The 71,140-nt window shown below is 41.3% G+C and overlaps 1 protein-coding gene and 1 long non-coding RNA gene across 3 annotated transcripts; one reads left to right on the top strand and one right to left on the bottom strand.

The window, feature by feature from the left end:
* Positions 1-23,474: 23,474 nt before the first annotated feature.
* Positions 23,475-39,400, bottom strand: slc35b3 (solute carrier family 35 member B3). 2 transcript variants are annotated; one of them, XM_021562650.3, is made up of 10 exons: positions 39,117-39,400; positions 38,304-38,527; positions 31,587-31,708; positions 28,431-28,585; positions 26,955-27,062; positions 26,250-26,347; positions 26,040-26,132; positions 24,888-24,999; positions 24,341-24,410; positions 23,475-24,228 (listed from the first exon to the last, which is right to left on the bottom strand). In XM_021562650.3, exons 2-10 carry the CDS (start codon positions 38,520-38,522, stop codon positions 24,078-24,080), a joined length of 1,128 nt encoding a protein of 375 aa, XP_021418325.1. In that variant the 5' UTR covers positions 38,523-38,527; positions 39,117-39,400; the 3' UTR covers positions 23,475-24,077. The 2 variants fall into 2 exon arrangements, with proteins under 2 accessions (XP_021418325.1, XP_021418326.1); XM_021562651.3 differs by having other exon boundaries at positions 38,752-39,360.
* LOC110489759 (uncharacterized) lies at positions 39,394-49,512 on the top strand. The gene is made up of 2 exons (XR_002468618.3): positions 39,394-39,706; positions 48,661-49,512. It is a non-coding gene; the product is annotated as an uncharacterized LOC110489759 (long non-coding RNA).
* The last annotated feature ends 21,628 nt before the right edge of the window (positions 49,513-71,140 follow it).

Genomic DNA, 71,140 nt, shown 5'->3' with positions numbered 1-71,140 from the left:
AGAGACAGAGAGACAGAGGGAGAGAGGTAGAGAGAGAGGTATAGAGCGAGAGAGATAGAGAGGTAGAGAGAGAGCGAGTGAGAGACAGAGAGAGAGGTAGAGAGAGAGAGAGAGGTAGAGAGGTAGAGAGAGAGGTAGAGAGGTAGAGAGAGGGGTAGAGAGGTAGAGAGAGAGGTAGAGAGGTAGAGAGAGGGGTAGAGAGGTAGAGAGGTAGAGAGAGGGGTAGAGAGGTAGAGAGAGTTAGAGAGGTAGAGAGAGGGGTAGAGAGGTAGAGAGAGAGGGGTAGAGAGGTAGAGAGAAAGGGGTAGAGAGCGAGACAGAGAGAGAGAGAGAAGTACAAGAGGGTTAAAGGAGTTCCCCTTCACCACCTCTTTCTTGACATCCCAATTTGTACCCCTCTGGAAGCGTCCAGATCAGCAGAAAGGCAATAGGGGTTAAAGGATGAAAAGACATGCCCATCATCTCCACTCATGTTTTTGTTGTTGTTTCTTCCTGTTCCTGGTCTCATTTTAAAGTGATGTCTCTAGCCCAATTAATGGGGAGGAAAGCGGTAAACAGGAGGCACAGCGATGTTTCAGGCAAGGGCTTTGGTCTAGTTTGGGGGAGAGGAAAGAAGTTGGGATAATGTCTGATTGACAACCACAGGTAGACATTAGGCAAATGGCATCATTAAAAAACAGGGGGAGCTAGCTAGCTACACCTGGACAAGGCTCACAGATACCCGCACGGCGTGGCTCCTTCACGTGGCATCAGAGGCTTGGCGCCCACAGCTCCGATACTAGCACCAGAGTGCAATTTTGATCTTCTACTTCCCCCCGTTTTAATATCCCCAACGCCTTGACTTTCAGGCTGGTTCATAAAAAGGAGGGGAAAACCAAAGGAGAGGAGCTAGCTACATGAGAGGTGTAGCTATGCCTGCTAGAGTGGTGGGTGTGACGTCTGGAAGGATGGATGCTTCAAACACCCTCCACTGACTGGATCTCCAGCCTCATTAGCTTGTTCGTTCCATTGATCCCGGTCTCTGTGCTTCAGATATTGCTGACCTGTTTTGCTTATCAGGAGAGGCAACTTGATTATATATTGTATCCGAACAAAGGGTTTCCCCTTGATGGGGATGGAAGGGGAGAGGGTAAGGTAATCACTACTACTACTATTACTATTGATGCCTTATTGCTGTTGCTCCCACCATTTGTTGTTATATGTCTACTTTGACAATGTAAGTCATTGAACTTGCCATGTCAATAAAGTCTACTGAACTGAATTGAGAGGGTAAGGTAATGTATGTGGTGTTGGTGGATTGACATCCCTTAGAGAGCACTATATTATCTTTAACTGAGGTGTCCTGAACTGACCTGAATGCATTGGCCCTCAGTACTGTCAATACATCTTATTCACTGTCACCTGGGGGTTCCAGACAATTACACATTTTGTCTTATTTTCAGATGTCTTACTGTTCTAACCGTGAAAAGTAATCTTCCTCTCCTAGATACTACATTAAAAAAACTATGTAACTGTACAGTTTGTATTCATTTCCATATAGGTCAGTGTGTGAGAGTGTATTGTTTAAATATGTGTGTGTGTGTGTGCGTCTGTCATTGGTGCTCTTTGGGAAACGGCAGCGTGTGCATGCAGGCAAGGAGAAAAGGGAATGTGAAATCATTTGACTGCTGACTGTCCTGCTGAGGCGCCTCAGGCTGTTACACATTTCCATTGAGTTACTTTATGATCAGGCCAGTATGTTATTGAAATATTATCTCTTTAGCCCGGCTCATTCTGCCACCAAATGACAGACTCTCAGCACATTGATACAGACCAAATACCAAATAGAGGGAACTTGCCATTAAGGACATAATGTCCTTTTGATCCCAGCTACCGTATCTCTCCTCACAGCAGAGAAAAAGACCACAGCACCAGCTTTTTATATTGCCACGGCAACACAGTGAAACGACTAATCCGTAGCTAATTAGAATCTCAAATAATAATAATAAAAACAGACTTTATTATTACGTTATTATTATTATTTTTTTTTTTACATTTGGCTGAAAATAAATATGCATGAAGACTAAAGGTACACAATTATCTATCTGCAATCCTTTTCTAAAGGTACACAATTATCTATCTGCAATCCTTTTCTGAAGGTACACAATTATCTATCTGCAATCCTTTAAGTCTTTTTCTTTAAGAAATCATCCGTTGTGGAATGGATATATGATATGGGGATCCACAGGGGCTGCCACAGACCACTATTTTTTTTTATTGGTGTGTGTAGCGTTCAGAGACGTCGCGGAGAGAGATAAATCGTTTCCTCATTCCCCAACACAAATTGGATTCTGCCACTATGTATTGTCCTGGACAGGTGCATTTTCAGCTCATAATTGGCATAGACCGACTCGCTTGTTGCCGAGTGCATTAGACCAATAAATAAATAAATAAAATCAACCGCATGCACATGTTTCAAATCCATAAACTAATCTAATCTCCTGAGAAAAGGAATGGAAACGGGTAGAGGGGGACACATTTCCGCGTTGCGCCATTATGTAAATTGAAGCCAATCAAATACAAGCCATTGAGAACTATTGTAATATGGCTTGATTAGCTAGTCGGATTTGACTGGGCCATAAAAAGAGTCATATAAATGAAGGAATGCAGTCCTGCGTGGCTAACATGCTAATTTCCCCATGAACTTAATTTGACTCCTAAGTGGCTGGCGCTATAATCAGGTGTCACACTGTAATGTTAAGTGTGTACAAAACATTATACCGCTGGTAACTATTGAATTGAACTAATCATTTTTTAAAGGAATAGTATCTCTCTTATTGTGTTACACATGTGCAATCAACAACTTTACCTCTATGTCTGAGAACGAAACAACAACTTCACCTCTATGTCTGAGAACGAAACAACAACTTTCCTGCTAAATAGTTAGTTCTTTGGGAAGTGCTCGAATGCAAATTACCTCTGCGTTGTCCTTGCTGTTTCTAATGTCCCTGCCTGGTTCAAAGATAGGTCTGGCCTGTTTGGACGTCCTTGCCTGTCCCTATATCTTTGCTAATAACACCTCCTCAGTTAGAAATAGGCGAGTTAGCACTTCCTCCAGCACCGTCCCCTCTGACTGCTGTGGTGCTATTTAGCGGCATTGTTGCTGTGCATTCATTTAGTGTTACCCTTGCTGACAGTAAACCTTGCCTTTGTTGACCTTGTTGCTTGCCAGGATGTGTGTGTGTGTGTGTGTCAGAGAGAGAGAGAGAGAGAGAGAGAGAGAGAGAGAATGAATCAGAGTGAGAAATAGAGAGAGAGAGAGAGAGAGAATGAATCAGAGTGAGAAATAGAGAGAGAGAGAGAGAGAGAGAGAGAGAATGAATCAGAGTGAGAAATAGAGAGAGAGAGAGAGAGAGAATGAATCAGAATGAGAAATAGAGAGAGAGAGAGAGAGAGAGAGAGAGAGAGAGAGAGAGAGACAGAGACAGGGAGAGAGAGAGACAGAGACAGGGAGAGAGAGAGACAGAGACAGAGAGAGAGAGAGAGAGAATGAATCAGAGTGAGAGAGAGAGAGAGAGTAATAAACTGGATTTTAAAATGTGGGACAAACATCCAATTGAAGCCCTACATGCAGAATTCTGTCGGAAAATTCTACAAGTCCAGAGAAATACACCAACTAATGCATGTAGGGCAGAATTGGGCCGTTTTCCAGTAATAATGAAAATACAGAAAAGATCATTAAAATTTTGGCTACATCTAAATTCAAGTCCAAATTCGAGTCTGCAATTTAAAGCACTTCAAGCCCAAGAGCTGAGCCCAGAAACGAGCCCTCTCAGTCAGCTGGTGTTGGACCTCACCAACCAAGCTGACACCAGCACTGCTTCAAAAGAAAGAATTCCAATAAGCAAAATCATGAACCAATCAAAGGAATCATATTTACAATACTGGAAAAACGAAACAAAATCCCAAAGCCGACTAAATTGCTATCTGACCCTAAACAGAGAATATGAATTGGCTGATTATCTCTACTCTGTCAGAGATACGAAGCAGAGACAGATCCTTACCAAGTACAGGCTGAGTGACCACCGATTGGCAATAGAAACCGGCAGACATAAAAAGACATGGCTACCCAAAGAGGAGCGTGTATGTGGTCACTGCATGACAGGGGAGGTAGAGACAGAGATGCACTTTGTCCTTTACTGTGATAAATATTCCTCACAAAGAGATTCATTATTCACAGAAATGACTACATATATTCCAAATTTTTACAAATTGAACCCAGAGGAAAAACTAAGAATACTCATGGGCGAAGGAGCAATGGCTCCTCTTGCAGCCAAATATGTATTTTCCTGCCATAGCCTGAGGGACACTGAATAATAACATCTGCATAGTAAACAGTAACTTACTTATTATTATTATTGCCATTATTACTATAATTATTAATGTTTATCATCCCAAATATGGGTGGTAATGGTAGTGATAACAGTTTAGTGATGGTAGTAGTAGTCGTAGTAATGATGATTGTAGTTGTAGTACTGATATAAAGAAGAAGATGACCGTTATTTAGTTATAAGTTAGTTATAGTTTCATTTTCCATAATTTTATTTTATATTTATTACATTTCTACTATTGACTGTCACCATTTTATTGTATTTATTTTTGTATTTAATTTTGTATTATTATTTACTACCATTTTATATTATTATTTGCTATCATTTATAATTTTGTTACAATGTATATTGTATACATTGTTGCTTTGGCAATATTGACACAATGTTTTTCATGCCAATAAAGCAGCTTGAATTTGAATTTGAATTTGAGAGAGAGAGAATGAATCAGAGTGAGAAATAGAGAGAGAGAGAGAGAGAGAGAGAATGAATCAGAGTGAGAAATAGAGAGAGAGAGAGAGAGAGAATGAATCAGAGTGAGAAATAGAGAGAGAGAGAGAGAGAGAGAATGAATCAGAGTGAGAAATAGAGCGAGAGAGAGAGCGAGAGAGAGAGAGAGAGAATGAATCAGAGTGAGAAATAGAGAGAGAGAGAGAGAGAGAGAGAGAGAGAGAGAGAGAGAGAGAGAGAGAGAGAGAGAGAGAGAGAATGAATCAGTGAGAAATAGAGAGAAAACAAGAGAGACGTTTTGAATTCAGGCCTGACCTTGCGTGCACTTTTACATTATCCAGCCGACCGTTGAAAAGTTATCATGTTTAGTGACAGAGTCTGCCGAATACAGGTGCTTAGAGATTGTGGGTTCTCAGCCTGGCAATAAAATGTGTGAGGTGATGCTCTTTTTCATGGTCCTTTGACTGGATGAGGGCCCAGCACAAGGTCAGTGGCATCACCATAATGATGATGAATACTGTGATAAAAATACAGTGGCTTGGCCCATGTGGTCAGCATCCCAATAGAGTTGACAACTTCAATATAAAACAATAGCATTTGGAACATCAGTCTATATATAAATAAAACTATGACTATTTTAATGACTTCCGCTGTATTTCTGTATATTGTTTTCCTATAGTACCCAACACTTCAAAGTATGACAGCATCTGATACATCAGACCAGTTTAAGCTACTTGATTTTGGCTGTGACAGTGCATATTTGTTTAGTGAGTACTTGCCACTGTTCACCTAGGATTTCCAGAAGGGATATCTCCTCGACTCCCGCCTCATATGAAGCCACTTTGTATGTAATGTGTAAATATGTGGGCCCTTGCTGTACACATATCATTAGATCTGGTGGAACACCACACAGCCACCCTCTACCACCTCCTCAGGTCCTCCACTTTTTTCATCTTTTATTCACAACTGCTGAGCAGGAAAAATAATTGGGGTGTTTCAAGGGGGGGGAGTACATTTGCATACTCATCTTTTACCACCCTCGCCCCTCCTGTTGGTTCGCTTCCCGCAGACTACATTCTCCCTCTCTCAGTCTCTAATAACGTTTTAGTAGTGTTTACTAATGTTTCATTCATTAACCGTCAGGCGCCACAATGAAACATCATCTATCCGGCGAAGTGGAGGTTATTATCGCATTAAATCATTCTCACAATATACCTGTGTGGCTCTGCGTGACAGGTCTGGTCTGGCTGCCCCTTATTCTCCCCTCCTTTCTCCCCCACCCTGTCGTCTCCCACTCACCCTGTCCTCTCCCAAAGCCCGCGGGGGAAACTCTCCCGGCCATCATGAGATATGAGCCAGGCCTGTGATGAATATGATATTACCCATGTCACTGGCTGAGCATCCCTACTATATCCCACTCTCTCTCTCTCTCTCTCTCTCTCTGTCTCTGTCTCTCTCTCTCTCTCTCTCTCTCTCTCTCTCTCTCTCTGTCTCTGTCTCTGTCTCTGTCTCTGTCTCTCTCTCTCTCTCTGTCTCTGTCTCTCCCTGTCTCTGTCTCTTTCTCTCTCTGTGTCTCTGTTTCTGTCTCTCTCTCTCCCTGTCTCTGTCTCTCGCTCTCTCTCTCTCTCTCGCTCTCGCTCTCTCTCTCTCTCTCTGTCTCTGTCTCTCCCTGTCTCTCTCTCTCTCTCTCTCTCTCTCTCTCTCTCTGTCTCTGTCTCTCTCTCTCCCTGTCTCTGTCTCTCACTCTCTCTCTCTCTCTCGCTCTCTCTCTTGCCAACCCTCTCCATTTCTCTCTGGTCTGTCTCTTCCTCTCTATTCCCATATCTGTACCTTTTCATCTTCATCTCATATACTTTTCTTTCTTCATGTTATCTCCAGCAGAACATTCATGGTACACTGAGTAACTGAGTAAATGAAGCTGCTAGCATCAGTCCATTGTGGCTAGTAGCATCAAGTGTGTGTGTTAGTGGACGTGGAAGTGATTCATCTGCTATTTTAATATGGTGCACCTCAGCGTCAGGGCTATTTTACAAGCATTTCGCTACACCCGCAATAACATCTGCTAAATATGTGTATGTGACCAATAAAATTGGATTTGATTTGATGGTCTGTCCTTTTAGTGCCAATATGCTTTGTCTCTGTGCCTCTGTGCCTGCCCCCTAGCACTCCTCTGTCTCTCTCTCTCGAACACAAACACACACACAAACACACACCAAATCTCACTCTTTTTTTGCCCACCATAGAAATGATCACCCCATTAGAAATTGTCACCACATCCAGATTCTCTGTGGCCTCAGAGAGAAACAGACTGAGAGAGACTCCAGGTAACCCACTTGGCTTGAATTCCCACTGTTTTTGGCAGGCTATTGCTCCCTGCTTTGTGGCTTCACTAAATTGCCTTGGACATTCATAGTTAAGTGTAGTACACTGTTTATTGTTCACCTTGTCATATAATTATGGAGAAAAATACGAGTAAAAATCTGAAAAACAAATCTCTCCAAGGGGTGTCTCCCCAAATGGGCGAGGTTGTTTATATAGAGGCCAGTGAAACCACAGACGTCACTACAGATCATACACATTGCACACAGTATGTTAACATGATATAATATAAATCATATACTTTTTAAAAACCGATTGACCCGCACGCCAGAAGACATTACGAAAATCGGTCTTCTCACGAAAATGTTGGTAGCGTCCGAATGGCTACAAACTAATATGACCACTCTATGGAAAGATGAGACCCTCACAAACACGATGTTGTTCTCCGTTTAGCTCTAGAAACCCCACAGGACTCGTCTGAAGTCGGTACCGCCGATGTGCCAACGTCTGTGTGTAGCGTCCAAATGGTTTGGGCTACAAACTAATAGGACAGACTCTTAAGAACATGATGGCGGTCTCCGTTTTGCTCTACGACCCTCACAAGTGTCTTGGGACTCGTCTGAAGGTAACCCGTTATCGGCTTGGAAAATGAATGGAAGTATGGAACTACTTTTGTGCCAAAAAAAGGGGGGTTAAATCTGTTTCCCCCCCAAAATTTGCCTGACCTTTCTTATATCTCCTAGATATAGGACAGACACGTCAAAACCTTATTCCTTATAATTTACATTTTTAGTGTTTGTTTTGCCATTCATGAATGAGTTTTTCTATGCATTTCTATGGGCAGTAAAGGTCAAACTCAATATTTTATCAACATTGTTTTTTTTATACCTACAGGGTTCCTTCAACACAAAATCAAATAGGAAAATGATCCATGGTTTGACCATCTTAAAACAATTCCATGTGTTAGCTTAGTTGAACTTTTAGGGGTGTATTAACTAAATAATTGTATACTCCTCGTGGCACACACACACACACACACACACACACACACACACACACACACACACACAACTATCCTTCTACTTCTAGTTCACAGCGCGGTTAACATTTCTCCAAGCGCCCCTTACCATTCGATGCACACCCCAATTTGTGCAGTGAGAAGAGAACCCCGGGCGGTCACAGTCCCCTTCGTTACAATATGGATCTCATTAGGTGTCCGTGCTCAGCACCTCCGGGTATATAGGCACGCTAATGAGCACGCCACATCCTCTATTGTTAATTACCACAGCCTAGCCTAGCTGCCTCTCTCCCACAGCCTGCATACTGTAGGCCGGCAATGAGTATCCATGCCACTGCAGAAGCCATAAAAAACAACCAATAAGCGAACCAAAATGGAGTCTGTGCATCCATATATAAAGTATAGCCTAGTACAGCGAGTTGTGGGAAGAGGCTGTTCGTTTGGATGTGTGTTTATCCATGCTAGGAGATGCTATTATTGAATCATGCTAAGCCTAAGCTGAGCCGTGGGCCATGGTGACACCGCTGTGTTGTTAAATAGGTTATTAAAAGCTCAGACTGTATGGATTGGGGTTGGGTAAGGTGTTTGTGTATGAGGTAAACTTATGCACAGTTTTGAATGATGGAAGAGCCAGGCAAGGCAACAAAACTTAAGTGTTATGAGTGATACCACATCTGAACGTACACTCAATGTTCTCATAAATATCTGTACATTTCTCATCAATCACAAAGATAACCAGGTAAATATGGAATTATCTCTCAGTGGTTAAGATTAAAGCAGATAAAATGGGTGGCAAAAATCCTGTTTAGGAGAGGGAACGTTTACATTGAGAGTAGCTTCGTTCCCTTAGTAACCCTTCATGGTGGACCCTCAGAATCAGCAGGAGCCTACTTCCAATTGCATATTTTGATGAATCGAAAAATCAATCATTAATGCCACTCTCTACTTAGGATTCCCAATTCATTTCATGATCTACATGTTTGTAAATCGGTCAAATAAATGCTGTTGGGTTTCATGTCACAACATGTTTATCTTATATTATCTTAATATTGAACAAAGGTTACGTTTTGACCAACGCATAATTACAATACTTGTTACAGAGTAATTGCGCAGTAGTAAGACCTCTGCAGTCACATATTAAAGATATTACAGTCTGAGTATGGAAGTACTGTCTACTCCAACAAGCCCATAATTGCCCTACATTCCATGATGCCAACTCTTGGTGGATGCCCTCTACAGACCGATTGGCTCCTTAGGGAATAGGCCAATAAGTGACATCCCTCAGATTGACCTATAGTCATGGCTCTTGGCCATCTCCCTCTCAACCAAACCCTGCTTGTACACTTTTACAAACCTAATTAGGGCAAATGAGGAAGAAAGCCCCCTGCCTTGGACTTGGGAGTGTGACATTTCATCCACATGCCCCAATGAAGCCCCACTATGTTCATCCATGCAGCCATGTACAGTTAATTCCTTCCTGGGTCTTTATCCCATTGTTTATTCATTTGGTTAGTGGGCAGGAACCAGCCTGAATCATTAGAAGCTCCCTGAATATCCTTGACTTCTTTCTCCGCCGCCTCTTTCTTTCTCCCCTCCTTCTCCTCTGCTAGCGAGCGGCGCCCACAGCTTATAATAAAAGGCCTAGGATTTTAAATTAGAAATTAATTTGGATAATTTGTCTCCTACCAGCGCCCTCCTCCTGTCGCTCCTGCCAGGAATATGTTAATATATCATATTAAGTAATTGCGAGGCCCAGATGCACATGATTATGCCATTGAAGAGAGAGAGAAGGCTGATCTAATTAGTGTGTGTGTGGAGCTCGCTCGCCCCGGCTAGCCTTCGCCTCGCGTCACTACTTAGAGCACCTTGGAGCCAAAGATGACAACCTTAAAAGGAGGAGGGGGGACAGGGGGGAGGGATAGAGAGAGGGAGGGAAGTGTTTGGGAAGGGCACCACGCAGAGTGAGAGAGAGAGCGAGAGGGGAGGGATGGGGGGAGGAGATAGAGAGATTAGGAAGCGGTGTGAAAGATTAGCGACTGATCGCTGCCTCGATAAGCAGGAGGTCACATTGTCACACTCGGAAAGTGAGGTGCAGCGAAGGTCGTCCCTCCTGCATCCCCCCTCCCTCCTCTCATCCCTCCACCCCTCCTGCATCCCCCCTCCCTCCTCTCATCCCTCCACCCCTCCTGCATCCCCCCTCCCTCCTCTCATCCCTCCATCCCTCCTACATCCCCCCTCCCTCCTCTCATCCCTCCATCCCTCCTACATCCCCCACCCTCCTCTCATCCCTCCATCCCTCCTACATCCCCCTCCCTCCTCTCATCCCTCCATCCCTCCTGCACCCCCCTCCCTCCTCTCATCCCTCCTCTCATCCCTCCTGCATCCCCCTCCCCCCTCTCATCCCTCCTGCATCCCCCTCCCTCCTCTCATCCCTCCCCCCTCTCATCCCTCCACCTCTCCTGCATCCCTCCTCCCTCCTCTAATCCCTCCATCCCTCCTGTATCCCCCCTCCCTCCTCTCATCCCTCCACCTCTCCTGCAACCCCCTCCCTCCCGCATCCCCACTTCCTCCTCTTATGCCTCCCTCCCCCATCAGTGAACTATCTCTCTAACTGAGGGGCGGGGAGAGGGTAATGAAAGGAAATCAACATTGCTCACACCACTCCACCTGCCCAATTAATCATCACTGTGTGTGTGTGTGTGTGTGTGTGTGTGTATAAGTGCGTGTGTGTGCGTGTTGGTGTGTGTATGTGTGTGCTGCTGCAGTTGTGCCTACCTCTAGGGCTATGTTAGCTCAGTGTCTTGGTTCACATAAGACTATACCAAGAATACCTGCTCATCCAGAGTGTTCTAGCACAGTGACCATATAGTCTGTGTTCAATTGCACTGAATGATTGTATTCATCTAGCATTGAAGGGTGATGCAGTAGAGCTACTGCACTGCATTTGGGGAATTGAATAAGATAAATGTCACAATGGGGAAGTATGTATGAGCGACTTCAACCTAAGATCAACTTCACATTAGAGTTGCCCTGTGGGTAGTATAACAATGAGTCTGTCTGGGAAATATATGCACCAAATATGGTGGGGGGAACCACATATCATGCTGTGTATTTTGACCAAACAGTCCTTAATCTGTTTTGAATTCCCCCCTCCAGTACTTGACACTCTTTATGTGACATAACTCAAGGTCTACCAACTGTCATGCCTTGTGGCACATGATTAAAAAGTGTTATTATTCAAAGTCAAATCTTCATCTACCCATACAGTAGGCCAGAAAGCTGTTGTCTAGATGGGTTTCTGATGGGATTGAAGTTTGAGTTGCGTTCAAGTTTCTCTTAGGATTCTGGCCTCTGGTCTTAACAGTATTTAACTGTTTTAAAGAATTACCATCACGAACACCTTGACAGAGCAGTTTTTCAAACATTACATCCCAGTACACATTTCCTTTGAAACATCAACTATATTATGGCAAAGTGCACTGTTAAACCACGCTCTGTTCTCTACTGCACTGTTAAACCACGCTCTGTTCTCTACTGCACTGTTAAACCATGCTCTCTTCTCTACTGCACTGTTAAACCACGCTTTGTTCTCTACTGCACTGTTAAACCACGCTCTGTTCTCTATTGCACTGTTAAACCACGCTCTCTTCTCTACTGCACTGTTAAACCACGCTTTGTTCTCTACTGCACTGTTAAACCACGCTCTGTTCTCTATTGCACTGTTAAACCACGCTCTGTTCTCTATTGCACTGTTAAACCACGCTCTCTTCTCTACTGCACTGTTAAACCACGCTTTGTTCTCTACTGCACTGTTAAACCACGCTCTGTTCTCTATTGCACTGTTAAACCACGCTCTGTTCTCTATTGCACTGTTAAACCACGCTCTGTTCTCTATTACACTGTTAAACCACGCTCTGTTCTCTACTGCACTGTTAAACCACGCTCTGTTCTCTATTGCACTGTTAAACCACGCTCTGTTCTCTATTGCACTGTTAAACCTCGCTCTGTTCTCTACTGCACTGTTAAACCACGCTCTGTTCTCTATTGCATTGTTAAAACACGCTCTGTTCTCTATTGCACTGTTAAACCATGCTCTGTTCTCTATTGCATTGTTAAAACACGCTCTGTTCTCTATTGCACTGTTAAAATACGCTCTGTTCTCTATTGCACTGTTAAAACACGCTCTGTTCTCTATTGCACTGTTAAAACACGCTCTGTTCTCTACTGCACTGTTAAACCACGCTCTGTTCTCTACTGCACTGTTAAACCACGCTCTGTTCTCTACTGCACTGTTCAACCACGCTCTGTTCTCTATTGCACTGTTAAACCACGCTCTGTTCTCTATTGCACTGTTAAACCACGCTCTGTTCTCTATTGCACTGTTAAACCACGCTCTGTTCTCTATTGCACTGTTAAACCACGCTCTGTTCTCTATTGCTCTGTTAAACCACGCTCTGTTCTCTACTGCACTGTTAAACCACGCTCTGTTCTCTATTGCATTGTTAAAACACGCTCTGTTCTCTATTGCACTGTTAAACCCCGCTCTGTTCTCTATTGCACTGTTAAACCACGCTCTGTTCTCTATTGCATTGTTAAAACACGCTCTGTTCTCTATTGCACTGTTAAAACACGCTCTGTTCTCTACTGCACTGTTAAACCACGCTCTGTTCTCTACTGCACTGCTAAACCACGCTCTGTTCTCTACTGCACTGTTAAACCACGCTCTGTTCTCTATTGCACTGTTAAACCACGCTCTGTTCTCTATTGCACTGTTAAACCACGCTCTGTTCTCTATTGCACTGTTAAACCACGCTCTGTTCTCTATTGCACTGTTAAACCACGCTCTGTTCTCTATTGCATTGTTAAAACACGCTCTGTTCTCTATTGCACTGTTAAAATACGCTCTGTTCTCTACTGCACTGTTAAACCACGCTCTGTTCTCTATTGCACTGTTAAACCACGCTCTGTTCTCTATTGCACTGTTAAACCACGCTCTGTTCTCTATTGCATTGTTAAAACACGCTCTGTTCTCTATTGCACTGTTAAACCATGCTCTGTTCTCTATTGCACTGTTAAACCACGCTCTGTTCTCTATTGCATTGTTAAACCACGCTCTGTTCTCTATTGCACTGTTAAACCACGCTCTGTTCTCTATTGCACTGTTAAACCACGCTCTGTTCTCTATTGCACTGTTAAACCACGCTCTGTTCTCTATTGCACTGTTAAACCACGCTCTGTTCTCTATTGCATTGTTAAAACACGCTCTGTTCTCTATTGCACTGTTAAAATACGCTCTGTTCTCTACTGCACTGTTAAACCACGCTCTGTTCTCTATTGCACTGTTAAACCACGCTCTGTTCTCTATTGCACTGTTAAACCACGCTCTGTTCTCTATTGCATTGTTAAAACACGCTCTGTTCTCTATTGCACTGTTAAAATACGCTCTGTTCTCTATTGCACTGTTAAAACACGCTCTGTTCTCTATTGCACTGTTAAAACACGCTCTGTTCTCTACTGCACTGTTAAACCACGCTCTGTTCTCTATTGCACTGTTAAACCACGCTCTGTTCTCTATTGCACTGTTAAACCACGCTCTATTCTCTATTGCACTGTTAAAACACGCTCTGTTCTCTACTGCACTGTTAAACCACGCTCTGTTCTCTATTGCACTGTTAAACCACGCTCTGTTCTCTATTGCACTGTTAAACCACGCTCTGTTCTCTATTGCACTGTTAAACCACGCTCTGTTCTCTATTGCACTGTTAAACCACGCTCTGTTCTCTATTGCACTGTTAAACCCCGCTCTGTTCTCTATTGCACTGTTAAACCACGCTCTGTTCTCTACTGCACTGTTAAACCACGCTCTGTTCTCTACTGCACTGTTAAACCACGCTCTGTTCTCTACTGCACTGTTAAACCACGCTCTGTTCTCTATTGCACTGTTAAACCACGCTCTGTTCTCTACTGCACTGTTAAAACACGCTCTGTTCTCTATTGCACTGTTAAACCACGCTCTGTTCTCTATTACACTGTTAAACCACGCTCTGTTCTCTACTGCACTGTTAAACCACGCTCTGTTCTCTATTGCACTGTTAAACCACGCTCTGTTCTCTACTGCACTGCTAAAATACGCTCTGTTCTCTATTGCACTGTTAAACCACGCTCTGTTCTCTATTGCACTGTTAAACCACGCTCTGTTCTCTATTGCATTGTTAAACCACGCTCTATTCTCTATTGCACTGATAAAACACGCTCTGTCCTCTATTGCACTGTTAAAATACGCCCTGTTCTCTACTGCACTGTTAAAACACGCTCTGTTCTCTATTGCACTGATAAAACACGCTCTGTTCTCTATTGCACTGTTAAAATATGCCCTGTTCTCTACTGCACTGTTAAAACACGCTCTGTTCTCTATTGCACTGTTAAAATACACTCTGTTCTCTACTGCACTGTTAAACCACACTCTGTTCTCTATTACACTGTTAAAACACGCTCTGTTCTCTACTGCACTGTTAAACCACGCTCTGTTCTCTATTGCACTGTAAAAATACGCTCTGTTCTCTACTGCACTGTTAAAACACGCTCTGTTCTCTACTGCACTGTTAAAACACGCTCTGTTCTCTATTACACTGTTAAAACACGCTCTGTTCTCTACTGCACTGTTAAAATACGCTCTGTTCTCTATTGCACTGTTAAACCACGCTCTGTTCTCTACTGCACTGTTAAAACACACTCTGTTCTCTACTGCACTGTTAAAACACGCTCTGTTCTCTATTGCATTGTTAAACCCTCATGATTTAACCAATAGCCACAAAACACGTTTTTAGAGAAGGGTTCCCTTACAATTAGACAAGTGCAATCATCAAAAAAATACAGCAGTGTTAATGCATTTCACAAATGTTTAATTAGACTGTATTAATTAAAAGACCTTCTCTTTCTTTCTCTCCTTCTTTCCCTATCTTTTTTTCTTGTTGGGATAGATCAGTAACGTGACCTCCAGTTAATTGAAACCCAGGAGAATTTTCTTGCATAAAATCAGATTTATCTACCCATAAAAGGATTTCATAAAAAATAGTCAAAATTCAGTGTCTGGCTAGTGCACGGGCCTGCAGCTACAGAGGCGAGCCTTGCTCCATCCCTTTACCATTCCTCTGTCATCACGGAGAAGTGCTACAGCTAACTAGCTGGGGATCCAGTAATTAATAGCAGGGAAACACAGACATTATGTCTATAGGGCAGTCCCCCCACCCCCACCCCCCGAAACAATGAAATCAGTTCACCATCTGAAATGCACTGTCTGAAATGTCCCCCTGATGATAATGTGTAGAAAGTAATGATGGCCATTGTGATAATGAAAACAATTCATCACACAAACCCCACTAATGCTATGAGACAGGCTGGATGGATAGTTAGTTAACAGAGGGGCAGAACCGTCTCTGTACAGTGCATTGGCTCTTTCTCTTGGGTCACAGGTGCTGGTGCTGTATAACCAGGCTGGCTTCAATGGTCCATTTCAGGATGCCAATGTCAAAACCAAGTTCAACCAAATCCACTAACAATGCACAGGGAAAGTGACAACATGTGATTATGATATTTCACTGTAAAATAGGTTACACTTTATTTTACTCCTATTTCCCATGGTATTCACCTAATATTTACTCATCTATTTTGCGGTTACAACGGCTACTCCCTGGCAATTCAGTGCACCACAACTGCTGTAGCTACTGCTTCAAATGAATCACCAAGAAAGCAGAGGGAGATTATTAGGTCATTATCATATCATTTCACCGTATAATTTTGATGCAAATACGAGGTAAATAGCCGACTGCAAAACAAAGGGAACCATAAAATGAATATAATACATAACATCCCCCGTTACAACCCTGTACTACTCAAAGTGCAAAAGGGATCCTTGACAGTGACGAGCTTCATGGCAGATTGAGGTGGTGCGTGGGCGTTAGGCTTAATGGTGTGGGTGGAGCGTTGGACGGCCATCTTCCAGACCATGTCCTCTTAGGGGAACTGGCTTACGGTACCAACACAGCTACTGTCACAGACCCCCACCAGAAAGATTCCTTATGAGCCCTGTCCCTAAACGACCTGGAGCAGTGGTCCCGCCGCCTCCCGTAGCTACAGGCAACCCAGCCATGCGTGCATCATCATCACGGGCGGCACCTGGGATTGCCGTTGGTCCGCTTCCAAATACCACTGGATTTAGTGGTGTTGGATGGGATCCAGAGAAACCAGTGATGGGGCCACGCCTTCCTGCGTTGACAGATATGTAGCTCTGTATGGGAGGGAGGAGGGTCACGTATTTTGTACCTAATTACTGAAAACACTGATTTTCAAATGAATGCATAGGAGAAGAAGTACGTCTTCTAATAAACCTGCCTTGGGGCTACCATTATTGATGTTACACCCCAAGGACATACGCACATATGGGCTCCTATCTCTGAACTGCTTAATTAATTCACCATAATATACCTCCTCTCTGGCATGCAACCGCTGACATTGTGGTGGGAAACGGGGCCCCATAATAAAAAATAAAAAAAGCGACTGTGTCTGTGCTGCTTGCTTGCTTCCGAAGCGATACATAACACAGGCACTACAGCCATGTTGTCCCTCAAATCTGTGCTCCCAGCATCCCCCTCTCCTTCTACACAAATTAATAGGCAACCACCACTGAAGCGTTAAATTGCTTTGCGTTCGCCCCTGCCGACAACTGGATTATTTTTTATTAGAACAACAGCCTTCTGCTCAGCTATTTGTGTTTTTAAATTACTTCCCTTTTCGGTTGCATAAAAAAAATTGTGATTGCTCATAAACAGTCATGGTGAGTAGTATCTTGTCGTAATGCTTAAACACACATTACTTTTGTCATCATCAATATACACTATATATACAAAAGTATGTGGACACCGCTTCAAATTAGTGGATTTGGCTATTTTAGCCACATCCGTTGCTGACAGGTGTAAAAAAAAAAATATCAAGCACACCGGCATGCAATCTCCATAGACAAACATTGGCAGGAGAATGGTCTTACTGAAGAGCTCAGTGACTTTCAATGTGGCACCGTCATAAGATACCACCTTTCCAACAAGTCAGTTCATCACAGTTCACCCTGCTAGAGCTGCTCCGGTCAACTGGGCACGAAGTGGGAGGCCATACAAGCTCACAGAACGCGACCGCCGAGTGCTGATGCACATAGCACTTAAAAATCATCTGTCCTCGGTTGCAACACTTACTACCGATTTCCAAACTGCCTCTCGAAGCAACGTCAGCACAAGAACTGTTTGTCGGGAGCTTCATGAAATGGGTTTCCATGGCCGAGCATCCACACACAAGCCTAAGCTAACCATGCGCAATGCCAAGCGTCGCTGGAGTGGTGTAAAGTTCGCTGCCATTGGACTCTGGAGCAGTGGAAACGCGTTCTCTGGAGTGATGAATCACGCTTCACCATCTGGCAGTCTGACGTCTGAATCTGGGTTTGGTTAATGCCATGAGAAAACTACCTGCCTGAATGCATAGTGCCAACTGTAAAGTGGTGGAGGAGGAATAATGGTCTGGGGCTGTTTTTCATGGTTCGGGCTAGGCCCCGTAGTTCCAGTGAAGGGAAATCTTAACGCTACAGCATACGATGACATTCTAGACGATTCTGTGCTTCCAACTTTGTGGCATACAGAAATGGTTTGTCGAGATTGGTGTGGAAGAACTTGACTGGTCTGCACAGAGCCCTGACATCAACCCCATTGAACACCTTTGGGATGAATTGGAACGCCCAACATCAGGCCTAATCGCCCAACATCAGTGACCGACCTCACTGCTCTTGTGGCTGAACAGAAACAAGTCCCCGCAGCAATGTTCCAACATCTAGTGGAAAGCCTCCCACAAGTGCCTATTGTAGCAGCAAAGGGGGGACAAACTCCATATTAATGCCCATGATTTTGGAATGAGATGTTCGACGAGCACATGTCCACATACTTTTGATCATGTAGTGTAGTGACCCATTGTACAATCATATTCTTTTAAAGCATAAACTCGGAAAATATGTGAAAAATGGGTTATAGAGCAAGAGGAAATAGATTTCAGAGTATAATTTAGTTGTTTAGTCTCTAAATCAACATCATTGTGTTACAGTTGGAACTATAGCTGCCTTCCATAGAGATTAATTAAAGACCTTGCTTGGTTTCTTGCCTGTTTCGATTCAGTGTCAAGGCAAATCTCTCCACCCAGGAAGGAGTGTGCACTGCAGACACCAGCTGTGTACTCATTTTCCTGTTGTTTACCATCAGTACTCCTCCTTCGCGTGACAGCCACACGCTCATCCTCTCCTCCCCCATCCTCTCCACCACCACCAGAGATGTTTCTACATTTTGATTTCCCTTCCCTTTCTCTTATCCCTCTACCTTGCGGTTGAGGGGTTCCTGCTCCTGACCATTGTCAGTGGGAATTTCCCTCAAGCCGGCTGTTGTGTACCCGCGCGTTCCTTCGCGTTGCCTCGCCACATATGCATGTCATGGAGTGTCAGGGCCAAGGTGGGCCTCTGACGTGATAGGCCCTGATGGCAGCATATTCCCTGCTGATGGAGGTGCCCAGGTACCAGGCCAACACAGCGCTCCCCTCATACGAGAGGTCTGTTCTGGGGCCGGCTGCCCCCCCCCCCCAACATGTCAGCACTGTTTTTACAACGTCGTTAAACCTCCATGCTCCATTTCCCTCCTTTGACCTCCTATTCTTCCATTCCACTGAGCTCCAGCAATGAAAAGTCCACCATATGCAGACCAGACAGAAACCTGCTCCTGAAGAACCTAGTCCCTATATATCAGCCAAAGCACAGGTCTGTCTATAGGTTCCTATTGTAGGCCGATTTACGGTATATAGGTAGGTATTCAACAAAAACACATTTTGTCTCTCTGGCTGCTAAAAGAGTCAGTGTGATTTATTTAAGTAGTATATAATTAAATATGTGGCTTGGCGAGAGATTTTCCAAACACACTGAGAACTGTACTGGTACCCAGGGGGTTGCCTATTGCCTGACAGTGCAGCATTATGCAAAAGAGAGAGAGGAGCGGTGGTTAACATTCTGTATTTGTCCGCCTTTTTGTAATTTATTGGAACTCATCTGTAACAGGGCTTGGCACTGATTTATATATTGATTTGAAAAATAAATAAAAGGTGATAGAAACCTGCATCGGGGTGTAATGATGGACTGTTGCGACATGCAGGAGTAAGGATATGAAACATTGGGAGGAAATGAGATATTATGCCCCCAAGACAACTGCAGCCACCAGCCCATTCATTATTAGCTTGATATTTATTATTAAGAATTTCTCTTCATGAGTGACTGCAGAATATTTGGGCCCGCTCAAGCTGTTAAGTCCCTAACTGGAATGAAGTGCGTGGACCTCATTTCTCCCTTGTTGTTGCTGGCTGCTGACAGGGCAAATCTGGAAGGAAGATTCATCACATGCATTATTGTAACACACACACACATACATGCGTGCAAGCATACACACACCAATACACACTCATACATACTTTCATGCGAGGATGGGCAGTTTACATAACTTTGACACATCATGATCTGAATAATATACATGGGGTAGTCATGGCAACCGGGATCCCCCCGTTACAGTCCAACACACACATTTGTTGCAGTCCACATACATTTATCTGTTCTAAGCCCACCACGTATATGATAATAAATGCTTTCAAATATATAACACACAAGCTCATGCATGCTTACCATTCTAGATTCACTAGACTAGACACCATTTATAGAAACAGTGGGGTAAATAGGGGACAGCTGTTTAAAGGAATTCCTACTTTCCTTGCCAAGGCTTTCACCACTACTTTAAAACTACTTTATAATCACAGACAGCACAGTCAAATCCTAACAACATACAGTAGGGCTGCCATCCAAGCCAGGGACATTATTTTTTATTGTCAAGGCACCGACGACGGCACAATTGGATCATCCCATTTCTCCAGCTCACTTTACCAGCCACCTTGCTAGTTATGACTGCAATCACTGATACATTTTGTATCCTTACAGGAATTACAGCAAGGACACTAAACATCTGCCTCGGGGCTGCGAGAATATGTCCCTGCTAAACATCTGCCTCGGGGCTGCGAAAATATGTCCCTGCTAAACAGATGGCCTTCATATTAGGAGTGTTCCATGTGTAGGCAGGAAGGTGGTAATCAGTTTGGATGGGAGGTGCTGCTGTGGGGAAGAGTACTGGGTCTATGTTGGAGGAAGTCCAAAAGTCGGGAATGTGTTCAGTACCAAACATTAACTTGCCCTATAAGAAATGCTTGTCTGTTTTCTACTGCAAAACCTTTTTCTACGGTGTACCCTAATGAACATGATCCAGGTTTTACCACACCTCAACATGATAGGACACTTCTGTTGAAAGAATCTGCGTTGACTTTTCTTTCCCTACACAGTACAAATGGCAACCTAAATGAAGTACTAAGTCTCATTTACTATATGCTTCCTTATCATTCCATTTAATAACTTAACATTTTCCTCTACAGTCTCCAGAGATCATAACCAAGCCATCCACCGACTAATCTATCATATAAATTTGGCAAATTCGTAACATATAGTACATTCTGCAAATTTGTTACATATTGTACGAAATCAGTGATGGACAACCAATTAATACATTCCTTACAAAACATGACATAGCACACTAAATGGAGTGTCTCGGATTTGCGTACAGAATTATACAAAATGCTCTGAAACCAGGTTGGGTAGGCCAGCATTCCAGTACACCCACACTCCATTCAGCCTCTCTCACCCACCCAGGCCCAAGGACAAAAATGGCTGCCCCCCCTGGCCTGAACCAAGAGCCGTAATGAATAGGCTGCCAGACCACCCCGCTGTGGCAATTTGAAGAGGACAATATATTACATACCACCCTATTTGCTGTTGTGATGAGCTTCAGACACCTCCCATTATTTATTAGAAGGGGCCAGCAGAACGGCGCAGAGGTCACTGAACCCAGGTAAACCGGCGACGATAAGAGAGGAGGTGAGTGTATGAGAGAGAAAGGAGGAAAAAAGAGAGGCAATAACAAAGACAGAGAGCCCTGTACTCCTAGTGCTATGTGTCCATTAATTGAGTGGTTACTCAGAGGAATGTGTTGGTTTGAAAACCTCTGGGAGGTTGTTTCTTACCAGTGGTGGTCCTATATTTGGATTAAAGGTGGTATTGGTGTATATTACACAATACTACTTTTGTGAGCTTACAATCTCTCTCCATATGATCTTATGATAAATAGGATCTGTTCACACGAAGTGCACAGGGACACCAAAGTCGAAATATGCAACGTTTGATAGATGAATAAAACGTTGCATTTCAAACTGGGGGTTTAGCCTCCTTTGTTACAGTTCTCATGGTGCTATAAAGACAAATGGTGTAGTTTGCCGTGGGTCAACTGGGGTTTGCTATCCCATAATGACCTTTCAGAGAGATGGAAGAACTACTACTGCCCCCTCCCTCAGCAACATGGAATGAAGTATAGGCTACTGCAACCCAACGGTTTATAACAGAGGTCTAAGGCGTAACATCATAATACCAACCACTCAACCTACAGTGAATGATATTCAGGCTTGTTACATTGTGTGAAGTCACAGGACTATCACATCAAAAATGTATCAAATATTTTGGCAAGGATACGTTAAAGAACAATTATTCTGGTGCAGTTTTAAAAAAAACACCATCAAAAATGTGCATCATGTTCTAAAGAATCTGCAACATATCTCTTCAATCCATTTGTATTTTGCAGGAAATAGAGGGTGGCAGACATTTGTGCAAGACATGCCACTCTGAGATGAACCGAAATGAGCAGTACTGTGAGTGTTCCATTGTAGCTTGGAGCCACTAGACCCTTGAGGAGGGTCTGTCACTTTGTCAACGCTGAGAAGCTGCCAGCTTTTATGAAATACCGAATTACTAATTGCCCTGTGTTGCTTTCCTGCCTAAATGTCAGCTTGTAATATCTCCACTTCCATTAGACCACTAACAGAGCACGATCCCGCCCCCTACAGAGCTGGCAAATATGATAATTTCCCACCAAGCTACAGAGGACGAGTGCCAGCAAGGCAGATCATGAAGGACAAAGCTAAAGACTTTGAAAACATTTTCCCCACTCATCTACTCTATGCCAAGCCTGCTGATGGAGATTCTAAAATGTCAGCCAATAAGCCAGCCACATCACTGAAGCATACAGAGATGGTTAGGTGGAATCTGTAAGACTGATTCTAACGAAACATGCCCCTTGATTTTCAAAGAATGAATTACAAATAAAATAGGGCCAACTCTTTGATGGTAAATATGCAATGTTGTTGCTTTAAATGATTTACAAACTAAAATGACTCGTGTTTCTCCTGAAACTATTTTAATTAGCTGACTACTACGGATATGTATTGGCACAACCTTTAATACCATATCCAGTTACAGTATACTGAAATATTAAAACAGACACATGAGGGAAACCAGATAGTTATTAGGGTCTTGGTGAGCCTGCTAGCTTTGAGGACTAGGTCTATTTTTTTTTAGGGAGGACACAGTGACTCTCTTGATCTTCCTGCTTTTCTTACCTGAGCGGAGCTGTTTGTTCACAAGGCAGTAGTGGTGGCACATCAAAGGGTATTTTGTGGGAAACAGACATAACTGTACCAGCTTAAGTGAACGGGGCTCGACAGGTCTCTAGACCTCCTGGGAGATGACAACCTGTGCACAGCCGCGTTGTCTTCTTCTATGGAAACGATATGTATCCCAACACTATAGGTTACACACAGATTTCCCTCTTTTTTTTGTCCTTCGGGGACAGCAGTTACCGAAGAAGCCAGTATGTATTTTTTGTCACCTAAAACAACTGGATCTAAATGATCAACGGATGATTTGCTAAAAGGTAGCATGAGATTATCAACCCCCAAAATCAGAGAAATAAAGAGTAATAAAAATGAAGTCATCACTATCCACCCCAATAAAAACCCAGGTGTTGGTTGCAGCATCACAGTTTCATAGAAGGGACCCAATCTAGCTAATGTCACCTTGACACACACGTGACGTTCCGCTCATCCAAATTAGGTCTAAAGCCAAGCCCTGTAAACAATGTTTGTTTTCTTTCTAGTGCTATCTTATTCTAGGATTACTAATCAAACAAGCCCGGGGCCATCTGATGGGTAAACATCTGAGAAGCTCCTTGGCAGCCGTTCAACTCCCCCCTCTGTAGCCAATGGATAAGAGACGGCTCTGGCAAGCTAGCTACTTACACTGTAACATATAAAAACACATGAAAAAAAGCTTTTGGATAAACTTCCCAGTTTGTTTAATGTAAAAAGAGCTACAATTTCAACAAAACAAACGGTTCGCAAATATGGCCGTTGACACGTTGATATACTTCCGAGCATAGCCCGCCCCACACTTCAAGATGTCACTGTGCTGTTGAGCGGTCTTTTGTACAATCGGATATAAATTACAAAGAAACCATGAGAAGACACATTTCTCAGACAGTGATTGAGTAAAACATTAGTTTTTGTCTTCTGGCACATGCAGGTGAAAATATGCCATTTAAGATATATATATTTTTGGTGCATTCAATTTCGGACATGATCAGTTCAATAAATGTCAATATATTCTCTTTCAACCGTTTCGTCCCCCTTCGTCTTGCTCAGGCTAAAGTCATAGAGTCACTTACAGTGCAGAACTGTGCTATTTGGGTTAGCTAGGGAGTCAGCTTCCCTTTCAGAGTCTCGCAGGTGCTCCGTGTCCACTTTCTCCTCCTGGGAATGTTTCTGTGGAGCTATGTGGCCAAGGAATGTCTTAGGAGCCCACTGTTATTAGGTCCACGTTGGATAGGAACGTTAGAGAAATGTTTGTTTATCCTGCCCACCACAGGTCCCTTTTACTACACGTTCTGTGATAGCAGCCTGACCTTCTTCCCGGTCAGAAACATATTCCTGAGGTCCGCCAAAGATGGCAGCTTCATTTTGTCTTTGTTTTTGCTGTAAACATTCAGGAAGATGCCGAGCAGCACTAAAAGTCCACCCCATAGGTACCTGAGAGGAAATGGAACGGAGAGGCATGTTACAATCTTTTCGGTGCCTTGAAAGTATGACGGCTAAATTGAGCAACCGTAAGCTACGAGAGGTTGAAGATAACACGACTCACTGAAAAGTAAAAGGCTTGGAGAAAAACATAAAGGATAGTACAATCGTCATCGCCTTACGTCCAGTCGTTACTGAAATGAACAGAAGACAGAAAAGTGAGAAACATAACAGCACACAACCTTGAATCTAAGTCTGTCACATCTAATGGATAACTAACTTTGTTGATGAGATGACTTTGACATTTGTTTTGCAGTTAATCTCAAAATGAACCTGGAGGTTTCCAGAATCCTAAATAAGATTATGATCGCTCTGATCTGGCATTATTTCAGTCATCTGTAAAATGTTAAAGGTTTGTGCTTTAGATTTTAGAGTGTTAGTAAGGTTATCTATACTCAGACTGTAGAGTCATATGGTTAGTTAGAACTTCTTTAAATTTAAGCTTCCATTGGTGGAGAAATTTTTGAATTAAATGTTTTTAAAAAGTCAAATACGGACTTTTTAGTCATAAGAAACTATATGGACAGTTCAAATGAACACTTCGACATGAAAAATTACTTTGTGCGGTTCTGCAAGCAAAGCATCTTCCCAGAACAGAATGGTCTTCTCACCTGTGACTGCTACCAGGGCTCCAAAGAGTTTGATCAAGGCCAGCACAAATGAAATGCCAAAGTACCCCGTGAGAGAGAAGAAGAATGCATAACCGTATGTTGTCACAGGATGCTGAAAGAAAACAAAAGATTCAATAGATTGTCATATCACCATCTTTCCCCCACTTCATATGTTTTCGACAGAGCATCAAACAAAATGCTAACCACAGAACGGTCCATGTCTGATCTATTATAATGAAATACACAGAGTATCAAACATTAGGAAAACCTGCTCTCTCTATGACATAGACTGACCAGGTGAATCCAGGTGAAAGATATGATGTCACTTGTTAAATCCACTTCAATCAGTGTAGATGAAGGGGAGGAGACAGGTTAAAGATGAAGGGGAGGAGACAGGTTAAAGATGAAGGGGAGGAGACAGGTTAAAGATGAAGGGGAGGAGACAGGTTAAAGATGAAGGGTAGGAGACAGGTTAAAGATGAAGGGGAGGAGACAGGTTAAAGATGAAGGGGAGGAGACAGGTTAAAGATGAAGGGGAGGAGACAGGATTTTTAAGCTTTGAGACATGGATTGTGTATCTGTGCCATTCAGACTGTGAATGGACAAGACAAAATATTTAAGTGCTTTTGAACAGAGTATGGTAGTAGGTGCCAGATGCACAAGTTTGTGTCAAGAACTGCAACGCTGCTGGGTTTTTCATGCTCAACAGTTTCCCTTGTGTATCAAGAATGGTCCACCACCCAAAGGACATCCAGCCAACTTAACACAACTGTGGGAAGCATTGGCGTCAACAAGGGCCAGCATCCATGTGGAATGCTTTCGACACCTTGTAGAGTCAATGCCCCGACGAATTGAGGGCCAAAGGGGGCGCAACTCAATATTAGGAGGGTGCTCCTAATTTTATTTTTTATTTTTACCTTTATTTAACTAGGCAAGTCAGTTAAGAACAAATTCTTATTTTCAATGACGGCCTAGGAACAGTGGGTTAACTGCCTGTTCAGGGGCAGAACGACAGATTTGTACCATGTCGGCTCGGCGATTTGAACTTGCAACCTTCCGGTTACTAGTCCAACACTCTAACCACTAGGCTACCCTGCCGCCCGAGTGTAATGCTTTGTACACTCAGTGTATAACAGAGAGGGTTCTACTAACCTGAGAGCAAAAGGCCACTGCTGGTCCCAATCCACCTGCACCCAACAGGCCTGTCAATATGTACCCAAAACCGATGGAATAGGAATACAAAACCTTTAACACAATCAAAATGACACACATAAGTCACATTTCTGAGGTGATTCAGGACACTACACAAATGGGTTTACAATATAAATATAACAAGTTGGTTTTAAGGCGGGTCCTCGGTACCATTTCAGAGTTAGAGCCATTATGGAGCTTCATGGCTTTCTCCTGCACGTTCCCAATGGCAGCATCAGCGCACAGAGCCAGAGAGATGAGGAGGACCCCTAAAACACCAGACACAACCAGGTTAACCGCCAAATTGCTAAACAATGACAATAACAGCACAGCAATGGATGTTTCTGAATTGCTGAAACAGCATCTGTACTTTTGGAGTGTGGGAAAACCTATAATACATAATGTATTTTTTAAATTTTACCTTTATTTAAGTCAGTTAAGAACAAATTCTTATTTTCAATGACGGCCTAGGAACAGTGGGTTAACTGCCTGTTCAGGGGCAGAACGACAGAGATTTGAACTTGCAACCTTTCGGTTACTAGTCCAATGCTCTAACCACTAGGCTACCCTGCCGCCCCTGTATGTGGTACAAGGTCAAACTTTTTAGATAAAGCATTATATGTAGTTCTTTAGGAGTTCAAACTCCACATTAAAAAAATACTTTAGTCCCAGCCTAGGTAACAACCCCTAGGCTTAATTTGCCCCAGGCTCATACATGTCAGTATCCTGATTAATTTGATACAGGTTCTCTGTGTATCAAATACAAAATCACAGTGAAAGGATTTGGATGGTGGAAGTAGTGATCCATAGTTAAACAGTGTTGTAACAACAGGCTCCTTTACTAATACCTAGATAGATAACAGATTCACATGTTACCGGTTGCATTGAAGTTGGGGGCGACTTTACTGTCAGCTAGGGTGAACCAGATGAGTCCCAGGCTCATACAGAGAGCAGCAGATACATCAGCCAGATTGTAGCGTTTCCCTGAAGAAAACAGAGGAGTTAGGCTACAAAGTCACGTAATTCCTCCATAACAGATGACTAACAATTTACCAGAATAGGAAGAGTTGATTGACAAGTTCCACTTGGATGGAAAGTTAAATACAGTCAGTGGATCTTAGTGTCCAGATCTTTCTTCTTGTGATTCGGATTGATCCGACACCTGTCACGACTGACATCTGATCACGAAAACCTTCGAAACAAAAGACAAACTTATCTTTTCGGAGGGCATTTCCCTTTCTGACAAGACAGGGATACGACAGCATATGTGGTGATAAACGGCACTTGGGTATTTACCCCCTCCTTATGGGTCAGGTGGAAAACATAAACACGCCGGCTAGATAGAGGAACTTATGAGCGGCGTAGAAGAGAGGAGAGAAAGGCGCTTCGCCACTCTGCTCCAGATCCAAGCGAGTTGAGAGGCCTGCGTGACACTGGCTGCAGGTCGGGTGGTGCACATGGCCCATACCAAGAGATTTTTTTTCTCTCCAACTTTCTACCGGACTCTTCAACTCAATTAAATCCAAACAGGAGAGAAGAGAGGGTTGAGGTTGGTTGGTGTTGGACACGTAAAATGCAACAAAAAAACAAGAGGAGACTGAGGAGTCTTCCCAAACAGGCCGATAGATGCCTCGGGGGTGACAAGGTGACGCAGCAGGTTGGTCTGGCTTGCTTTCATTCCTCCCTCTGTTCCCCTTTGAAGGGTTCACATCAGATCTCGCTGGCATCCTGAGTGAACGCAGTAGCGTTTCCAACTAGTCCCCTTGGGGGACCCATGGTCAACATCGCAAATGCAGGGAGGGGGAGGAAGGAAAAAAACGAGTGTTTGATCGCTAAGACGTGGAACCTTTATGAAGACAATGTCTCCGAGATGAAAGACAGAGTACTGAGAACTAGGCCTCCTCACCCTGAAATTCAACACTTGCAAACAATCCAAAAAACTAAGCATGGACAAAACTCCGAAATAAAAGTTGAAAAGTTGGTCATTGTTTGGAGGTAAGGGCATAACGGGTGTGAGGTAAGACACTCACAGGAGGTTTCTAGAGAGCCTCTCTTATGATTGACAGTTAGGCTTAACCCCCCCCCACAAAAAAAGAATAAGTAATGTGTTTAGTTCATCATTACCCGCATGCAAAAGGACAAACATTATTAGGCAGCATTTTCACGTCTTGATCAGGGCCCATATTCATTAAGCGTCTCAAACTAGGACTGCTGATCTAGGATCAGGTCCCCTTCATTTACAATCATTATGATCTAAAAGGCTAAACTGATCCTAGATCAGCACTCCTAATCTCACTCTTCACGAATATGGGCTCTCATACAAACAAAGATCAACTGCCTTTTGCCACTTGCCTTGAATGAATACGCCTCCTATCATGACAGGAATGAGTTTGCAGCACTTGAAGATGACCTGTGTAGGATAATTCAAGTAACCCAGTGAGGTGTTTGATAGGCCCATGGTCCCCACCGTTAGAAATGCTATGATCATGTACGTCTTCCCTGGTATTCTGCAAAAAGAAAAAGAGCAATTAGCAAGCCTTGTGGGATAACAACAAAAACAAAATACAAAAACTAGCAATACATGGGATTTTTCTGCCATTGAAATCCTTGGGTGGGTGTTTTTTTCCAAACAGTCCAAACAGTGTAAGCAAATAAACACTTTCAGTGTAAACGTAAACCAGATATAAAGTATGTAGAAAAGATAAAGGTGCAATATTTGTTTTTATAAAATCATCGTTGAGAACTAACAATCACCAAAATAAAAGCTAGACAGTCAGGGAGAATATAATATTTCGAAAAACAATTAATAAAGCAGTATTCGTTTAATTATTATGTTTGAGCAAAAATAACACAGCATTAGCTGTGGCAAAATGCATAGAATTGCAGGAAATTCGCTTTAAAATGGTAAAAATGTATCTCAGCTCCATGGCTAAATACATACAAAAGTATTTATATATATATAAGTATACTTATATACAAAAGTATGTGGACACCCCTTCAAATTAGTGGATTTGGCCATTTCAGCCACACCCGTTGCTGACAGGTATATAAAATCGGGCAAATGCAATCTCCATAGACAAATACTGGCAGTAGAATGACCTTACTGAAGAGCTCAGTAACTATCAACCTGACACCGTCGTAAGATGCCACCTTTCCAACAAATGTATGCCCTGCTGGAGCTGCCCCTGTCAACTGCTGTTATTGTGAAGTGGAAACGGCTCAGCAGCGATGTGGTTAGCCACACAAGCTCACAGAACAGGACTGCCGAGTGTGTAAAAATCATCTGTCCTCGGTTGCAACACTCACTACCGAGTTCCAAACTGCCTCTGAAAGCAATATCAGCACAAGAATTGTTCGTCGGGAGCTTCATGAAATGGGCTTCCGTGGCCGAGCAGTAGCACACAAAGCCTAAGATCACTATGTGCAATGCCAAGCGTCAGCTGGAGTGGTGCAAAGCTCGCCGCCATTGGACCCTGGAGCAGCGGAAACGTGTTCTCTGGAGTCATGAATCATGCTTCACCACCTGGCAGTCCAAATCTTGGTTTGGAGGATGCCAGGAGAAAGCTACCTGCCCCAATGCATAGTGCCAACTGTAAAGTTTGGTGGAGGAGGAATAATGGCTTGGGTTTGTTTTTCATGATTAGGGCTAGGCCCCTTAGTTCCAGCGAAGGGAAATCTTAATGCTACAGCATACAATTACATTTTAGATGATTCTGTGCTTCCAACTTTGTGGCAACAGTTTGGGGAAGGCCCTTTCCTGTTTCAGCATGACAATGCCCCCGTGCACAAAGCGAAGTCCATACAGAAATGGTTTGTTGAGATCGGGGTGGAAGAACATGACTGGCCTGCACAGAACCCTAACCTCAACCCCATCAAACTCCTTTGGGATGAATTGAAACGCCGACTTATTAGAGAGGGACTGCAATAAAAGTCTGCACATCCATTAGCTCTCCTGGAGGATGATTGACCATCTGATTGACCACCCTTGATGTAAAACATTGCAACCAAATACAATGCCTTTTGAAATAATTTGCTCATTCTATATATCAAAGATCCAATGGCTATGGTAGGCTACAAATCTTTTTATTCAGCTGAAGCAAACCCACACATTTTCAGGAAATGTACCTTTTTTAGTTTATTCATACTTATCTTAGAAGTATTTACTTTGCATGCTGACTAGCATGTATTAAATTGAAATGTCCTATACATTGGATGCCCAAATCAAGTATTTACAAAATAAGTTTTAAAGCCCCATAATCCCAAAATAAAGGCTAAATCAAATTTTTTCCCCTAAAATGAATGTTCACGATTCACAAATTATTATTTTGATTCACATGATTCGATTCACCCCGATTGAACCGAATCCCAACTAATACAATGGCGAAGTGAATCATTCATTTTTCAAAAATATTTGTTTAAATTAATAATGTGAACTTTGTATGGCCGTATTCACAGGTTTTTTGAGACATGCAGAAAACATTAATACATGCTAATGATAGCTAAACATAACTAAAGGGTACAAGATATGTTTTGAATTGGCTACCTGGTTAATGTGTTCTCTATCATATTCGTCTGGCGCTTGGCAGGTCCTACACGCAAACACCAATGTGCTAGTGTCATTTGAATCCTGGCTGATGTTGGTTTTTATTTACTTGATCAAATATTTTACTGTCCCTAAATAAATTACATACCACCTAAGCCCCTTTTGATCCAGAAAAAACCCTAAATACAGAGGTGTATTCATTACAGAAACCGTTTACGAACCAAACAGAGCAAAACGAGAGTTTCTATTGGACAAATGTAGGTAGGTCCCTCCCTGTTTGCTTCCCTTTAAGAAAGGTTTTGCAACAGATTCGGCGGAATTCATCCACCCCAAGATAAAGTGTTGTTGATATCAATAGGTCTTGAGGTAGATCACTGGTTATATTGTTTGAAGTGACAAGGCACATACTGTAGCAATTAACATACTATTAATAGTTAACGGGACAGAGACTGATCATTCTATGATTTAGTCAATCTCAATCTATTTATTAGTGCTGAACGCCATTAACCATGAAATAGTCAGTCTATTGATGTTATTCTCAAGGAAAGCCCTACTGGATCCCCGTCTTTGTTGGTGAACACCATTAACCATGAAATAGTCAGTCTATTGATGTTATTCTCAAGGAAAGCCCTACTGGATCCCCGTCTTTGTTGGTGAACACCATTAACCATGAAATAGTCAGTCTATTGATGTTATTCTCAAGGAAAGCCCTACTGGATCCCCGTCTTTGTTGGTGAACACCATTAACCATGAAATAGTCAGTCTATTGATGTTATTCTCAAGGAAAGCCCTACTGGATCCCCGTCTTTGTTGGTGAACACCATTAACCATGAAATAGTCAGTCTATTGATGTTATTCTCAAGGAAAGCCCTACTGGATCCCCGTCTTTGTTGGTGAACACCACTCCTACTTTTCTTTGTTTGCTGAAGCGCAGAGGCCTAATTCAACTCCATTCCCTTGTTTACCTTCTCCGTTTGTCCTGTGTGAGCTGCAATTCCACCAGTCCAAACAGGGAGTAGAACCCAAACTGTACCAGGGTGAGGTACCATCCGAAGGGCTTGAAACCCTCCACGGAAAATATGAGCTCCTGAAAACAGCAGATAAAGTCTGATAAGTCTACTTTCAAGCCTGTGGTGAGGTAAATCACTACTTTTCCTGTAGCTTTCCACAGTATCCTCAGTGAGGCTTGCTGATAAAATGTCCCTGCTTAGCATGTGTCAACAACCAATTTTATGGTGAATCTGTCAGTCAATCAACCAAATGTATTTTTATAACGCCCTTTTACATCTGTGATGTCACAAATTGCTTTACAGGAACCAGGCGTAGACCACAAAGAGCAAGCAGAACAGAAGCGAAAGCACAGTGGCCAGGAAAAACTACCTAAAAGGTAGAATTCTAGAGCAGAACCTGGCTTAGAGGGGTGGCCCATCCTCTTCTGCCTGTACACGGTAGATATTGAGAGTACATTTAGCCATTAATTAAGGCCAGATTGTGAAGAACGTGTAAAACTGTCATATACAGTAGTCTTGCCATAAACTGAAAAATACTATCCGACTACACCCACATCAGGAACGACCATTACAGCAGCCCCATGCCTAGCTGCTTTTAGCTAGGAATTAGCTCACAGTAAAACGGAATAGTCACCGGAAGCTAAATACTTACTCTGTCCATAGGGTTGGTCCTTTTGAAGGGGGAAATTGAGAAAAAAACATCTAATAGATTTTTAAATTTTTTTTAAATAAAAATTAAAAATACTTTCCAAACGTGGTCTGTTGTAAACACACTTCCTCTCTGCTTACCTCATATCAAAATAAAAGCCCTGCATGTGTGCAATACCTGCACAAAAAAAGCAAGAACTTGTGGGGGACTTATATTTTGACATGACGTAAGCTGAGAAACTGCTCAAATAAAAAACATATTCATTAATGCATCGTTGGGTTTGGAGAAAGGCATTTCACTGTGACATAACTTAACTTGAAATACTACAATTTACTATAGAATACTACAGTACTTACTATAGAATTCTGTAGTAAACTGTAGCATAATGTCATTTTGTCACGATACCAGAATTTTGACTTTATACCAGGTTTTTCATTTTGACTTTATACCAGGTTTATTATGACAATTAGGCTGGTCACGATACCAACATTTTACAAACGATACCAGGCCAAGTATGACGATAGTGAGTACCATCGCGATACCACGTGGCAAAACATTTGTGGCCTAGCATCCTGTTCTCCCCGTCCCCCAAAAACCTGTCACTGAAATTTACACTTCAACTCAAAACAACACATTGAATTTAACTTCACAATATATAATAGAATACTGCATAGAATGGCTGATTTGCTTATATTTGCAAAGGCCTACCTATGATTTGGCTGGAGAAATGGGAGGAAGGAGTATATATATCAGTGGAGGCTGCTGAAGGGAGGACGACTCATAATAATGGCTGGAACGGTGCAAATGGAATGGCATCATACCACTCCAGCCCTTACCACGAGCCCGTCCTCCCCAATTAAGGTGCCACCATCCTCCTGTGATATACATGCATAATGATCTGCATGTCATTGTGTCAGTAAGGATAAAACATTGCATGGAACCTTCTTTACTCTTCAGTTAACCCAGACACACACTCTCCTTCTCATGAGTAGCAGACCCTTTTCCTTTCTTCCTGGGCCAATCAAATTTGCCTAAACCTACTGTCAAGTAGGCAGGTTGTTAGCTAGCTAGGTAACATGACTGAACAACGTTGTTTGTTATTAAACCAATAATTAGCGACCCCGGATTAGTTTAATGGTTTGTGAAACTATATAAAATGCGCACGAATCCCAATAGAAATAAAAATAGGCATCTCCGGTAATATGGGTATGTTTTTAACCGTTTAGAGACAAGACGTCTTCTTTGCTGTAAAGCTGCAAGCACACCGTGTTGCCAAGCACGGCTCCATTTTCCCTCTCTGACCCTCAGAGGATGCATGACATTGAACTTGCAAAGCCTACTCAGACTGATCTTTGTCATTTCATCGCCTGTTATGACCATGTATCAACCGTGCCAGCTTTGCGCTCTGCTCTAATGTAACATATGTACAAATCTAACAACAGGGTCTGAAAGCGGAATAGATGCGCGTGAAGAGCGGACGGAGAGAAGCAGGTGAGGGCAGGTAGAGGATGCAGCTGGCTGTTTACAGCTGCCTCACAGTGATATGCCATGATGGTAAAGTGGATATTGTCGGACCTGATCTATTATAAGAGACTAGTTAGTGGCTGTTGCTTCAACTCAACTGACTTTATAAACATTTTGTAACAGGCGCCAGCAGGTTCTTTGGATCGGTAGGGCTGAAAAGGTTGGTAGTATCATATGAAATGGTACTAAGTTATTCTAAAATGTTGGTATCATAAGTATCATGACATTTTGGTACCCATATTACCATGGTACTAGTATACCGTGCAACACTTATGACAATACTCGATACCATCACTATACTCGATTCCAAAACGATACCACAACAACAAAAATAAGACTTATTAGCCAAAGTAACAAAATGGCACTTCATCCAGACAGATAAACTCAGCTTCAACTGTCCAATCGTTGGGTATCTTTGGAGGTTAATATGATTACATTTAAAACATTTTATGTGCATTTTTTGGAGACAGCCAGGTATGCATTAATTTATCAATTATACAGTCATACAATCAATTTGAAAGTGTTTTTACCAATCTAACTACAAAACAACATAAGGGTAATCATTTATTTAATAGGTAAATCTCTACTGATAAACAGGGTAAATCGAGATGTAGACTAGGTCTATTCACAATACAGGTGAATGCATAGTATTCAATAGGAGTGTGTGCATGCATTGAGTTGAGCCTGTTTTAGCTCATTTCATGGCGCTACAGATGACAGACAATCCATTAAGGACTTGATTGGCAACTACTAGGAGAATATATTGTACAGCATTTTCATAGAAGAAGCAATCTCTTCTTTTAGAAAAGTGTGTGTTGTCTCTTTAAGAAAGTAGTAATTTGCGAGGCAAAATGTAGCTGTAGAATCTGACTTTGTGGCTATGGAATCTAGTGTAAACCAGAAGGGATGCGAGGGAGACAAAGAAGTGAATGAGTTTTTAGTGGTGAGGGGAACAGAGTGAATTAATTAAAAAAACAATCAGCTTTGAAATCAGCATATTTTGCATTATGGTATCACAAACAAAGTACTAGGGTAGTGAATTGATGTTGCTTTAGCTGTAAGCTAGCAAGGAAAGTTAGACTACAATTAACGCTGGAAGTTACCAGCATCGCCTTACATTGTAAAATAATTTTAGCCTGTATGGACATTGTTTTGCGAACAGTAATGCACGGTTTCAACATTTCTACATGCCGTGTTGCATTATTCAAGTGTGTTAACTGCTGGGCAGCATGAGTGGGGAGCTAACAATGCAGCCCAGACAGCTCTAGCAATGAATGCGCATGTCGAGCAGGCTCTTTGCACTATAACGGGGCCACACCGATATACATACTTGGTCCTCTGAGTCAGGTGAGACACATTAGACAGAAGTACCGAACTTTACAAAATTCTAGTACCAAACCGGTTTGTATAGAAAAAGAAAAAAACACTACAGTATTGTCCACAAAAAAATGCTAGTAAATACTACAGAAATGTCAGCAAATACACTACAGTCCGCAAAAATATATATTTTTTTTACTAGAGTATATACTACAGTATTTAATTTGCATATACAGTGGGGCAAAAAAATATTTAGTCAGCCATCAATTGTGCAAGTTCTCCCACTTAAAAAGATGAGAGGCCTGTAATGTTCATCATAGGTACACTTCAACTATGACAGACAAAATGAGAAAAAAAATCCAGAAAATTACATTGTAGGATTTTTAATGAATTTATTTGCAAATTATGGTGGAAAATAAGTATTTAGTCAATAACAAAAGTTTATCTCAATACTTTGTTATATACCCTTTGTTGGCAATGACAGAGGTCAAATGTTTTCTGTAAGTCTTCACAAGGTTTTCACACACTGTTGCTGGTATTTTGGCCCATTCCTCCAAGCAGATCTCCTCTAGAGCAGTGATGTTTTGGGGCTGTTGCTGGGTAACACGGACTTTCAACTCCCTCCAAAGATTTTCTATGGGGTTGAGATCTGGAGACTGGCTAGGTCACTACAGGACCTTGAAATGCTTCTTACGAAGCCACTCCTTCGTTGACCGGGCAGTGTGTTTGGGATCATTGTCATGCTGAAAGACCTAGCCACATTTCATCTTCAATGCCCTTGCTGATGGAAGGAGGTTGTCACTCAAAATCTCACTCTATATGGCCCCAGTCATTCTTTCCTTTATACGGATCAGTCGTTCTGGTCCCTTTGCAGAAAAACAGCCCCAAAGCATGATGTTTCCACCCCCATGCTTCACAGTTGGTATGGTGTTCTTTGGATGCAACTCAGCATTCTTTGTTACCAAAAAGTTATATTTTGGTTTCATCTGACCATATGACATTCTCCCAATCTTCTTCTGGATCATCCAAATGCTCTCTAGCAAACTTCAGACGGGCCTGGACATGTACTGGCTTAAGCAGGGGGACACGCCTGGCACTGCAGGATTTGAGTCCCTGGCGGCGTAGTGTGTTACTGATGGTAGGCTTTGTTACTTTGGTCCCAGTTCCCTGCAGGTCATTCACTAGGTCCCCCCGTGTGGTTCTGGGATTTTTGCTCACCGTTCTTGTGATAATTTTGACCCCACGGGGTGAGATCTTGCGTGGAGCACCAGATCGAGGGAGATTATCAGTGGTCTTGTATGTCTTCCATTTCCTAATAACTGCTCCCACAGTTGATTTCTTCAAACCAAGCTCCTTACCTATTGCAGATTCAGTCTTCCCAGCCTGGTGCAGGTCTACAATTTTGTTTCTGGTGTCCTTTGACAGCTCTTTGGTCTTGGCCATAGTGGAGTTTGGAGTGGGACTGTTTGAGGTTGTGGACAGGTGTCTTTTATACTGATAACAAGTTCAAACAGGTGCCATTAATACAGGTAACGAGTGGACAGAGGAGCCTCTTAAAGAAGAATTACAGGTCTGTGAGAGTCAGAAATCTTGCTTGTTTGTAGGTGACCAAATACTTATTTTCCACCATAATTTGCAAATAAATTCATTAAAAATCCTACAATGTGATTTTCTGGATTTTTTTTCTCATTTTGTCTGTCATAGTTGAAGTGTACCTATGATGAAAATTACAGGCCTCTCTCATTTTTTTAAGTGGGAGAACTTGTACAATTGGTGGCTGACTAAATACTTTTTTGCCCCACTGTACCCTGCCCATTCCCCTCCCCCATGTCCCAATTTGTGTCACCGGTAAGTGAAAAACCTAAATGCCAAGTATAGACCATATATTGTGTAAACTATGGGTATAGAAAAGAGCAGAAGTTTGCTGTTTTGGTATTTCTCCAGTAGATTTCCTCAAGGAGAAAGCTCCCCACTTCTATGTCAAAGATAATACAACAAAAACATATTGGTAAATACTACAGTAATATCCCCAAAAACACTACAGTAAATAGTACAGTGTACCATACTAGTTTGCAAAAACACTACTGTAAATACTACAGTATACTACAGTCCGCAATTACTATAGTATATACTCTTTCTTTTTACTACAAAATACTATAGTAAACTGTAAATACTACGGTATACTGCAGTAAATACTACAGTATTCACTAAAAACGGCACAGTATTCACTAAAATCACTACAGTGAATAATACAGTATTCCTACCATAGCATACACTATAGTATTTTTGTTGTTGTGGGTAACATCACTGAGGAACTGCATGGGTCTACAATAGACCCACGTTCTGTTAAATTCTACCTTCCATTAGCTGTTTTTTCCCTCAAATTCCCCCTGCATAAGGACCAAGCCTACAGACACAGTAAGTATAAATCACATTTTATATTTCAGCAACACTAGCGTAAATACTAGCATTGCTAAGAGCAGCTACCCCATGCCCTAATATCTGAACACTGAAGTAAACAGCTGAAAACAGTTGCAAAACGTTTCACAACTGTTTCTATTGGACAAATTCTGGCAGGCCCCTCCCTGTTTGCTTCTGTTTGGTTCCTAGTGAATACACCCTAGCCCTCGAAAACTCTCGGCATCATTCTGCCTTCTCCCTACAGTTCTCAGCCATTAGCTTCGCCCACGATTGCCTCAAGTGAACTACAATCCCGACGCTGTGTTTTAACATTTAGAAAAGTAAAAAATCATTGCATGCAATACGGCTATCAAAAACATATGGTCCTTATCTTGCACCAGTGAGAAAGAATCCTTCAAATAACAAACAAACACTTACTGTAGCAGTTTTGCACAGATCCATACTACACTTTTGCTTCACTTCCCGAGTTACGCTCACACACAGGTCTCTTGTCTACTGCCTGCTTTCAGGAAACAAGCACTGTAACATGGAGATATGGCTGTGTAGGAACACTAGCCCTAACAAGGGTGTGTATCAATTTAACCTTTCATCTTTTTTTGTATTATTTCTTGCTGATATGTAAGATATGGTCCTATGCTTCCAAAACCGCAAGCGATGCATTAACAAACCCCCCCCCCAACAGAAGACGCCTTCATCCAAAGATTCTTGTGTAATCTAATGGAACTGAGTCATGATCAAGGGCTAACTACACCCCTGCTTACTTGTAGGTAGCCATAGATGAGGTAAAAGAGGAAGACACCCGCCGTGCAGATGCAGAACTGGGTAGCTGTGTTGAAGCTGCTCAGGTTGATGCCTAGCACTCTCAGCTCCTCCACAGACTTAATGTGCGGAGACATCATGACCTCGCTGGAAGACGGGATGGAGATAGACAGGTGCTTCCGGGCGTTGTTGTAGTTCATCAGGCCGAATTTGGCACTCATTGTGTCTGGGGATCAAATACAGTACTTAGGTAGTTTCAATACTTTGCTTTCTGTTGCAAAAGGGTGTGACAGGCTATATACTAAGGGTGGGAAGATGAGGAAGAAAATTGGTCTGTGTACTTGTATACATAGTAGCCAACACGTTATTGTCTGTATCAGGTATCTATCACCGACACACATTGACCGATTCAAAACTGGCATAGCTAGATAGTAAGCTAGGGAATTGTACCTGTAACAAACAAGGACAACAGCGCAATTATCCGATATCCCGTGGGCGTTTCGGGATTTTACTCCTTGAGATATACAGCACTACTAAACTAGCTAACTATTTGATTGAATACAACAATTACTAATTGCTAGCTACTTAGATAGCCAATCTACCTATCTAGTTAATAACAACTGCAGTGAGTTGAAGCGTGGGGAAAATCCTAAAACGACCACTGAACATTTCAAAACACCAACATTTGACATACATTCGAACTTCGACTTTATTAGCAACAGAGCTATTTTCTGCAATTCAAAATTACATTTAGCTAACTTCTTTACAAGCTTAACTATAACGTTTTATTTTTACTTAAAATTCTAACTAGCTACCTGGTTAGCTGCTACAAGCTAGCATGCTAGCTGAACAAAACTTCCGGGTTTGAAATGTGAATGCTGCGTTGTTCTTCAATCGATTCGGATTATTATAACGTTTCCAGAAGTGACGGATCCATGTTTTTAAGCTATTATATTGACATTTTAATGATTTTGATGCGAAAAGACCTGTAGCACATTTGATAACTTGCGAACCGCTGCTGCTATCTCCTGGCAGCAGCCAACAACTTCCGCTGAGTGTGACTCGTCTCGAACTATGACCTCATTTCCCATTGGTGGAGGGAACAACACCAGGTCAGTTGAAAAATGAAATGCACCTAGCTACATTCGTATTGTAGCCTACTCAGTCGGTGCAAAACAGAAACAAGTAATTTCTCATCACATCGTGCATTTTAGTTTGCATTGAGAAGTTTGGTGTTATAGATATATCCACACCCTACCTACCTTGTCCAGCGCTGGATGGTCTATCACTTCTTAAACACATAGGATTACTTAATGTACACACCGGTCTTCTTGTGTGTCTGCAAATCATTTGTAAACAGCAGAACCAGTCCTTCCAGACAGTCTACTTTTCAAGGAACTGGAAGGTAAAATGCTTATTCATTATAATCCTTTCTTGTTTTGTGTTTACTTTACTTTGTGTTTACTTTTTTTTTTGCAATTCAGCAAATGGTGAAATATGAACTCACTGGACATTATTGACAAGAATCCCTGATAGAACATGAATTGCATGATTTTATATGGCACTATTGCTCACTAAATGCACCCTTTGTGCTGTTATTTTAGATTTTTTGATTAAATGACAACGAAGCAAAACCAGAGGCAAAACTTTGACATATCCCTTGTCTGACCGAGAAGGACCGATCCTGTCCTGTGTTTGATGTTGACTCTCCATAGGGCCTTAACAGCTCACGGTATGATCCCCTCTTCCCTCTGATCCCCTCCCCCAGCCCTTACTGTATCCCTCTGCCCTCCCCCCCATCCCTCCTCCCTCTCCGAGCTGTCCAATTCTCTCCCTCTCCGAGCTGTCCAATTCTCTCCTTCTCCGAGCTGTCCAATTCTCTCCCTCTCCCAGTAGATGACATGGCTTTTCCGTCCACACAGGAGGTTAATTCACTCTAGGATGGCATTATTTCCTCCCAGCTCTTTGACAATATAAAAATTCAGAGTGGACAGCTCAATCCCTCTTCCATCTTAGATTTGATTGTAATGGTATTGCCTTTTGTCCCTAGGAGGCCTCCAGCCGCCACGGCCGGGGCTATATGACACTAAATAGCCAGGCTACAATTTAAAAAAAATTCTGTTAATAACTCATTTTGAATGGGAACTTGGGCGCTGCTTGGCTGGCCAGTCCGGCCACATCCCTTAACCCCCACTACTCACAGGTCACCTCCTATACCTAAAAGGAGCCCAAACACTAAATGCAAGGGGTTAATTAATGTCTCTGAATTTACGAGTCCCCTACCTGTTACGCTGCATTCCAAATAACAGTCCCAAAGAGACACAAATGTCATATTTACAGCCTGGCTGTAAAAAAAAGCTATTCAGCAATGCATGGTAGTCTGCATGGGGCTGACCACTTTCTTTTCCCATCAAACTTTACAAGTGTACCCATTCATCAAAAATGATGGATTTATGTAATAAAACCCATTTCCTCCCCATAAGACCCTTTTAAATAATAAAATAATTATTTATTGATTGTTAAAAAATGTACATAGTCGTGTAATGGCTTTGCACCAGCGCACAGGACAAACCTGTGATAAATAAAGGCCAGAAAGAGAGATGAAGGGAATGAAATGACTTCTGAACCAGTCAAATCTGGATTAAATATAGCCCCTTGCAGTTTGGATCACAAAGGACATTAAATCCTTTGGAGGCTCGCATGGACCTATGCATGTTCTTCTTGCATGTTCTTATTTAAAAGACAAAGTGCAGAAACAGCATCAAGCTGAATTGCCTTTTCAACTGAGACAGGTTGTTTGAAGACCACTGAACAAAGTGAACATGGTTGTTTTAGTCATTCTGCTGTTGGATCGTTTTGAACTCAACTGTTGTAATGCAACGTTTGAGCAATCAAATGTGGCCTTGTAAAGATGACTCAAACTTAAATATCCATTGATAGGGTGGTATTACAGTATTCAAAAATTGTGTATAGAAATTTATTTTTAACCTTAGCAGAAGGGATGGACACAGTACAGTCTGAGAGCTGTCTTTCACAGTACCCTCCACTGATGACCTATATGTTTCTCCCCCTAACCCACTTGCCTGAAATTAAAAAGAAAATGACACACACACACACACACACACACACACACACACACACACACACACACACACACACACACACACACACACACACACACACACACACACACACACACACACACTCACCCTTCAACCCAAAGTGCCAACTTCAAAATTGGAAATACCAAAGGAAAATTACACTGGTGCTCGTTTTATAAAAAATAATCCCTACATTTATTTTGTCATAAAAACCCCTATCTTTTTCCAACAACGGGGGAATGGACCTCTCGAAAAGGATTGCGGAACGGTATAATATCACCCAATCCTTTATAACATTGAGGGTTTCTTAATAACCCATTTATGTTTGCTTTTATCCCAGGCTAAAGTGCCTTCTCTGTTGTCTCTTTCCTGGGCTAGTCTGAAGCCTCCTGCATGCGACGGAAACAGATGGTATCTCCACTATATTACTTCTCAAAGCACTCATATCCTCTCTCATGTTATTTTCTTTGATCTGCTAGGCTTGCTGGTCTCACATTTTTTATTTTTCCTTTTTTTCACCATCCCTCTGCGAGTGACCTAAGAAAAGTGTGACCATATTGGGGGTGTTACAGATGCTCAGAATGTACTTCATATGTTCTGTTTTGGTAAAAGGAATGCATTGTATTGTGAGTAAGACCTAAGACCGATATTCACCGTTAAAAATGGCTTTCAAAACTCAACTGTCTTCCTAAGTATTCAAGTAAAAATACTTATTTTGTCCATTTTCATTTAGTCCCTTAGCATTACCGTGAACAGTGAAATGTTGCTTTTTCACTGTAGTATGACCAAAGCAAGTCCAGGCAATCCATATCAATTATCTGAATTTGACAACTGATGTAAGGTAGCCTATTAACTGATTCTATTTCTTGCTAAGAGCTAAACCATTTGAACATGTCTCTTTGGATTTATGTGAAATACCTTGGGACTGCTTCCCATGCCCCTTAGGCAACAGGTTGGTAACATGAATTCCTTACCATATAGGCTTTACCTCACTACATACAATTGAATACACAGTTGTTATACAGTATTAACAATATAACATTTCATTTGTCACACGCACAGAAAACGACAGGGGTAGACCGTGAAACGCTTACTTGTGAGCCCTTACCCAACAATGCAGAGTTAAAAAGTAAGAAAATTAGCCAATACAAATAGAAAATAGTAACACTATAAAGAACAATAACTAGGCTATATACAAGGAGTACCGGTATGGAATCAATGTGCAGGGGTACGAGGTAGTTGAGGTAATATGTACATGTAGGTAGGGGGAAAAGTGACTAGGCAATCTGGATAGATAATAAACAGAGTAGCAGCAGTGTATGGGAAGAGTGTGTATGTGTATGTGAACCAATGAGGGAAGAGAACCTAGTAAACTACTACATACTCGAACTCAGGAAGGCAAAGAGGCTTTGGTTTTCTTGTTTCTGTGCAACCAGGAGGGGGAAGCATACCTCTTTGCAAGTTGGACCAAAAGAGAAGGAAAAGAAAAGTAATTAAACAAGCAATTTGTTAGGAATGGTGTCTGCTTATCCAATCTGTAAATATGCATTTTTTTCTAATACATAGAGACAGAAAACAATGTGTTTGTTGTCTTCTCAGAGAAGTCGGTAAATGACATGCATGTTTCATTGCGCATTCATTTAACCTGAGCCGTGTATATGAAGTAAAGGGATTGGCAAACAAATGATGTAGTGTCATTTAATTAAGAGTTTTGCTGTGAGCAATAATACTGTTTTTCACATAACCTTTAACTACTTAATGGATTTGAGAAGCTATTACCTTTCAAGATTTATTTTTCTAATTATTTTGAATATTGTCAGAAATATGAAACGTCAATCAAAATGGGGATTAGTGCAATTTTTGTACATTGTGCACTCGTGGACTTAGAATGATACAAGGCCTGATATGTTTACAATCCTAGGGATATGTAACATTTATGCTCTCTGACAAAGGCCTTCCACACGGTATTCTGATTTTAGCCTACATTTGCTTTTCCTTTTCCATTATTCTCTCATATGTGTTATGATAGTTATGGAATTAACTATTACAATTTTAGTTTGAGCAATTAACCTGAATTCCAACCCTAATAAATGTTTAAAATATATTTAATAACTTAATATATGTCGTACAATATATTTATGATATATTGGGATGTTATTACTCACACCCAAATTGGCCCCTGATGCCTCCCATAGCCCCACTCCACCTGCGGCCCACATCTGTGATGAACGACACTGTGTCCCAGGGATTATCACTCAGCCTGGCACATTTAGGAACGCCGCTAAAGTGGCGGAGAAAGTTTATTTAGTTTGCCCTGAGGGCGTCCGTGGCAACAGGCAAAACTTTGTGTGTGACGTCAGGCTCGTTTTAGTGTGGATCTAACTTAATAGTTTGGAAAGGACTGGCACATGTGGGCACATGGGCATAGTTTTTTAGCTGGCATCCCATTCCAGGTGCCAGGACCCCCATCTGATTGCACAGGGAAGCATGTAATCATCATGAAAGCCTCTGTGTGCGTTTCTCCTCTCCCCACCCCATAAACCAGCAAAATGGATTGTGTGGTCAGGAAGGAGAAAATGAAAGAAGAGAATGAAATTACAGACCTGGCTGAGTGCACAAATCATGCATATAATGTTTTATGGCTTGCCAGAAGAATTCAACACCTGTGGCTCACTGTGGCTGTAATTGCACGTGATGCACCAGATTTCAGGGCCCTTGTTTGTCTTGGCAAGGGCAGGTTTAAGAGAAGAACTGATAAGAGATGGAAAGGAGAGATCCAGGAACGCCTGTCGTTTAGTTCTTGTAAGACCCCTTTTGAACCACCCACAGCCCACACAGGGAATGCATCATAGAAGCTTAATTTACCATTGTAATTACGGTGTTTGTTTATCTTTACCTGGATTTGGTGGTAAAAGGTGGATGATGATTAATCAGATCAGGATGAGTTGAAATGGAGTGTAAGTTTGCTGTTAAGTTTAATTAAACAAGGCAATCAGAGAGCCATAAATTCAACACAGCGTGACCAGCCCTGTCTGAACCCGGTCCTGGGAAAGGCTGATTAACGCTGTGAGAAAAAGCCCATTCTGCAAAATGCAGGCTACTGTAACCTATCCAAGTACAACTGATTTCTCAAGAGTTGTTTTAATTAACCCAAGGTGTAGTAATAAAGAGCAATGTTAAGGAAATATAGTTTGCCATAATATCACATTCTCTATTAAAATGACTTCTATTTCATTTCCAATCCTGAAAAATCTCTCCACTTCTATTTAATTTCCAATCCTGAAAAATCTCTCCACCGCTATGTATTATCTAAAGTTTTATTCATCGTCTCATCTCTGAGACAGAACAAGTATTGGAGGGATGGATGGCTAGATCTCAAACAAGACAACATCGTGAGACATCCGAGAGCGCTCTCTCTCTCTCTCTGTCTCTCTCTCTGTCTCTCTCTATGTCTCTCTCTCTGTCTCTCTCTCTCCCTCTCTCTCTTTCTCTCTCTCTCTCCGTCTGATGCTTGAGCCAAATTGATTACCGTACTCCATCTGCATCAGGCTGGCTGCCTCCTGTGCTCGCCACGTCGTGCCTACAGCCCAGAGTTAGTGTACAATTACATATAGTTTAATATATCTGCTGAGCACCTTTAAACAAGCATCACAAGTCCAGGAGGTGATTTGTCTTCCAGCGCCATTACTCCATCTTGATAGGCAAAGATTGCTCCTAGCCATGTTTAAGCATTAAATAGTGTATTATTATTTCACATAAATCAAGCTGGGATGTAAGGGGGATTCATAAATGTTGCATTTCTCTGACAGTATTTTAAACCCCTTTCTCCACAGCGTGGTGGAGTTTCAGAGGGAAGCAATTCTACTCCCTCACTCCATAGTACATTAGGGATAAGCATATCAGGGAGGTATATTCAAAACAATGTATAATGCAGTTTAGATTCAGTTTAAACTACTTGCAACACATTTGTCATTACTGCTGTTCCCATAACAAGAACTGCTACTAATGCTGCTGCCAACAACTACAGACAACAATAAGCCTACTCTTACTAATTTTATGCACTTTGAGATGATTCTATAATGAAAAGCACTTTATAAATGTAATGAATTATTATTATTGTTATTATTATTATTACTACGCTATCATTAAACTGTTATTGAAATATTGGTGGAAACTGTCGACGCTATTGTCATACAGTTGCTGTGCTTCTCTTCAAAGCTAGGATGTGATGTCACACTTGGTTCCTTTTCAGCCAATTTTTGTGATTTTTGTTTGGTGCAGTGTGAACACTCCAAAAGAAACTCAGACCCCTGAAAAGAGCCCCCAAAGCTAACCGAACTGAGACCATCTCAAGAGGTGGTCTGAGTTCGGTTTGCCTGATTTTTTTTTAGGACAATGTGAACGCAAAGCTCCCCAGGTGCGCTTATCATTATTCCCTGACATTGGTGTCACAAAAGAGATATGATGATGATGTGCAGGTTCACAGGAAAAAAATGTGTGCTGTTTTTGGATATTGATTAGCGATTGTCAGTGACGCACAGAAATTCCAAAATGTGTGGAGTTTTTAGTTCAGATTATTTGTTTGCAATATGTGATCTATAGGCTAAGAGAGCTTCATAAGCTGTTTATTGATTGTGGGGTTTGAATAGTGTGAGAAGACAATACATTTGGTGAAAATCACAACATATGGTTCAAAATCTATTCAAGGTCTTAAAGGGACAGTAGCCTACCTTGGGTGTACAATGTTCAATTGCAGCTTGATTTATTCTGCAGTCATTCTATTGCTATTTATTCTGTTACCAATCAAATGTACATGTTAATAGTATCTTCTGATTACAGTTATTATGTCTCATACTTCAACTAAATGCAATTTATTAGCTTCAAAATATAAGTAGGCATATCTAGCTGTCCGACAACACATTCTGATTTGAATGGCTTGTTCTGCACTTTTGTAAAAACCCAGAGTGCATGTTGGGAAAAGATCTTGGTTCCTTTCTACACATAGCAATGTGAATGCAAAGAGGACTCGGTCCACAAAATAGGTAAAGTGAACTGGCAAAAGAGTTGAGTCCTCATTCAAAGGCAAGGTCAGTGTGAACACAAAGAGAACTGAGTCCTTTGCTTTGGTTTACCCTGGAGTTCACTCTAAAGAGGACTGAGATCGGTTCTTTTAAAGAGGACTATGTGAAAACGGCCTAAATTATAGCAATAATGACAACTCAAAGTTAAGTCAAAATGATGTTATATCATTTTGTTGGACAAGCGCCCCTGCTCATGCAGAAACTCTCCCCAGGAAAGGAAATTACTTCATACAGGAAATGGGATGTCAACCCTACACATGGACAGGAATACGGTGATTTAGTCAAAGTGACAAAGGCCTTTTTTCTCAATTCACTGCAAATTGACTGTAAAACACAGGCTACAATGATAAGTTGTTTTGGTTACTCCGATGACACTTCACACATTCAATTATATTTCCTGTATTTTTTTGGCAGTCTAATTATTAACTCTGCTGTAACAGGCTGTAGTTGACAGAAGTAGAGGGAGGGGAGGGGACTTGGGTTAGTTAGGGTGCCATGTTAGAGTTGTTCGTTGATAGGGACTTGGTACTATACTAATTTTATCCAGCTAAAGACAATAAAAACGAGAGGAAATCCTCTGAATCTTCACAAACAAATCAATTTCACTCAACCATGTCAAAATGTAGCTACGCAGTAAGCTCTTGCATTTAACTTTTGTGATTTTAATGCCCGCATAACTACAGTACAACTTAATTAAACCACACTTTCACTTTAAACGTGCTTATAATTTTTTTATACATAATTATTTGCCCAACTGGCCTCGGGACATTTTGGTTGCAACAAAGCCAGTAAAAGATATTGTAAAAGTCATTGCAAATTGAATTGATGCCAGGACAGTGAGTTGATGAGGAGGAAAAAAGACCCAAGAAAAATGTCTTTGAACAGGTTTTTGCTTGCAGGAAATATCGCTGCTGGAATGGTATTCTTTCTGAAGTGTTTCATGGCGATAAGACATTCTAAATGATTAATTGGAGAAGATGGCACACCTATTCTGCTCCCATGACATCATCTAAAATGGCCAATGTTCTCCAACACAAAAGAAAACATCTTTAAAAAAATGAATAATTTCTCCTAAACAGCTGTATTTACAATAAAAATAACGACATCTAGGGTCTAAAATATGTTGGTTTCAGATTAAGAAATAGGTATCCTAATAACCTTTTGCTGGTCCATTTCTTCCCTCTCTTCAAGTCCTATCTGATGTAGTACAGTAGGGGAGAAGGGATCATGGTCTGTATATGTGAGAAACCTGGTTTCCCTGCTGCCTGTCTTCTCTCTCTCGACCCGGGGGGCGAATGTTTCTGCCTTGACGTGTGCCGGCTGCAGCATTTCTTCACATGTACTCTCTCCTCACCTATATCCTGGAAACTTTGGCCTGTCATGATTCTCTTGATCACTCTCTTTTGACTTTCAAATAGACGTACGCTGGCGAGAATACCTGCTCGGGTAAACGCGGGGTTAAGCTGAATCAACACAAGCCAGACACCCCTGTCTGTCATTTTGGAACCTCATCATGTCTAGCTAGAAGGAAGCCATTGAACTATTCATATAAGATGAACTGTCAGCAAAATCTCTGGCCTCTGCTGAAAATGTATGCATACATACTGTAAAGCCTAGAATGTACAATAGCCATGAAAACCAGAGAGGAGATTCCCTTGGCATTAGATTTGATGTTTGGTTTGTCATACTGGAACAGCATCTACCTGTCCATCATCATACCATGGCTGGGTGGGTAAGGTTCAACCTTTTCAAGTGAACTTGGTTTTTGGTAGATCTGCGTCATTGGAAGCCAATACAGTCAGAGCCCTGTGATTAATTGTTTGCGGTTCACCACTTCAAAGACACCTCATTACCGGTTTAACTTCTTTCATGCCCTTCGCCACCTGTCCTCAGACACACACACTACCATGCCACAAACACGGCCTGGCTTAATGCAAAAAACTATTGACAAAGCAGTGTCATTATTGAAATTGTTTTTCAGAAATTATTATTATTATTGTTATTATTATTACTACAGGTTACACACACACACATACATATACACACTCATAACAGATTCCAGTAACACAACGTTAAGTTGTTTCTCCTCTCTGTTATCTCCACCTTCCTTTTTGCCCTTTGGTCAAACATTTTCTTGGCATGCATGATCTCATTTAACTTTGATTTCCTTTCTCCAGGACTGCATTCTAGATGTTTCCAATTTCCAGGCCATTCCGCAATTTTCAACTCCAATGAGAGACAACACATGCTGAAATGGCTGTTTAGGTAAAGTAAGGAATTGGTAAGTGATGATTTTAAATGCTGTCTCAGATAAAATGGACGATTTGTGGTAGATAAGGATTTGCCTTTGTAAAAAGCAGGAAGCTTGTGTGGCTCATTTCATCTGTTTTGATGTTGTATGTTGTATCTTACTCTGGAAACTCTGATCGCCACTCACAGTAATACCTCTTTAATAAACGTTATAAAGAGGAATATGATGCAAAGCTATCTAATGTAATTCTGAAACTGGCTTAAAATATATTGTTTAGTATACGGAAAACAAATTAAGTTAAACTGTGTTGTATATAGATTTTTTTTTTTTACTGTGTTTATTGATTTAAAAGTATTTTGTTTGGTTTTAGATGATGAAATAACAATATGCTGATGTTAGGCATGCTGTCTGAATGTCACTACAAACCCTCATTTACTATGTCGAACACTATAGATTTTATGTCGTTATTCATTACAGTACACATGTACCATAATATAATGTAAATAACAGCACAATAGCAATAAGAATGCTCTAACCCTATCATCATTTAACTTCTGTATTAATTCAGAGTTAATGTTTACATCTGAACTGTTCACTAATTTGTTTATTAGTATGTTCATTTATTTTAATTTTTTACACAAAGTCAAAATGGAATTATTTTGTGAATTAACAATGTCTCATTTTGTATTACCCTGTAAGTCAATTAATGCTTTTTTGACTTGCCCAAATAGTTTTTGGACTGCACTATCTAAAATAAAAGTGATTTTTGCAAACTTTTTATACTTATCATCACTCATTTAGTGTATGTCTTGGATGTCATTACCATAAACTGAGAGTTGATAATAAAAACTATTCCGTGCAGACTGACCATAGCTCTCTGTGTGAAGTCAAATATTGCAGGCCAGTTTCAGTAGAACTATTTGTCTTATTCTTGATTTGAGCTAGAAGTGGTCTTATCAAAACCAACTCAATAAATCAACCCCCCCCCCCCCCCCCACATGGTAACAATAATACTATTTTCTCTTTGTAGGCTTTCTTGTTTGTGTTGTCTCACATCTTCTAAATATTTTCTGAATTTGTTCTTAATTAGCATCTGGACTGTGGAGAATGTGTCCAGCATGTCGAACCTTTTGTTCACTGAAAAAAGGGACTCAGTGTCTGAATTTAAAGGGGTTTGTATAATCCCAGAACCAATACCATCAAAACCAAAGGATTCCCAAAATTGGGTTTTCAGCACATTTTCAGAAGAACCTGGAAATTCTCTCTCTCAACTCTGTCATAAATCTAGTTCCCATTTCCATATCAATCGGATTAGTTCCAAGACCAGGGAAGTAGGTGTAATGTAAGTAACCATACAAATTTTAATATAGGACATCAAAACATGAACATGCACAGCTCTGTGAAGATGATGTGAAATCTCTGTTTTTGAGCTTCAAGGCTTTTTTTATTTGAAATGTGCTGTACGACGCAATATTTCAACATTTGTACTGCTGTCATTCTAATTTATGTTTAAACACACTCACAAATTAAATGTTAAATTAAATGTTATCCCCTATTCAATAGCTGTGCTTCCACCACAATTATACAGTTAACATATTAAAGCAATGACTTCTGTCAAGTTGCAAACATTAAACTTTCTCTCATCACCTTTACGCATACATTACCTTAAGTCAGTCAGACACACACACACACACACACACACACACACACTCACAGTCTTGTGTCGAACCTTGTGGGGGGACACAATTCAGTCCCATTCAATATCCTATTTTCCCTAACCTTGACACCGAAACCTAATCCTAAACATAACGCTAGCTCCTAACCCTAAAACTAACCCTAAACCTAATTCTAACCCTAACATTAATTCTAACCTTAACCCTAAACCCTCTAGAAATAGCATTTGATTTTTTGGGGAACTAACAAAATATCCCCAGTTGGTCACATTTTTGTTTGTTTACTATTATTATGGGGACTTCTGGTCCTAACAAGTATAGTTAAACACTTACACACACACACACACACACACACACACACACACACACACACACACACACACACACACACACACACACACACACACAGAGCAGGCCACTGTCCAGTAGATAAACATAGACTACAATGCTTTAACTGGCATGCCACAGACAAATAAAAATGGGGGAGTGCAGGCAGGGCAGCTAGCTGGTGAGTCACGGCAGGATTATTCAGCAGTCTGTGTCTGCTGTGTGACTGAGACTGAGAGCAGTGGCTCTCCCTGTCTGGACGGAGATGGATGTGTGTCTGCGTGCTCAACGCGGCCCAGTATGACTCCCTTGTAATTGAAAACTGGGCTTTGTTGTCTGGGGATTTGTCCTCTATAAAACAGCTTCAAAACAGGAAAACCAATAGTGGGAATAGAGCCCCTAACGTAATTAATTTTGGGACTATTATTGCAGGAGGAAGAATTCTAATCAGTTGCAGATTCCTTCCTGTTTGGTTATCGTGACCGTAACCAATTACAAGTGAACTTTGTGTTACAGTTTCACTTCCTGTGCTACCCAAATAGTGGTCAGGCCCGGGATTGCACAGGCGAAAGACAAAAAAAAAGAGGGATTGAGAGGGAGCAAGAGAGAGAGATATTTACAGATGTCATAAATTTGACAGTTTAATTGCAAAAAGCCGCATGCATCTCTGACCCCCGAATAAAGCACATAGCATGTGCCCTTGAGCTAAACGGAGAAGTTTTTGATTTGGGCTCGCTTTCTGGTGGAACCCCTCCTTCTCAGCTATAGGGCGAGGCTAGACCTCTACAACTGAGGAACAACGGACTGAAGCAAAGTCTGAAATATGGAAATGCATAGATAAATCAATTTATGATCATATCAAGGCACAATTTGGCATTTCTGTTTCCTCCTAATTCAATAAAGCCCATAGCACAAAATAAGTAAAGGTAGAATACATGAGAATATCTAGATTAGCATAAAGGGTAGAATTTTTTCAGTACAGAGATGTAACTCAATATGCTATGGTACTTCCTTACAAATTCTCCACACTTATTAGGGTAGGAACTACTATCGCTGAGGGCCTGCCAAGCTGGTATACTATAGGTTACGGCATATTACAACAAAATGGCCCCTAAGTCAATCATCCTCTTTTCGTTTGGGAGATACTTTTGGCATTGCTTTGCTTTTAGCGTTTCACAAGAGGAACACTGCTTCAAGACCATTGTCAGTCTCTCTGGTCTGGGCACCAGCGCTCTCTCTCCCCTCAGAACATGGGGAAGCAACGGGCTAACCAGGGCGCTTGCCACCGAGCTCTCCAGAGTAAATTGGTAAAAACCTGACCTGCCAAACCCAGCTCCCTTCGGCTTGATCTCCTTCCTCCTTCAATTCTCCCCCAGCCTCCTGAGAGCCTGTTCCCATGGTCGCGGGCTCTAATAGTTTTTTGGCACATATAAGTTGCTCTATTCCACCCCAGAGGTCTCTCTAATTCACTTTTGATATCATTGTTTAGATGATGTGGAATTATGGGATGGCACTGTGGGATTGGGATTGGCAACGTGACATTAATTAATTTATTCTAGTTTGATAATGATAAGACACCCCCCACCCCATAGATCACAGATAAATATTGACATTTAAATATGAGCTCATATGCTTAATAAATTATGCATTTTGCAGTTTTGCCTATATTTGCTTGATAGTTCAATAACATCCCATTTAGATGGTGTAAAATATGTACACTTTTCTGTACTAAACCTTCATAAATGTTACTTAAAATCGCTACATTTTAACTAAATAAATACATTTAAACCCAACTACCCCGCCTATGGTTATTCTCGAATTTCATGTCAAAAAGGCAAAAAGTGTAACCAGAAACACATAGTATCCATAATGCACCAGTGGAATGAGAGTGATGCTGTACATAAGCGGGTATATAAATGTATATTCCCTTGGAACACTATAGTGCTTCTCCAAACATGAAAAATGGGACAAGTGCCATATTATTCAGTGTGAACACGAGGACCCAACTCGCTAAACTAATACAAGCACCACCAAATCATATCCCGGGCCTGCTGCCTAGGATCATTTCAGAAACAAACAGTATCCCCTGAAAGGATTGATTCTGTTAGATAGTACATTGATCACCTACATAGCCTCCAGAAAGAAGATGGCTTTACAAGCAATAAGATGTGAGACAATTATATTATTTTAGTGAAATAAGACAGAGTACAAGCGCCAAGTGCCAATAGCCCAGGCAGCCCTTTGTGGTTAGCTCGTGTGTTTGTGCTTCATCCTCAAGTGGCATGGTAATCCACTAAAGTTTCCCAGCTCTGGTTCCTCAATGCAATCAGGATGCGAAAGCTCACCAGTGATTGCGTTCATTTGTAAAAGCATCCAAGCCAAAATTGAACCCCAAGGCTGATAAACTATAAAGATGCTGATCAGGGTGGGAGCTAAATAGACTACACTGTAGGGCAGGAGGTGTCAGCGAGCCATCCAAAAGACCAATGACTCTGTGTACCTTATTCCAAACTGTGCTGCTGCCCAGAATAACAACAAAAGGAAGAAAAAAGAAGGGAAACATATAAAACAACTGCAGGATTATTATTCATCCCCTAGCATCTTTCGAGGGAGCACATTTTCAATTTAACAGATTAACAATTTGGAGATGTTCTTTGTGGACCTCATTAGATGGAGTTTATTCATTGTGGGAGTAGCTCTTATGAAGCAACATACTTTTATTGATCCTTGGGGGTTAATTTTGAAAATGTATGCAAGGAGTGACTGATTTTAAATTAGGCCCAGGAAAACATAAATGACTCTCAACCTAGACACAAAACCCTAATTTTTTTATATTACGATATGCAACTATTCCTTTTAAACCATAATAATCAGCCATTTAAAAAAAATAATACTATAACTGCTTCTAATATATCTCCTACTACCTCTTTATTATCTACTTTTAATATTATATTTCTTTATTTTAATTTAACACACAACAACACCTATTTGCATACTTTAATGATAACAGTGTAGTTATTTCAAAGACATGGTATTGCACATAAATTGGAGACAGAGAATAGAAAGAGGACCTGTTTTCTCTTTCAATTCTCGGGGCCCCTGTGCTAAAATGTCAGAGACATCACCATTAGAAGCGAATTCCAGGAGCTATGTGAATGGGACGATTGAAGACCCAGTTTGATTGACAGGTCTACCTCTCTCCCTCTGCCCCCAGGGTGATTGACAATGTGGTTCATCTCACATTTTGTGACTGAACTAATCCAGTAAATTCCTACCAGACGGTACACAACTCAGCAGAGACCTCTCTTCTCCAGGTGGACTTTTATCTCCTAAAATAAATATGTTTTTCCATCTACGACTCTAAAAACAAACAGAGTATAATTAAGTGTAAGTACATAATTAAGCAAGTTTAGAAAGTGCTAGTTTTCAATAAATTAAAATGTGTGCTAATTACATATGGGAATAATTCCTCCTGTTGTGCTAATGATTAATATTGTCATAGGTGTCTCAATATGGTGCCAGTGTTGAAATTGGATCACCTCACTGGAACGATTGATCTCTTGCCAAGTTCAATAATTAATTTGACTACTTCACAATCACTGCCACACAACTATCTCAACACATACAGTGCCTTCAGAAAGTATTCACGCCCCTTGACCTTTTCCACATTTTGTTGTTACAAAGTGGGGTTAAAATTGATTTAATTGTCATTTTTTTGGTCAACAATCTACACAAAATACTCTTCAAAGTGGAAGGAAAAATTGAACATAAATGTGTGTGTGTGTGTATATATATATATTTATATGAATGTAAACACAAATATATTTTAAATTAGATAATTATTCACCGCCCGAGTTAATAGAAACACCTTTGTCAGCGATACAACTGTGAATCTTTGCACACTTGGATTTTGCAATATTTGCCCATCAAGTTGGTTGTTGATCATTGCTAGACAGCTAAGTCTTGCCATAGATTTTCAAGCAGATTTAAGTCAGAACTGTAATTAGGCCACTCAGGAACATTCAATGTCGTCTTGGTAAGCAACTCTAGTGTAAATATGGCCTTGTGTTTTAGGGTTATTGTCCTGTTGAAGGTGAATTCGTCTCTCAGTGTCTGTTGGAATGCAGACTGAACCAGGTTTTCCTCTAGGATTTTGCCTGTGCTAAGCGACATTCCGTTTCTTTTTATCCTGAAAAACTCCCATGTCCATGCCGACGACAAGCATTCCCATAACTTGATGCAGCCACCACCATGTTTGAAAATATGGAGAGTGGGACCCAATGATGTGTTGTTGGATTTGACAAATATTAATAGAAATTTCTTTGACACATTTTTTGCAGTATTACTTTAGTGCTTTGTTGCAAACAGGTTGAATGTTTTTGATTTGTTTTCATTCTGTACAGGTTTCCTTCTTTTCAGTCTGTCATTTAGGTACATTTTTTGGAGTAGCTAAAATGTTGTTGATCCATCCTCAGCCTTCTCATATCAGAGCCAGTCTTTGTGGTTGAATCTGTGGTTGAAATTCACTACTTGATAAAGGACCTTACTGTATGTGGGGGGTACAAAGATGGAGTAGTCATTCAAAAATTATGTTAACCACTATTATTGCACACCTAGTGAGTCCATGCAACTTACTATGTGATTTGTTAAGCAAATGTTTAGTCCTGAACACATTTAGGCTTGCCATAATAAAAAGGGGTTGAATACTTTTTGAACATTTCAGCTATTCATTTTTTTATTCATTTATAAAAATGTCCGAAAACATAGTTCCACTCTGACATTGTGGGGTATTATGTGTAGATTAGTGACACAGATCTCAATTGAATCAATTTTATTTTCAGGCTGTCACACAACAAAATGTGGAAAAAGTCAAGGGGTGTGAATACTTTCTGAAGGTACTGTAGTTCTTCACCCACAAGGTGTTCAGTGTGTCCTCTTGACCTGTATTTGGATGTAGGCAGTTCCTCACACAGTTGCCACATCACATCTATATCCACGCTGCTGGTATTCAGCTGACGAAGATGAAGACATCCACAAAATGGATTGAACCCACAGGACTTTCACTATTAAGTTATTGTGCAATGTATAAAATGTGTAGTTACCTGATCGTCTGGGGCAACTCCTTGACTGTTGTGGCCAATCTTAATAGGGAAAATAAAGAATGGAATGAGAGGTGTTTTCATTAATCATCATTACTAAAAGAAGGTCTGCATTTAGTCATAATTAATTGCACGGTGAGGTTAGTCAGACACTGACTAACCCTAACTCTTAACCTTAGAGTACTGGTATGCACATAATCAGTATACGGTGAATGGGCTTAGTGTACTGAAAATGTGGGGAATGAAGCAAGTGCAAACTTTACTGTAGTAACTGAGTCACTTTCCAATGCAAAGACTTGTTATCAATTGCCTCCCAAGACCAGAACTTGGACCTCAGATCGATGTGCAAGACATGGAAGACATCTATAATCACAAATTGAGATCGAGATCCACTATATGATTGTTCAGGAGCTTTTTGCAATTGAAGACAAAGGGGTGGATATATGATCTGAAGTGAAATGGAGGATAGCACATACATGAATACATGAATGCCTTCACTACCAGAGGAGGCTGGTGAGAGGTGCTATAGGAGGACGGGCTCATTTCCCCCTAATAATCTTTCACGGAGGCCCGTACTGTAGAACTCATGTCTGGGACATGACTCTGCGGCCCTGTGTCTATGTATTTGGTTGTACTGTTTGAGTGGCTGAGGTGGCTAAATCAAGAGAACTAAAGTCTAGCGTGAGAATCAGGTGTTCAACCAACCTGAGAGAATAATGATGAAAGCCAAAGGAGCCAGTTGTGACAATAAAAAAGAAAGATAATAGACCACCGCAAGAAATGAAAGAAAATGAAGAATGACTCCTACAAGAGGCAAGTATGTATGAGGTTTTGCACTTTCTAAATGGTATGTCTTTGAAGTCAAAGGAGCCCTATGGGTGTGGCTGTTCACGGTTCCAACATAAATCTCTTTATGTTATTATTAGCATCTCCCTTATTGTGTAGAGGCAGTGATGTCAAATATCCAATAATTAAATGAAACTATTTCAGAATACATGTATATGCAATTAAAGGGGTAGTTTGACCAAATCTGTGATATATAGGTTACAGCGCGTATGGTAGACTTAAAAATGTGAAAGTGAATACAAGGTAAAAGTGTTGATACACCACATTCTTGTAGGGGAAATGCTATATTTTAGGACCTCTGAGGATATATCTTTTGAGAATATAATTGTTGATGGAATGAGTGGAATGATTCAAAATGCATATCATTATTTCTTGACACAACCAATACATCTGTCACAGTGGTTGTTGATGGAATGAGTGGAATGATTCAAAATGCATATCATTATTTCTTGACACAACCAATACATCTGTCACAGTGGCTTTTTTTAGGTGAAATAGTTTGAAAAAGTAAAGGGTGAAAAAAACCGACTAATGAGGAAACCTTACTGCAGGGGGTTTCTGCTCTACTGACTATCATATTAATGTATTCCTCTGTGCATTTAACGGATCATCAAACACTTAACTTATTTTCCATATTTCCCTCTGAAGACATGACTGGACACTGGTGTCTACCTTGCCCTCCACAGTAATGAAGGGCATTCATTATCCACACCTGATTAGATGGCGTAGTCATGTACCAGACCTTCTATCCAATTCAACCCAAATATTACTGTCATGTTTGTTTATTAAAAAATGATATTGATTTGGTTCTATCTGTTCTATTATGATTGCTCAGTTAGTAATTATAAGTCATTAGTAAGAATGTGTATATGTACTTCATAAACATGTTTTACAATAACCTGGACTCGTGTCTACAAATTATGAATGGCCTTATAGATCAACGAACTGCGTCCTGTGTGACTCAGTTGGTGGAGTATAGTGCTTACAATGCCAAGGGTTGTGGGTTGTCCTGCTGAGGCCCTCCATACGTTTTTTAAATGTTTTAATTATGCACGTATGACTGTAAGACGCTTTAAAACGTCTGCTAAATGGCATATATTGTATAACTATAATATCATGTAATAATGTTTATATACAGTTTATAAGCAGACCTACACCTACTAGTTTTCCTATACTTCTTTTATGGGGAGACTGTAGTGTTCTCAACATGAGCATATAAATAAAGTCGAGGTCCTCACACAGTGAGGGAAAGAGCATATGAGTCCTGTTTCTCTTTCTTTCTCTGTCTCTCTCTCCCTCCCTCTCTCCCTCTCTCCCTCTCTCTCTCTCCCTCTCTCTCTCTGTGTGAATCAGTGAAAGTGCCTAAAGCTCTGGTGACTGGTGGTGTAATCTGTGCCTGGCCTCTCTCCACCTCCCAATAGCGCTCCCTCTCTGTCTGTCTCTCTCTTCCTCTCTCCACCTATCCACACATGAGAGATTGACAGTCATCACTGCTCTCCTTTTTTCTCTGGCAGACAGATGAAACCTACTCATTACAGTGGATTGGGAACAGAGTCAACTGAGAACTGACATTTGTTTTGGTGACTGCTATAGGACAGACTAAACATGCTGGCTCATGCTCTTCACTGTCTTGGTAATTGTTTCAGATTTAATTACCATAAATGTTTTACCCTATGATACTATTTCACTTTGTTTACATTATTGTCATAAAGATTTACATTATACAAACGTAATACATTAAAACTGATATTTCATTATTGGAAGGTTTAAATTGCTTGATACCTATAAGTATTTGGGATTTATTCATAGAACTAGAAGATGTTGATCACTTTGTGGTCAAATGGCGAACTTGAAAGATACCATGCTTGGACAAAAGCCCAAAACAAAAGCTATTTCTTGCAGTTGTCCTTTTGAACAATAAACTAAAGAGCATGGATGCCAAATATTGGTTTGAATGTTTTGAATGTTTTGCCTATAGCTGTTCCAGAAAGAGGCAATGCCCGATTAATCATGCCCCACCAGGCCGACAGCATGCCATTTCTACACAATAAATGGCATTACACTAAACTAAGCTCACACAACCTATGCAGATAACAGAGCCATTCATTTTAACATGCGCATGCTAAACCTGCCTGATAAACGATATGCCTAGCAGCACTTCCGTCCATATTTTATCACGGGAAGACACCGCTCTGCCTATACCCAGATTTCCCTATTCCAATGCAGATTCAGGCACAGATCTCCTCAACCTCGAAACGGCCTGGCTCCCATAATTAACTTTTAAGGAGAATGATTGTTTTATGTCAAAGACGACAGAAGACACTGTGGTAAAAGTAAAATATAGATATCGTTCATTTACCACAACTTACAGGAACAGATTTTTCCATAGGTAGTCATAACCACAGAGGTAACATCAGAACTTTGGGAATAACCATAGTGGTAACAGGATACATCCTTGTGGAGCACATATCCAAGATTTTTGACAGATACCTTGACAGGCCAACTAGTGACCTGCTCTGAGTTGAGACCTGTTGGCTGAGCCTATAGCATCCAGGCCCTGCTCTTCTACATTAACCTCCCATAATCAAGCTGAATCCCCCCTCGTAGGCCTTGGGTGACGTCTTGTCTCACAGATAGGAGGGGTTCTGTGCATGCCTGTTGTTAAAAGGTATCATTAATAGCTCGGCTGTGACCTCTGACCATCCCTTTAAATCATTAGGGGCACTGGTTGTAGAGCAACTGCTGGTTTTTATTTACCGTCCCCACAGGAGTTTTGAAAGCCTCTGCCTTCTACGATATCACTGCTGGGGAGAATCGCTGTCTGTTGGTCTGGCAATCTACGAGTTGGATTTTACTGAATGTTATTGACTGTGGATGTAATGTCTAAAAGTTAGTAATTGATATTTTAGATTTTAACAGTCGTATGTCATAGGCAGCTGCACAGAGATTTGGTCTCTCTCCATCACTTGGCTGACCTGTGTGACCAGATTTACTATCACCTTCTCTGTTATTGTTATTATCTTATTTCTTACTTATGGCGATGCAACATAACAAATTGTATTTTTTAAGGCCTCTATTTTTAATCCCACTTCCTGTCACTGTAGCATTCCACAGTAGTTGACACTATCACTGGTCCCAGTGTGTAACCCAACACTCAGGTCTGGGGGATATCAGTGTCAGCTGCAATCCACAGGAGTCAAATCTAAATTTGTCTTTGGAACATGCCATTGGAACACAGGAGTGATAGTTGCTAATAATGGGCCTCTATACGCCTATGTAGATGTTCCATTAAAAATGAGCCGTTTCCAGCTACAATAGTGATTTACAACATTCACAATGTCTACACTGTATTTCTGATCAATGTTGTGTTATTTTAATGGACCAAATGCGCCTGTCTTTCAAAAACAAGGACATTTCTAAGTGACCCCAAACTTTTGAACGGTAGTGTATGTATGTATGTGTGTGTAGCGGGTTGCACTTGATACCATTCAGTAACATATCACTTAAATCTGGCTGTGGGGCACAAAGTCCATTTGTCACGTCACGCTTTTGTTATCGGGCACTCTTCAGAGCAACAAACAACAAAGTGCACAAAAGGCCCCGGCACAAAAGTTCAACCTTGTCCAACCAGCGGCTCGCATCAGATGTGACGCAGGTGTGGATCGGAGAGGGAGAGGGAGAGGGAGAGGGAGAGTGAGAGAGAGAGGGAGAGAGAGAGAGAGAGAGAGAGAGAGAGAGAGATAGAGAGAGAGAGAGAGAGATAGAGAGAGAGAGAGAGAGAGAGAGAGAGAGAGAGAGAGAGAGAGAGATGAAGAGGGAGAAACAGGAGAGGGGGTGGAGTTAGAGGGAGAAGGTGTGTGTGTGTATATATGTTGGCTGGGTGGTGGTGGTGGGGTCCTCGGGCCCTGCCTCCCTGCCCCATGGTTAAATCATGTGTACAAGCTGTTTCCAATAAACTGTTAAATTTGATAAAGAGGGCAGTATTATATTACAAAGCCCAGAAGGCAACTTGGACTTCTGGTATCATGAATACATTTTGCCTGATAATAACTTTGCGACTTCAATCGCCCGCAAAGAAAAACTTGCTCTCTTGGAAATCAAGTCAGGGATGACACCTGTATAAATCGACACCCGATGAGATTATCATATATTTATGCTTTCTGCATTAGCGTTAAAAGACTCCAACAAGTGAACAGGAGTAACCGCGTGTACTACTGAAGTGCCACAGGGGTGGCAAATATACCTCCCAGTGATTTCCTTCTTTTATTCAACATACAGAAGATGCAGAGATGCAGCCTCTCGCTATGACAGTGTACGATAACGCAGCTACGACAAAGCATCCTTTTCTAAAGATTTATTCACTGGATGTTTGTTGCTTTTTGGTTTCAGGAAGATAAAAAAAATTACATTTTGATATATTTATACTATTTATTCCATGATTTGCTGTCCACTTACTATATCATAGATGTACACCATTTATTTCTGGGAATTCTTCATATGATATCAACAGTGCCATTGCAATATTTTGATGACATTCCAGTAGAATGACACTGTGGAGAGAAAGTTTCCTACAAAACATCTACTAGGCCTACTGCCCTTCCCGACAACAAAAACAACAAAATTATAGCCATCACGGAACACAAGGAACTCAATGAAGAGTTAGAGAGGAATTCATTAGTGGTGGTGGTGATGTGTTTGGGATTCTTTAGAGAGTGAGCAAGCCTTCTCTCCTATGTTACCCAACCCGTCTCTGTGACGTATGTTAGGTATGTTCGGTAATTGGAAGATTTCAGTGCTACAAAGATTTAAATCCACGAGGAAGTGCAGTGAACCTGTTAAAATAACAGATCACACCTGAGCCTGGTGCCTTATTCACAACGCTAGGGGACAATACACACCTCCCATATTGCACATTGTGTGCCACAATACAAAAAGAATGGTACTTATTTGCGTGCATATATTTGACAAACTTTTACTTTCACTTTTATTTGTTATCTCTAGTATAGAATCACCATAGTGTGAAATATTTACACACAAATGACTGGAAATAACACTTACTCATACTAAGTAAATCTAAACATGCCACACAGGTTGGTTTCACAATGCAAATAGTCCCTTACATGAGTAGAATGACGGGCTTTGTGAAAGTCTTCTAGCTGTAACTGGCATTATTCTCTATTTGAATAACGAGAAAAACAAATCATCTCTGGTGTGGTTGCACAGTGTGCAAGTTTGCAATGCTCTACCCTGTCAAAGACTTCATCTGACAGAATTTAGTTTGAGCAATGGGAAAACTGATCACAAAAGGCCAGTGAATGTTTGAATTTGCCTACGGTTGAAACGAATCAAATCAAATCAAATTGTATTTGTCACACGCGTCGAATACAACCTTACCGTGAAATGCTAACTTTACAAGCCCTATGGGATTTTATCACACACGATATGAATTTAAAGGTTTAATGGAACTCAAGGATTTATTGTGGCTTGTGTTACAATGATATATTGTCTGTGTACTTTTTACATGTTGGTTTTGTTTTACCAGTGTTTTCCCAATTCATTAATGAAGTAACTTTGTCATCGCCATTTGAATCCTCTGACTGAACATCTTAGATGAGCACCTTTAAGATGGAAGTGCTCCTTATACCATTTAACCTGAGTCTGACATTACCTTCCCAACCAACGTCCAGCCATCAAAACGTTTCCATTTCGACATGCTGAGCAGAACATGCCACATCTGATCCGGTATGGTATTTCAAGTAGGATTTTTGATGAAAAACTATGTTGTTCAAGATTACCATGCACATGAATTGCGTTGGGAACGTGTACATTCAGTCAATCAGGGAGAAGAGAGCGGAAAACCGAATCTTGGGCCCAACAATTATCAAGCAATCAAGCACTTTCATGTCTCTGGAATCACCCATCATCCTGTAGGATTATATTCATTTACAGGACAGGACAAAACAACCACAAATACTAACAATAAGTGCCTGTCTCCGCTTTAAAATAGGTCTAATTTGTTTCACTGTATTATTTCATGGAGAGAACTACAGATAACAGGGCAGATGTCATGTAATGTCAGACTGCAGAGACATGCATTTATACATGTTCTAGGTATTCAACCCACTGCTTGTGTACAGTACGTGAACATACACTTATTGTAAATCACCCGAGACTCTAACAGCAAGGTGTCTTCAGTAGGGATTCCCCTAACTTCAGGAAGAAGTCATCTAGACCTACTGTATACCTAAGACTATATTGCTCAATCACAAGATGGACGTCATACACATTTCTGCGAACACTACCAAGCTGACTGGTAGTCAAATCTAAATCCTCATGTCAGTCACTCTAATGGAAAAAGGCTGAAAACAATAGCAAAAGAGCTATTAAATAGTTAAACAGCATCCTTTAGTTAATGAAATCTGTCCTTCTAAGCTGCTCTCATGCCACGACGAGACAAAAACAATGTCCACTTCCTCTTTGGTATAAGCCTCTGAAAACGCAAACCGGATGACTCGTATTAGGTTGACGATCAGAGGCCCTAGTATTATTAATGGCCTGATTACTAAGGAGAGAGAAAGGGAGAAAGAGAGAGGGAAACATCCCCTTTGGGGTGGAGGGCGGAGGGGACGTTGGACCCTTATTTCGGGGACTGGGTCCTCCTGGGCTGTTAATTGGAGGCCTATCCGCTGCTCCTCTGTCTGTCCCGTACTGCGACTGCAGTGTATCCCCCAGAGGTACAGGGAATTATCGTGTCTGACTTTCACTATATTTAGACCATTAGGTTGTGGTTTAAAAGGGAAAGTCAAAAGATGCCATTCTTTATTAATGTCTGAGGATATGAAATGGGTTGAGTTAGTTTCCCGCGACCGCCCCGAGGACTTCACCTTTTCAAATATAACGAATGCCTCAATTAAAATCCCTTTCAAACACCAGGCTTATTTTTCGATAACAATCGACCTCCCTATATTCCTCTCTCGCTGTCTCCCTCTCTCTCTCTCTATTTCTCTCTTTCTTTCCCTCTCTCTCAGAGGAGAGATGATGACATTTTGGGACGTGCAGGGCAGATGATGCTCCCTCAGAAAGACAGATGGAGGGATGGGAGAGCTAGTTAGAGGAGAGGAGGGGATGAGAGGCAGGCCCTGTGAACAAGGTGGACCAGCAGATGGCAGGGTAAGAGCAGTAATACTGACATTTTCCAGTGAAACGCATTAGACGGTGGGTCAGTCCTCAGCCTACAGCCACCTACACACTAATATACTGGCTGCTAGAGCGACATTGCATTACAGCGGATCCAAACTTCATTCTCATCTGACAAGTGTTCAGTACATTACGTATTTGCCTTTGACAACAGTCTGCTGTGAAGTCCTAGGAGACTGGTACCGTTTAAGCGAGGAACGTTATTCGTTTTAATGAAGGATTGGTTACTTTATGTTTTAGTTTGTATGATGAGCTGACTGATCAAATACACTGCCATTACTTCTTAAAGTTAACTACGTGCGGCATAACACATGCAGTATTCACGTCTCAACAGTGTTAAAGGGAAGTTACCTTGTATATTCTAAAAGTTGCGAGATACTTTGTCCCCATTTTAGGCTTAAAGAAAATACGAGTAAAATTCATATGTTTTCAGGCCATCATTGCCATTTGGATGATAAAATGTCTTAGGATCTGTCGAGGCTGCCTGGCTTTAATATAATACCACTTACAGACAGTGAATAACAGCAAACAACTAAATGCAAAAAACATGTCCTGCTTGTTCTGCTAAGATCCATGACTGTGATCAGCATCTAAAGTCCATAGTGAACCACATGTATGTCTGTTGTTGTTTAGCTTAGCCCGACTTGCCAGTTTCCAGTTCAAGCTGGAGGGAGGAAACTAAAGACAAACTTGTTCCATTCAGTAATATTGAGTGATTAATAGTTATGTCAATCCACTTTTCAGTTTTGGTTACACGCTGGTTTTATGTCATTACCTTTGCCCACGATTTCTAATATAAAAGCTGGTCAACTATGACCACAACAGAGTTACAAATCAAGACTAAATGAAGTTAATCCAAGCAACCACATAAGACATTATGTTCAAAATGCGCATGTTAAATTCAATTCTATAGAACATGGATGGATAAGATGGCAATACTCTCTCTGTGCTAAAGACAAAACAGTCTTTCTTCTCTCAGGGCGAATTCCCAAAGGATCTCAGTGAAGGACAACAAGAAGCTCGCAGCTATCTATGCCTGCCCTGCTGAAGCACCAACATATTTTTATACAAACAGTCCTTTTCAGTCTAAACCAATAACGTATGATATCCCGATCTGAAAAGATCCAGTCATGTACCACACAGAAAGCTCCTGCCTTTTGGTCATTTGCTTCCAAATAGATTGTAGTTGATAGGATCTCATGACAGTTACCGAACAATGATGTCATGGTTTGTATATGAATATTTCATTGAATTGTCCCATTTCTATTGAGGGATGTTTGTAGAACTATACAGACATTGCATGTGATAATCCCTGGTGACACTGTCCTTACATCCACTCAACGTTGGGAAAATACATCTTTCTGACTCCAATAGAAAGGCCTTTGTCCTCCACTATGAATCACACAGGCCCACAGTAACTCTGCTGACTCTGTTCCTTCCATAAACTGTATCAGACGTCCGAGACGTTGAACATTGCGGGAAACACAGTGAGGACAGTGACTTTCATTTGCTTGAGATTGAAAATGGGGAATTGTAAGAATTGTAAATCATATCAAATGTCAGATTACGCTGCTGAGTAGGCCTACTGGTTAAATTGCAAAAGCAGAAGATAAATCACAGATAAAAGTTGAACACAAATGTAAAAGAAAGATCAAGATAACTAAGAGCTATGACCTTGAGATAAATACAGTGCCTTGCGAAAGTATTCGGCCCCCTTGAACTTTGCGACCTTTTGCCACATTTCAGGCTTCAAACATAAAGATATAAAACTGTATTTTTTTGTGAAGAATCAACAACAAGTGGGACACAATCATGAAATGGAACAACATTTATTGGATATTTCAAACTTTTTTAACAAATCAAAAACTGAAAAATTGGGCGTGCAAAACTATTCAGCCCCCTTAAGTTAATACTTTGTAGCGCCACCTTTTGCTGCGATTACAGCTGTAAGTCGCTTGGGGTATGTCTCTATCAGTTTTGCACATCGAGAGACTGAATTTTTTTCACATTCCTCCTCAGCTCAGTGAAGTTGGATGCATTTGGTTGCATTTGTGAACAGCAGTTTTCAGTTCTTTCCACAGATTCTCGATTGGATTCAGGTCTGGACTTTGACTTGGCCATTCTAACACCTGGATATGTTTATTTTTGAACCATTCCATTGTAGATTTTGCTTTATGTTTTGGATCATTGTCTTGTTGGAAGACAAATCTCCGTCCCAGTCTCAGGTCTTTTGCAGACTCCATCAGGTTTTCTTCCAAAATGGTCCTGTATTTGGCTCCATCCATCTTCCCATCAATTTTAACCATCTTCCCTGTCCCTGCTGAAGAAAAGCAGGCCCAAACCATGATGCTGCCACCACCATGTTTGACAGTGGGGATGGTGTGTTCAGCTGTGTTGCTTTTACGCCAAACATAACGTTTTGCATTGTTGCCAAAAAGTTCAATTTTGGTTTCATCTGACCAGAGCACCTTCTTCCACATGTTTGGTGTGTCTCCTAGGTGGCTTGTGGCAAACTTTAAACAACACTTTTTATGGATATCTTTAAGAAATGTCTTTCTTCTTGCCACTCTTCCATAAAGGCCAGATTTGTGCAATATACGACTGATTGTTGTCCTATGGACAGAGTCTCCCACCTCAGCTGTAGATCTCTGCAGTTCATCCAGAGTGATCATGGGCCTCTTTGCTGCATCTCTGATCAGTCTTCTCCTTGTATGAGCTGAAGGTTTAGAGGGACGGCCAGGTCTTGGTAGATTTGCAGTGGTCTGATACTCCTTCCATTTCAATATTATCGCTTGCACAGTGCTCCTTGGGATGTTTAAAGCTTGGGAAATCTTTTTGTATGCAAATCCGGCTTTAAACTTCTTCACAACAGTATCTCGGACCTGCCTGGTGTGTTCCTTGTTCTTCATGATGCTCTCTGCGCTTTTAACTGACCTCTGAGACTATCACAGTGCAGGTGCATTTATACGGAGATTTATACAGTTTTATATCTTTATGTTTGAAGCCTGAAATGTGGCAAAAGGTCGCAAAGTTCAAGGGGGCCGAATACTTTCGCAAGGCACTGTATGAATGTAGTTTCATGCTTTACCTTTAGTTGAATCTTTTATTTTTGTATTGAAAAAACAACACATGTAAACTCTGAACTGGTACCAAGAGACGGCTATGCCTCTGAACAAAACTATTGCCCTTAAAATGTAATCAACCTTTCCTAGCTTACATCTGAAGAGCGCACTTGTATTTGTCTGTATTTGTTTTTCTTAATTCCTCAATCTCTTTGATCTAGTCATTTACAGTATCATCTTTGCCAGCCTGATAGATGTCTCTTCCAGAATGTACTGCCATCTTAGACTCATGATCACTTCTTCACGTCTTCAGCCCAAATTATGATTTACTGAGCTTCCATCAATGGTTCACAATAGAGCTGAAGTACTCAAACGTGTTGAGACAGACATCTATTTAGAGACACAAAAATGTTTAGTGGCTCACCCTTTCAAATTAAATAGATGGCGTCCCGGAGAGAGCCTATCAGAAATGATTAAAAAGGGTGGAAGATGGTGTATGAACTGTCAAGACGTGTCAGCACAGGCTAACGGACCGCGCTGAGAAGTGGAACCTATTAGCATTGCAGCGCATAGCAACCTGCTCCTTGCGTAGCCCAGAGCCATGATCTTAACACGATGCAAACCACATCGGTTTCCACCCGTACATGTCTCTGAAGTTTGCTGGTGGTTAACTGAGATGGGGAGGTTGAGTGGCAAGTGGGAGTTGCAGGTTGACAGATAGTGTTTACTAAGTATGCAGAAAATCACTAAATGTATTTAATCTTCCTTACTGTAGGAATGTGATATACAGAAATGGACCTCTGGCACTGCAACTCTAATACTGCTGCATGGGTTAGTTATATGGAATTCATACAAGCATGTGGGCTATCTGCTTCATATTTATAGACTGTACAATAGATATAGTTGCACTTTACTGCAAAAATTCTAATGAAACTCTACTCTTTAAATCTCAAATATACCACATGGATGTGCAACGCTCACTCTACAGATCAAGTTACACTTTCTGCGTTTACAAAATGTCTTGTATCCTACAGTATGATTTATATATAACAATGTCACTATATTACTATCCACCACCCAAAGTTTAAACAATATACGAAAGTCTAAATGAATAAGAAACATTGACATTTTTACACCCCCAGGACAGGTAGTGTGTGTCTATGTTCTGTGTTTTGGCAGACTGTGAGTTTTGCGTAGAGCTCCAGACTTTAAACCCACTCTCCCTGTCTCCTGACTGGTCACCAAACCTGTTACGCTCATTAGTACACATTGACCCCGTTGTCCCCTCCCCCAGGGCCCAGGAAGCATGTTCCCAGCTTAATGCTCTGCTTATGTATTATTTGAGTCATAATCAAGAGAGAGAGGTGACCATCCTTGTCACCACTTTGAATTAGGAGAACAGTGAGGGAAGACCTGCACTCTGCTGTAGGGGATCCACTTTCTGAAGAGATGGAGAGAGAGAGAGAGAGAGAGAGAGAGAGAGAGAGAGAGAGAGAGAGAGAAAAGTAAATGTTTATCTGTGTTATTCCCTTTCTCTTATTTCTTCACCTGTGTGAAGAGTCGGTGTTGACTTGGCTGGTAGACTTTTGTATGCAGGAGGACATTCAGACACTGTCTGACAGACTGCGAAGGAAGGTAGAACTGTTGTATGCACTTTGATGCTTCTATTAAAGGTTTAGTATTTTATTTTATAGTCCAGTTAAATTGAATAGTTTGTGTTAGATATACTATATCATAATTGTAACGAATCCTGTAGTCTCTGGAAGTTATGACCTATGGCTTCTTCCCTCTTGAAATAATAATCTAAACATGTTACCTTTCAGACTGAGAAACATAAACAACACAAACGAAACACCAGGGGCATGGTCTCTACCCTCATCGCCCCTCCCTCCCTCCCTCCCTCCCTCCCTCCCCTCTCCCTCCCCTCTCCCTCCTACTACCCCCCTCTCCCTTCCTTCCCTCTCCCTCCTTCCCTCTCCCTCCTTCCACCACCCTCTCCCTCCTTCCTCATCGCTCCCTCCTTCCTCACCTCTCCCTCCTTCCTCCCCTCTCCCTCCTTCCATACCGCTCTCCCTCCTTCCTCCCCCTCTCCCTCCCTCCTTCCTCCCCTCTCCCTCCTTCCATCTCCCTCCCTCCCTCCCTCCCTCCCTCCCTCCCTCCCTCCCTCCCTCCCTCCCTCCCTCCCTCCCTCCCTCCCTCCCTCCCTCCCTCCCTCCATCCATACATCCATACATCCATACATCAATCCACCTCTCTCTCCTTCCACCTCTCTCTCCTTCCTCCCCTCTCCCTCCCTCCTTCCTCCTTCCTCCCCCCTTCCTCTTCTCTCCCCCCTTTCTCCCCCTCTCCCTCCCCTCTCCCCCCTCCTTCCATCCCCATCTCCTTCCTTCCTTCCTCCCCTCTCCCTCCCCTCTCCCTCCCCCTCTCCCTACTTCATTCCCCTCTCCCTCCTTCCACCCCATCCATCCCTCCCTCCTTCTCCCTCCAGAATCCAGAGAACATCACAACAGGGACCTGAGCACTTAATCAGTCACTGCGGCACATTTCGATACCAACCATTTCATATTACTTTATTGACTCAACTTTTATGCTCTTCTTCATCTTGACAGTAAAGAATGAGCTGACCGTGCCTTTTGGAAATTGGAGGCCATTTGTGGCTGACTCCGTGCTCAAGCATGTGACTAATGGCAAACCCTAGAGGACTTTCTGAGGTATCACTCAAGAAGAAACTTTTCTGGATAGAGAAAAAAATCACTACGACTCTATTGGATCATATCATAAACACCGGAACAGAGATATTTATTTAAAATAATTACCAAAGTGAAGATTTTTCACTTGCAATATTGGGTTATGGATATTGTAACAGGGTAATTTGAAACACTGCCTGTTTCAACACTGCCAAAACAGTTATTTTGTTAGTCTGGCTCACATACTGTATATATGGCTTTTACAAAGACTTGTTCATCTTGCCAAGGCGACCTTGGTGGAAGGACCCAACGTAGTCGCTTGAAGCTCTCAGCAAGCCCCCACAGAGTGTCTCATCTCTTCAAATTAAAGATGAGAGCTGCCTACTCTGTAGCTACTTTACTTTTGGCATGTAGTCTTCGCTAATTACTTTGAGCTGTTAAGGGAAACATATCTGGGGAACTAGACAGGAGAGAAAGACCTACAAACCCACTTAAAGCATAATCCTATTTTCAAATAGTTCTCGATAGCTACATCTTATCTGACCTGTTGGCTATGCCATTGTTTCAAACCCACTTATAATGCATATACCTTATACTGTAGTCATTCCTTTGTATTACAATGTACTTACATTGGTATTAAGACGTTATTAATATGGGGATACGGTGTAGTGTGTATTGTAAAGTGTCACAGTACCATGGGTTCTAATTGGGAACCATTGGGTTACAGTTTGGGTTTCTCAACAAGTGCTGCAGGTCAAGTGTCATGGACAGTTTGAAGATGTCAGCTAGTTTCCTCTCTTTAAAGCTGTGAGGGCTTCTGAGTTGGAGTCGCAGGTATAGGTCAGTCCTCCCAGGACTCTGGGATTCTTCGCTTGCATGTTTTTGGCTAAATCAACGATGCCCTGCATATTATGCGATGGCAGTGGTGTAGTGTTTTTATTTTAGGTGCAGGAGCAAATGTTTTGTCCAGTTACATCATAGTTTCGCAATCAAAGTTTGTATCGACAGATGTATCTTATTGAATATTATTACAGAATATGCATGAAACGTATCCTCCAATTGCAATGTCTGCCTATCCCCACATTATTCTCTCAAGAAAAGGCTCTATTTGTAATACCCTTAAACACCAAGTTAGGCATACCTAATTTCAAAATAGGCCATCATCACTGTCAATCGTGAATGACAATTCTTCATGTTTTACTAGGGAAGTGTCCAAACTGCCTCTGCATGCCAGTCATTTGATTGATCTCAATCAGTTTAATGAGAATAGAATATGCATGTATATCTTCTTGAATGACTGTTTGGTGAGTGAATTACAGCAGATGGTGTTAAACTATTAGCCTTTCTTGTATTTTGTTTCAATCAAAGCATACGTATATCCTGACTAGTGGCGCTGTTGAGTTGACTAGTGGCGCTGTTGAGTTGCCTAGTGGCGCTGTTGAGTTGACTAGTGGCGCTGTTGAGTTGCCTAGTGGCGCTGTTGAGTTGACTAGTGGCGCTGTTGAGTTGCCTAGT

The sequence above is a fragment of the Oncorhynchus mykiss genome, chromosome 15 (genome assembly GCF_057628025.1).
Source record: "Oncorhynchus mykiss isolate SJ-2025 chromosome 15, ASM5762802v1, whole genome shotgun sequence".
In the NCBI taxonomy this organism is placed as follows: Eukaryota; Metazoa; Chordata; class Actinopteri; order Salmoniformes; family Salmonidae; genus Oncorhynchus; species Oncorhynchus mykiss.
This window is presented reverse-complemented; position numbering and strand designations above follow the sequence as displayed.

Bases quoted from the DNA above. Each gene is read 5' to 3' on its own strand.
- slc35b3 (XM_021562650.3), bottom strand. From the start codon at position 38,522: ATGAGTGCCAAATTCGGCCTGATGAACTACAACAACGCCCGGAAGCAC. The intron at 31,709-38,303 runs GTAAGCAGGGGT...TGCTGTTTTCAG, and splicing joins TCATCTATGGCTACCTACAA to GAGCTCATATTTTCCGTGGA. The intron at 27,063-28,430 runs GCAAGTGGCAAA...TGTTTTCTTCAG, and splicing joins AGGAGGCGTATTCATTCAAG to GGAAACGCTACAATCTGGCT.